The sequence below is a fragment of the Oncorhynchus mykiss genome, chromosome 6, assembly GCF_057628025.1.
Source record: "Oncorhynchus mykiss isolate SJ-2025 chromosome 6, ASM5762802v1, whole genome shotgun sequence".
Lineage (NCBI taxonomy): Eukaryota > Metazoa > Chordata > Actinopteri > Salmoniformes > Salmonidae > Oncorhynchus > Oncorhynchus mykiss.
Window position 1 is genome coordinate 4,606,168 of NC_143027.1, and position 72,089 is coordinate 4,678,256.

Here is a 72,089-nt window from a genome sequence, read left to right on the forward strand (position 1 = left end):
TTTTTTTAAATCAGTCTGTAATGTAACAAAATGTGGAAAAAAATGTCCAGGGGTGTGAATAGTTTCCGAAGGCTCTGTAAATATATTTCGTAGAACAGACTTCTGCATTAGGCGGTGTCATCCCCAAACCAGCCGTCCCCATCCTACCTCCTATAGGATCCATGGCCTCCCTGTTGTAGTTGGAGCTCTGTGTGGTAGAGCTCCCCCCGGAGGTTGACGAGGTGAAGTGCATGTTGGATCGACGGGCCCTCGGCCCCCCTAGACCCCGACCCGGGTGGATCATCCTACGCACGTGCCGCACCCCGCTCGACTCATCGTGGAGCAACACCGTCAAGGAACATCATGGACACGTCATGAATATACACAACATGTAAATAAAAAGATCCCAGAAATGTTCCACACAAAAATATTCTCTCAATATTGTGCCCAGATTTATTTACATCCCTGTTGGTGATCATTTCTCATTGGCCAAGATAATCCATCCATCGGACAGGTGTGGCATATCAAGAAGCTGATTACACAGGTGCACCTTGTGCTGGGGACAACAACAACAACAACAAAAACATCTTAATGGCTAGCTAGCCCTATTGACTTACTATGGGGTTGTGATCTACACATCAGTGGGTATTATAGGCAGGTAAACATGTCAAAAAGAAAAACCATGTATTTATTATCAAGATAGAATATTAATATTGTAGTCAGGCCAGATATGAGATGTGAAGAGGCAAAGTCAGTTTATTTTCTCTCTTCAGCCCAAACAATTTTCGCCACCGATTTTAGAGAAATATTGCATTACATCGTCTTTACGTCCTTTTCATTGAAGCTTGCGTTGACGCACGCTTTCGAAAATATTTACAAGCGAAGTACGCATCCCAAGAAAGGCCTCCCTTTTTTGCATACTTTGATTTGGACTCATTCGTGCTCAAAGAACGGTAGTGTGCCTATTGGGAAAGACCCTGAGGGTAAAGGATATCAAGTCTCTGGGTGCTCTGTGTTCAAGTGTGAGATGAGCAGCGAAGTCGCCCGTCACGTGATTAGGGTCTCCGCCAGGCAGCACAGCACATATGGGACAGATCTGGAGAGGGAGAGAGAGAGAGAACCAAGGGTTGGAACCCAAAAAAAATTCCAATCGTTCATTCCACTGTTCTGAACAGCAAAATAAAATGTTCTTAACCGAAAAGTCATGTTTATATAATTCCTTTTTTATTTTTTTACATTTATCTCAACATTAAAGTGATCTATCAATCAGTGCGGATAGAGCAGCTTGCCGTGGACTGAGCCGTGGACTGGGCCGTGGACTGGGCCGTGGACTGGGCCGTGGACTGAGCCGTGGACTGAGCCGTGGACTGAGCCATGGACTGGGCAAGCTGTTGATATGCGTTGGACAGACAAGTGTAGGGCGCTAGATGAGTTATACCTCCGGAGGAGCAGCTTCTATCAAGTTCGGGCGGCAGGTAGCCTAGTGGTTAGAGTGTAGAGGAGGCAGGGTATCCTAGTGGTTAGAGTGTAGAGGCGGCAGGGTAGCCTAGTGGTTAAAGTGTAGAGGAGGCAGGTAGCCTAGTGGTTAGAGTGTAGAGGAGGCAGGGTATCCTAGTGGTTAGAGTGTAGAGGAGGCAGGTAGCCTAGTGGTTAGAGTGTAGAGGAGGCAGGTAGCCTAGTGGTTAGAGTGTAGAGGAGGCAGGTAGCCTAGTGGTTAGAGTGTAGAGGAGGCAGGTAGCCTAGTGGTTAGAGTGTAGAGGAGGCAGGTAGCCTAGTGGTTAGAGTGTAGAGGAGGCAGGTAGCCTAGTGGTTAGAGTGTAGAGGAGGCAGGTAGCCTAGTGGTTAGAGTGTAGAGGAGGCAGGTAGCCTAGTGGTTAGAGTGTAGAGGAGGCAGGGTAGCCTAGTGGTTAGAGTGTAGAGGAGGCAGGTAGTCTAGTGGTTAGAGTGTAGAGGAGGCAGGGTAGCCTAGTGGTTAGAGTGTAGAGGTGGCAGGTAGCCTAGTGGTTAGAGTGTAGAGGAGGCAGGTAGCCTAGTGGTTAGAGTGGAGAGGAGGCAGGTAGCCTAGTGGTTAGAGTGTAGAGGTGGCAGGTAGCCTAGTGGTTAGAGTGTAGAGGAGGCAGGTAGCCTAGCGGTTAGAGTGTAGAGGAGGCAGGTAGCCTAGTGGTTAGAGTGTAGAGGAGGCAGGTAGCCTAGTGGTTAGAGCGTAGAGGCGGCAGGTAGCCTAGTGGTTAGAGCGTAGAGGCGGCAGGTAGCCTAGTGGTTAGAGTGTAGAGGCGGCAGGGTAGCCTAGTGGTTAGAGTGTAGAGGCGGCAGGGTAGCCTAGTGGTTCCACAGGGATGCTGGTCCATGTTGACTCTACAAGGTGTTGAAAGCGTTCCACAGGGATGCTGGCCCATGTTGACTCTACAAGGTGTCTAAAGGGTTTCACAGGGATGCTGGTCCATGTTGACTCTGATATCTCAAAGTGCTGTACAGAAACCCAGCCTAAAACCTCCAAACAGCAAGCAATGCAGTTGTAGAAGCACGGTGGCTAGGAAAAACTCCCTAGAAAGGCCAAAATCTAGGAAGAAACCTAGAGAGGAACCAGGCTCTGAGGGGTGGCCTGTTCTCTTCTGGCTGTGCCGGGTAGAGATTATAACAACATGGCCAAGATATTCAAGTGTTCAAAGGCACTTTAATATGTTTTCTTACCCATTCACCTGATGAATGACACACCTACACAATCCATGTCTCAATTATCTCCAGGCTTAAAAATATATATTTTTTAACCTGTCTCCTCCCCTTCTTCTACACTGATTGAAGTGGATTTAACAAGTGACATGAATAAGGGATCATATCTTTAAACTGGTCAGGGTGTCGAAGGAAAGAGTCGGTGTTCCTAATGTTTTGTCCACTCAGTGTATACTCACCACCTCTGAGGAGGTCTCTGTGTGCTCTGCAGTCACGTGCTCCTGTAGAGAAGTCTCCGTGTAGCCCATCCTGCCACAGTAGGGACAGGTGAAAGCCTGGGGCTGCTCCACCGAGAAGGACTCTCCCCCATAATACAGGTCTGGAAGAAAAGAGGACCGGGACGTGGTTAGACAGGACGGAAACAGCAGAGGTTAGGGAGGAGGAGACAGGATGGAAAAGCAGAGCTTAGGGAGTAGGAGACAGTATGGAACAGCAGAGTTTAGGGAGGAGGAGACAGTATGGAACAGCAGAGTTTAGGGAGGAGGAGACAGTATGGAACAGCAGAGTTTAGGGAGGAGGAGACAGGATGGAACAGCAGAGGTTAGGGAGGAGGAGACAGTACGGAACAGCAGAGGATAGGGAGGAGGAGACAGGGTTAGACAGTATGGAACAGCGGAGCTTAGGGGGGAGGAGACAGTATGGAACAGCAGAGCTTAGGGAGGAGGAGACAGGATTGAACAGCAGAGCTTAGGGAGGAGGAGACAGGATGGAACAGCAGAGCTTAGGGAGGAGGAGACAGTATGGAACAGCAGAGCTTAGGGAGGAGGAGGCAGGATGGAACAGCAGAGCTTAGGGAGGAGGAGACAGGATGGAACAGCAGAGGATAGGGAGTAGGAGACAGGATGGAACAGCAGAGCTTAGGGGGGAGGAGACCGTATGGAACAGCAGAGTTTAGGGAGGAGGAGACAGTATGGAACAGCAGAGTTTAGGGAGGAGGAGACAGTATGGAACAGCAGAGTTTAGGGAGGAGGAGACAGGATGGAACAGCAGAGGTTAGGGAGGAGGAGACAGTACGGAACAGCAGAGGATAGGGAGGAGGAGACAGGGTTAGACAGTATGGAACAGCGGAGCTTAGGGGGGAGGAGACAGTATGGAACAGCAGAGCTTAGGGAGGAGGAGACAGGATTGAACAGCAGAGCTTAGGGAGGAGGAGACAGGATGGAACAGCAGAGCTTAGGGAGGAGGAGACAGTATGGAACAGCAGAGCTTAGGGAGGAGGAGACAGTATGGAACAGCAGAGCTTAGGGAGGAGGAGACAGTATGGAACAGCAGAGCTTAGGGAGGAGGAGACAGGATGGAACAGCAGAGCTTAGGGAGGAGGAGACAGGATGGAACAGCAGAGGATAGGGAGTAGGAGACAGGATGGAACAGCAGAGCTTAGGGGGGAGGAGACCGTATGGAACAGCAGAGCTTAGGGGGGAGGAGACAGGATGGAACAGCAGAGCTTAGGGAGGAGGAGACTATATGGAACAGCAGACCAAATACTTATTTTCCACCAAAATGTGCAAATAAATTCATTAAAAATCCTACAATGTGATTTTCTGGATTTTTTTTCTCATTTTGTCTGTCATAGTTGAAGTGTACCTGTGATGAAAATTACAGGCCTCTCTCATCTTTTTAAGTGGGAGAACTTGGACAATTGGTGGCTGACTAAATACTTTTTTGCCTCACTGTAGTTGTGTGTCTGTGGTTTATATGCAAGTGTGTGTGTGTACTCACCGTAGTCGACCCTGGTTAGTATACACTGCACGGCGTGCTCTGCCGTGTGCCTGGTGGTCGTGGCGCCGCCCTCGTAGCACGAGGCACACAGGTCGTAGTCGTAGCAAATTAAACACTTGTACCGCTGCCCCCGAAAGTTACCTTTCAAACACGCGTCGCAGCTCACACCTGGGGAAGGACACAACATTAACAGGACCGAGTCAAACCCAACACCACCACACAGGGTATTGGTCAAACCCCCCAACACCCCCACACAGGGTATTGGTCAAACCCAACACCACCACACAGGGTATTGGTCAAACCCAACACCCCCACACAGGGTATTGGTCAAACCCAACACCCCCACACAGGGTATTGGTCAAACCCCCCAACACCACCACACAGGGTATTGGTTAAACCCAACACCCCCACACAGGGTATTGGTCAAACCCAACACCACCACACAGGGTATTGGTCAAACCCAACACCACCACACAAGGTATTGGTCAAACCCAACACCACCACACACACACATGGCAGTCAGGGTATAAAACACACAGACAGTATTGGTCAAACCCCACAACACACACACACACACACACACACACACACACACAGCAAGCCTACATGTTGCGTAATTTATCCATCATGACATAGAACCAACATATTGAGGTGACAGACTTAACCTAACCTACTGCACAGAGACAGAACAGTTTCACATTTCCGGGGTCCACATGATTAATGAAAAGCCAACATTGCTACAATGCCAGTGCAGGACTGTCGTTATGAAATACCAGTGTGACTACTATATCCAGCTAGCTATGTGAACTTCCAACTTTGACAGCAGGCAATTGATTGACTACAACAGTCTTGCTATATAAAAAAATAAAACATCCACCCTTATCAGCGTTGGTAGAAAAGCGGATGTTTCTGGTTCTCAGGGATACAGTATTTTCAACGTAACTTGTCCTGGCGTCTTTTCTACGTCAGGTTAAAAAAAAAAATAGCTGGTTTGCAAAACGAGCCAACATTCCCCAATAGCCTGGAAATCCAACGTTGAATTTGGATTTCACTGCTTGTTTCTAGACTAAAGCATGATCGGTATAAACAACCGTGAATTGTAAATAATTTGTAAAAAAATAATGTGGTAGGTGTACACCCATGCTCCAGGTGATAAGACAATTGAACTGCACTACCAGCACTTTGAAACATTTTGTAAGTATACTTTTGTGGACATTTTTCATCTCATTCCCCCCTGCAATAAAAGTACGTTAAAATATACTTTGATTGAACATTATGGCTTGTAAAGGTCGTGAGAGGAAATAAAACGTTCCTAATCCACTCTGTCAATAATGTCCACCGTTGAATCCAACGTTAGATCTCCAGGCTGTACCGAACTGTACCGAACTAGCAGAGGTCAGAACGGAGCCAGCAAAGGTTGTTCATTATCTCGGTTTTTATTTTAGAAACCAAGAAAATAATTACGCTGGTATATATATATATTTTAGTTGTTGTACATGCTAAAACAAAAATGGAGTAAACGAACTATACTGCTGAAAGCATGAATACAGGGGCCATGACTAATTTGATGACAGGGCATTCACAACCTGTGAGTGTGAAGTTGGCAAGAGAGAAAAGGAAAGTGAAACAGAGGCAACTTAACAAGGACACTTTTGTCAAAGTGTCGAAATACATTTCAAATTTGTAAAAAGTGTTGTTGTTTTTTTTGTTGCCTCAGTACCTTAAACCTAATAAACAGTTAGCCAGCTAACTTATTAGCAAGTCCAACTAATGCTAACTTAGTTCTACGTGACTGTAGTTGTTTGGATAGCTATTAGAAACCAAATATGAGCTGCTTTCTTGTGCAGTGTCCTTGCGGGTAAATACAAGTATTTCTTTATTGGAAAGCAAGTATTTCTTTATTAGTTAGCTACAGAAACTCGGGTAGGGGGCTTGATAAAAGTGGCCAAATGTTAAAGTGGTGCCGCCATCATATACAGGTCGATACAAAAACAACACCCTCCCATGTCACTAACCCGCTTCACCCCGGTCTCTTTATCCCGAGTTGACTTCTTACCTTCATGACGGGACATCCTATTGGGACACTAACACAGGCCCATACACGGACTCACTTGAAGCTTTGAACCAGCAACCTAGCTGTCCCTGACCTCTTAATAACTCATATGAAGGATCCGGTCTCCGCAGCCACATGTGTGTGATGTGAGAAACAATAGTGGGAATCTGCGATTCTCCTTCCAAATAAAAGTCGCACATTGGAAAACTGACGTAAACAGATTAAAACAGTGGAATCGTGCCGCAATTGGACTCGATGTGTCTAAAACAAAATGTGGAATGTTGTTATATATTTATTTTACTAGGCAAGTCAGTTAAGAACAAATTCTTATTTCCAATGACGGCCTAGGAACGGTGGGTTAACTGCCTGTTCAGGGGCAGAACGACAGATTTGTATCTTGTCAACTCGGGGGTTTGAACTTCCAACCTTCCGGTTAGTAGTCCAACGCTCTAACCACTAGGCTACCCTGCCGCCTCTACGCTCTAACCACTAGGCTACCCTGCCGCCTCTACACTCTAACCACTAGGCTACCCTGCCGCCTCTACGCTCTAACCACTAGGCTACCCTGCCGCCCCATATAAATTCAGCCAAAAAAATACAAAATAATCCGTTCATTTGACGCACAAAAAAAAATAATCTATGGCTATATGTACTTCAGAATTGCATTGGGGGCATACTCATATTGCAATGTACACAGTACACAGCCTTACCTATGGATTTTGGGTCCATGGAATGGGGTATCAGCCTACTCTGGGACACCCACAGAACACAACTGTGAAGGGTTTTCACAAATATTAGCTTTGTAGCTCTTAGTATGGAACTTTAACTGTGGGAAATCAACTTCCCATTCAGTCCATTGTGTGTATTGAACATTCATATTGAAATGTAGAGCCTTGCCTATGGCTCTTGGGTCCATTAAATGGGGGTATCAGCCTACTACAATGACACTCGCAGATTACAATTATTTAGAGTTTACACCAATATCAATGTTGTAGTATCTCTTATTGCAGGACTTTTAACTGTGGGAAATCACCTAGCTATTCGGGTTATTGTGCTTATTGAACATTCGTATTGCAACGTACAGCCTTGCTTACCCAGTTAACAACAAGCGTTCCCACAACTTTAGAGAATGGTCCCAGAATAGTCTCATTAGGTCACTACCCAACGTTTTCATAGGAATGGTCCAGTGATGTGCAAGGACTGTTTCCAAGATACTGTTTCCAAGATACTGTTTCCAAGGACTGTTTCCAAGATACTGTTTAATGGGAACATTACATGCACACGTACAGTATTATTACTATCATTAAGGTTGTATGGTTCAGTCCTTAATCAACTGATTTAAAAAAGAATACCTTGATTAAACTACTTTTGTATTTTAGGTGTTCTGGGTACAACCAGAAAATAATGAATAAATATACATTTCATTTTCAAACACTCTTTGGATTTTCTCGTCCCTTTTTCATTTAGACCTGCAGGTGAAGGTGATTCCAACCACAATGACAGAGAAGATACTGACCTGTAGCACCACCTGCCTTCTGAGTGGCAACCCCAACCCCACCTACATCTGGTACAAGAACAGACAATGTTCTAGATCAGGGCTTCCCAAACTCGGTCCCAGGGTGACAACACATATATATTATACATGTTCTTTATGAGTCGTGATCCCAGGGTGACAACATATACATTCTAAATGTTCTTTATGAGTCGTGATCCCAGGGTGACAACACATATATATTATACATGTTCTTTATGAGTAGTGATCCCAGGGTGACAACACATATATATTATACATGTTCTTTATGAGTCGTGATCCCAGGGTGACAACACATACATTCTAAATGTTCTTTATGAGTCGTGATCCCAGGGTGACAACACATATATATTATACATGTTCTTTATGAGTAGTGATCCCAGGGTGACAACAAATATATATTATACATGTTCTTTATGAGTCGTGATCCCAGGGTGACAACACATACATTCTAAATGTTCTTTATGAGTCGTGATCCCAGGGTGACAACACATATATATTATACATGTTCTTTATGAGTCGTGATCCCAGGGTGACAACACATACATTCTAAATGTTCTTTATGAGTCGTGATCCCAGGGTGACAACACATATATATTATACATGTTCTTTATGAGTCGTGATCCCAGGGTGGTAAAACACATGCATTCTAAATGTTCTTTATGAGTCGTGATCCCAGGGTGGTAACACATACATTCTAAATGTTCTTTATGAGTCGTGATCCCAGGGTGACAACACATACATTCTAAATGTTCTTTATGAGTCGTGATCCCAGGGTGGTAACACATACATTCTAAATGTTCTTTATGAGTCGTGATCCCAGGGTGACAACACATATATATTATACATGTTCTTTATGAGTCGTGATCCCAGGGTGACAACACATACATTCTAAATGTTCTTTATGAGTAGTGATCCCAGGGTGACAACACATACATTCTAAATGTTCTTTATGAGTCGTGATCCCAGGGTGACAACACATACATTCTAAATGTTCTTTATGAGTCGTGATCCCAGGGTGACAACACATACATTCTAAATGTTCTTTATGAGTCGTGATCCCAGGGTGACAACACATACATTCTAAATGTTCTTTATGAGTCGTGATCCCAGGGTGACAACACATATATATTATACATGTTCTTTATGAGTCGTGATCCCAGGGTGACAACACATACATTCTAAATGTTCTTTATGAGTAGTGATCCCAGGGTGACAACACATACATTCTAAATGTTCTTTATGAGTCGTGATCCCAGGGTGGCAACACATACATTCTAAATGTTCTTTATGAGTCGTGATCCCAGGGTGACAACACATATATATTATACATGTTCTTTATGAGTCGTGATCCCAGGGTGACAACACATATATATTATACATGTTCTTTATGAGTCGTGATCCCAGGGTGGTAACACATACATTCTAAATGTTCTTTATGAGTCGTGATCCCAGGGTGACAACACATATATATTATACATGTTCTTTATGAGTCGTGATCCCAGGGTGACAACACATATATATTATACATGTTCTTTATGAGTCGTGATCCCAGGGTGACAACACATATATATTATACATGTTCTTTATGAGTCGTGATCCCAGGGTGACAACACATACATTCTAAATGTTCTTTATGAGTCGTGATCCCAGGGTGACAACACATATATATTATACATGTTCTTTATGAGTCGTGATCCCAGGGTGACAACACATATATATTATACATGTTCTTTATGAGTCGTGATCCCAGGGTGACAACACATATATATTATACATGTTCTTTATGAGTCGTGATCCCAGGGTGACAACACATACATTCTAAATGTTCTTTATGAGTCGTGATCCCAGGGTGGTAAAATACATGCATTCTAAATGTTCTTTATGAGTCGTGATCCCAGGGTGGTAAAACACATGCATTCTAAATGTTCTTTATGAGTCGTGATCACAGGGTGGCAACACATACATTCTACATGATTTCAATGGGTCTTTCTCCATTCTGATTGGTTTATACTGTTCAATTCAACTTCACTCAGTTGATGTCATTTCCACACTGCCACATAGGGCTGCACAATATGGGCAGACAATCTAAGCTTTATTTATAAATGTTGCAATTACGGTTTGACTTGTGATTTAGAGCGAAACACTTTGGTGAACTGTTGGAATCAAGGATATGTAATCAATGACTATTCTAATTCTATAGATAAATAAAAAATAAATACAAATTGTTATTTTCTAACTAGGCAAGTCAGTTAAGAACAAATTCTTACTTTCCGCTGGTCCAATTGTGCGCCGGGACTCCCAATCACGGCCGGTTGTGATACAGCCTGGAATCAAACCAGGGTCTGTAATGATACCCCCTAGCACTGAGATGTAGTGCTTTAGACCGCTGCGGCACTCGGGAGCCCCCCGATAGGGCAGTGGGCACGTTGAAAACAGTGTTGTTTGATGTGACAACAAATGAAAACGCCAGGAGGAGTTTTTTTTTTTATTATTGATTTTTTTATCTTTATTTAACTAGGCAAGTCAGTTAAGAACAGATTCTTATTTTCAATGACGGCCTAGGAACAGTGGCCTTGTTCAGGCCGCCCCAGTTATTGTGACAGGGTAGGAACATAAGTGTTTCCTGAACGAGGGCTGCCATGTTCACGGTCTTCCTGACAAATTGGGCTATTTTGAAAACGATGTCACGGGTGGAAAATATATAATTTTTTTGAGCTACTTCTTATTTTCACCGCGACCACCATAGTAATTTGTATATTTCAGTATATATTGTTCACTGTTACTGACTATGATATTGAGTGAGTGAGTGAATGTTTGGGAGGCGGCGGACCGGAGGTGTGTGTGTGTGTGTGTGTGTGTGTGTGTGTGTGTGTGTGTGTGTGTGTGTGTGTGTGTGTGTGTGTGTGTGTGTGTGTGTGTGTGTGTGTGTGTGTGTGTGTGTGTGTGTGTGTGTGTGTGTGTGTGTGTGTGTGTGTGTGTGTGTGTGTGTTGCAGCAGAGGTAGCCGAGTCACGGAAACAGAGCGTGCACGTCGTGCCAGTTGTAGGTAAGCCATTTAGATTGATCATTATGGAGACCAGTGGCGATTTTAGCTGGTACATCTTGGTGGGGCAAGCCCACAAACTCCTAAGACCTGCAAACAGCAGTCCCAACACCTTACCACTGCTACACCTGGCTATCAGCAGATCCTTGTCTGGCAGCAAAACAGTTCATTCAGCCTCATTTACTGCCTTTAAAAAAGAACATAGCTGATATGGCTGACTTGCTTAAACAAATTTGGTTTCTACTGACAGTGGAGATGTGAAAACTGTTAGGTTCTGCTATCTTGCTAGCTAAGATCAGTCCAATCAAAGCTACTGTAGATTTGCCGTCATTTTATCTGTGACCAATGACCACCCATCTTGGATGGACACTTCTAAAAGTAACTCTTCGGCAGCACCCAAGGGGCTTGAATTTTTTAGGTCTACCCTTAGATTTGTCAGTGAAGTAGTGTCCCCATGAGTGACAGAAGACTGAGCCAATCATGGCGCAACTAGAGAACATTATCCAATCGCAGCGCAACTAGAGGACATTACCAACCCCTACGCTCCGTATTTTCCACTGGCTGCCCCACCACCACAGAAAGCACCGAGCTAGACTGAAACACCTACATTTTGGAGCTGCCTTACTCAAGAAAGCAAAAAACATGTTTGTATGTGACTTTACTAACTCAAAGATTTTTTTATTTTATTTTACATTGTTTGCAAGCTGATATGTGACACGTATTTATGCCAGGTAAAAATGTGGGGCTCAAAACAGGTGTGCCCTGAATGACGGGCCACCTGCCCTGAATGACGGGTCACCTGCCCTGAATGACGGGTCACCTGCCCTGAATGACGGGTCCCCTGCCCTGAATGACGGGTCCCCTGCCCTGAATGACGGGTCAGTTGTCCTGAATGACGGGTCAGTTGTCCTGAATGATGGGTCCCCTGCCCTGAATGACGGGTCAGTTGTCCTGAATGACGGGTTACCTGCCCTGAATGACGGGTCAGTTGTCCTGGATGACGGAACACTTGCCCTGAATGACGGGTCACCTGCACAGGGAGGGTTGGGAGCAGGCTGAGGCTGGAAGAATGCTGGGGATAGGGTAGAATGCTGGGGATAGGGTAGAATGCTGAGGCTGGAAGAATGCTGGGGCTGGGGTAGAATGCTGGGGATAGGGTAGAATGCTGGGGATAGGTTAGAATGCTGGGGATAGGGTAGAATGCTGGGGATAGGGTAGAATGCTGGGGATAGGGTAGAATGCTGGGGATAGGGTAGAATGCTGGAGATGGGGTAGAATGCTGGGGATAAGGTAGTGGTTGGGGATAGGGTAGGATGCTGGGGATAGGGTAGGATGCTGGGGATAGGGTAGAATGCTGGGGATAGGGCAGAATGCTGGGGATAAGGTAGAATGCTGTGGATAGGGTAGAATGCTGGGGATAGGGTAGAATGCTGGAGCTGGGGTAGAATGCTGGGGCTGGGGTAGAATGCTGGGGATAGGGTAGAATGCTGGAGCTGGGGTAGAATGCTGGGGCTGGGGTAGAATGCTGGGGATAAGGTAGAATACTGGGGATAGGGTAGAATGCTGGGGATTGGGTAGAATGTTGGAGCTGGGGTAGAATGCTGGGGCTGGGGTAGAATGCTGGGGATAGGGTAGAATACTGGGGATGGGGTAGAATGCTGGGGATTGGGTAGAATGCTGGGGATAGGGTAGAATGCTGGAGCTGGGGTAGAATGCTGGTGATAGGGTAGAATGCTGGGGATAGGGTAGAATGCTGAGGATTCGGTAGAATGCTGGGGATAGGGTAGAATGCTGGAGCTGGGGTAGAATGCTGGGGATAGGGTAGAATGCTGGGGATAGGGTAGAATGCTGGAGCTGGGGCAGAATTGCCAGAAAATAGTCTAACCTTCATTCTTTAAAGTTCCTTCTGGTGTTTCTCACTCAGAGATTTTGAGATCCTCTGTCCAACATTAATCACTCATTCTCTTCTGTCAGATTTATCTATAGTTATGCACATGTGCAAACAGCATTTATTTACAGTCATAAACTGGGTGGTTTGAGCCCTGAATGCTGATGGGTTTGAACGCCATGTTATATCTGACCATATACTACAGCAATGACAAAAATATATACTTTTTACTGTTCGAATTTAAATTAACCAAATTAGGGATTTTGGTAACAAAACTCTTGTCAAAAATGGTTGTAGTTATGTTACACCTTCAGTAACACGGACAGGAGGAGAGCGAGACAACACTATACACTCTGTTGATGTTCTGTGATGGTCACAGCAGCAGGGAGGAGAGAGAGACAACACTATACACTCTGTTGATGTTCTGGGGTGGTCGCTGCAGCAGGGAGGAGAGAGAAAGACAACGGACCATTCCTCAGGACTACCTGGCATGATGACTTCTTCCTGTCCCCAGTCCACCTGGCCGTGCTGCTGCTCCAGTTTCAACCGTTCTGCCTGTGATTATTATTATTTGACCATGATGGTCATTTATGAACATTTGAACATCTTGGCCATGTTCTGTTATAATCTCCACCCGGCACAGCCAGAAGTGGACTGGCCACCCCTCATAGCCTGGTTCCTCTCTAGGTTTCCTCTAGGTTCTGGCCTTTCTAGGGAGTTTTTCCTAGCCACCGTGCTTCTACACCTGCATTGCTTGCTGTTTGGGGTTTTAGGCTGGGTTTCTGTACAGCACTTTGTGATATCAGCTGATGTACGAAGGGCTTTACAAATACATTTGATTGTGCTTAAAGCATCAGATAAGCTCAGTGCATATAGTTGATTTGATTAAAACACATAGGACGTGTCAATACATAGAATACACATTTTAAAATTCCAACCAGTCAATTGGTCAAAGAAACAGACGACTCTTGGTCGACCAAGTTAGTTTATTTTTTGTGTGTCGGGGACAGCCCTAGACTCCAATCACCCAAGCCATAGACTGTTCTTTCTGCTTCCACGCGAGTGTTATGCACGCCTCTATGAAGAGGGAACGCAACACCCTGCTACAACTAAACTCTCTGTGAAGTGAAAGAGGTATGGACTGTAGGTGCGAGTAAGGATGACAACAGGCAGAATGTGGTACCGTTTACAAGGACTTTATTCCTTTACACGGTAATATGGGGAAAAGGGGCTGGACGGAACCAAAGCATAGAAAGTAAATCTCAAAGCCCCCCTCTATCTTAACTGCCTAACCACTTTTACCTAATTTAGCACCACCTGGTGCCCTAACCAAAATACAGGGGGTGGTCCGCCCAGGTCTTACCTAGTGTGCCTAGACAGTGAATATACTACGGGTATATGTATGCCCGCGGGCCTCTTGCCTAAACACTCCCAAGGTGCCTTCCCCTTCCCCCATGGGAACAAATGAAACAGAATAGTAAACAATTTTACAAACAAACTAAGAAACAGAGGACATCAAATAAGCTCTACCTGAGCAACAAACTCACAGAACATACCAACTCTCAGCAATGAACTCCTAGCAAAATCAACCTCTAGCAAAATCAACCTCTAGCAAAATCAACCTCTAGCAAAATCAACCTCTAGCAAAATCAACCTCTAGCAAAATCAACCTCTAGCAAAATCAACCTCTAGCAAAATCAACCTCTAGCAAAATCAACCTCTAGCAAAATCAACCTCTAGCAAAATCAACCTCTAGCAAAATCAACCTCTAGCAAAATCAACCTCTAGCAAAATCAACCTCTAGCAAAATCAACCTCTAGCAAAATCAACCTCTAGCAAAATCTCTCTAGCAAAATCTCTCTAGCAAAATCTCTCTAGCAAAATCAATCACAATGACCTCCCAGAAAAACTCTCTCTCCTGAACAGAACACTGGCTTTTATATAGCTTCAGAATGAATGTGTAATTGGAGACAGCTGTGTCTTGACGAGGGGGCGTGGTCAGCTCTCCAATTAGCCCTGGAGTCGACCAATCAGCTGCTTGAGGGATTTCAGGAAGCCATTTCCTGAAATAAAACACATGCAAATACACAAACTACAACACATAAACTGGGGAACGTAACAGCGAGCAATACTGGTACATCGTCGGGCACCAACATCCTCCTGAACAGCTTCTATCCCCAAGTCATAAGACTGTTAAATAGATAACAAAATGGCTTCACAAACTAACTGAGTTAACGATTGTATCATTGCATCGTCTCTAATGTAGTTCCACTTTGACATTATGGGATATTGTGTTTAGGCCAGTGACATACAATCTCAATTCAATACATTTTAAATTCAGGCTGTAACAGAACAAAACTTAACTGGCTTCTATCCTCAAGCCATGAGACTGCTAAATAGCTAGCAAAATGGCTTGTATCTTTCTTTTTGCACTGTCTCTATGCACACTGACAGGACTCCACACACTGACAGGACTCTACACTCTGACAGGACTCTACACACTGACAGGACTCTGACAGGACTCTACACACTGACAGGACTCTACACTCTGACAGGACTCTACACACTGACAGGACTCTGACAGGACTCTACACACTGACAGGACTCTACACTCTGACAGGACTCTACACTCTGACAGGACTCTACACACTGACAGGACTCTGACAGGACTCTACACACTGACAGGACTCTACACTCTGACAGGACTCTACACTCTGACAGGACTCTACACATTGACAGGACTTTGACAGGACTCTACACACTGACAGGACTCTGCACACTGACAGGACTTTGACAGGACTCTACACACTGACAGGACTTTGACAGGACTCTACACACTGACAGGACTCTACACACTGACAGGACTTTGACAGGACTCTACACACTGACAGGACTTTGACAGGACTCTACACACTGACAGGACTCTACACACTGACAGGACTCTACACACTGACAGGACTCTACACACTGACAGGACTTTGACAGGACTCTACACACTGACAGGACTTTGACAGGACTCTACACACTGACAGGACTCTGACAGGACTCTACACACTGACAGGACTCTACATTCTGACAGGACTCTACACTCTGACAGGACTCTACACTCTGACAGGACTCTACACACTGACAGGACTCTACACTCTGACAGGACTCTACACTCTGACAGGACTCTACACTCTGACAGGACTCTACACTCTGACACTCCAACACACCCAAAATCCATAGGTAAGGCTATACATGATATTATACGTTGACCAGAATGGAATTATTTAATCTATACATACATGATTTCATTTACGATTTCAACAGATTTTTGGGGGGTGAAATTAACTAATTATTTTCTTTTGTTGAATTTATATAACAACATTCCAACCTTGTTTTAGCATTCTCCAGTCTAATTGTCGCATGATTCCGCCATTTTCATCCGTTTGCATCAGTTTCATTTGGGGACTTTTATTTAGAAGGCAATTGTACTGTTTCCTGCTCAATGTTGTTCAAGACACACACACACACACACACACATGGTCCGCCTCCCGCCGGAGCAACGGGCTGAAGCCATGCTGCTAGTGCTACTGTCATGTAACCCTTCAGATACACATCAAGCTAGGTAAGATACACGAAACCCCATGACGTAGGTTAATTAACACTGTGTTTGTGTGCGGGTTTATCTTTCATCAGTTCCATGGTGATTGTCAACGTGTTTTACAGTATCGCAACCCCAAAGAGCAAGCAGGAGCACAGTCGCCAGAAGAAAAAAAATAACTCCCTAGAAAGAAGAAACGTATTTTGGTTGAACCCGAGTTATGTAAAGTGTAGCCTACAAATGACCATAATCTAGTTTTGTGTGTGATTGATTGCTTGAAAACGTTATATAGTGTTTGTCCTTCTGTCTCTTCCTGACTGTTACTTGTTCACCTACACCATCTCTGTGTCTTGCTGCACGTGTCATGTACCAAATTCCACAATAGAAGCGCCCTCGCAGGAACATAAATATTGAATTGATCGACCTCTGAACTGAAGTGAAGTTTGGAACTAACTCCATTCCAAAAAAAAAAAAAAGATTTGTAGAAAGGTGTATTTTCTTTGTTGGCCACTTGAGTGCGATAGAGTTTAACTTGTTAGCAGGTAACCACATAGCAGAATAACAACTCTGTTAATTAAAGTAGTCTGCCAGAAGAAACTACACAGACAGCTAAACATGTCAAAATAAAATATCACCCGAAATCTTCTTCTCATGGATACCTTGAAACCTGTTATTCCTGCAAACGTCCGTAACTTCATTGTTATACATTGCGCAAAAAAACGCATTCATGGTTGAAGATGTCTTCCCTTAAAAAAAAAAAAGATTGCAGTATAACTGCAGTACACTGCAGTATAACTGTATTTAGAGTGCAGTACACTGCAGTATAACTGTAGTTAGAGTGCAGTATAACTGTAGCCAGAGTGCAGTATAACTGTAGTTAGAGTGCAGTATAACTGTAGCAGGAGTGCAGTATAACTGCAGTGCACTGTAGTATAACTGTAGCCAGAGTGCAGTATAACTGTAGCCAGAGTGCAGTATAACTGTAGTTAGAGTGCAGTATAACTGTAGCAGGAGTGCAGTATAACTGCAGTGCACTGTAGTATAACTGTAGCCAGAGTGCAGTATAACTGCAGTATACTGTAGTATAACTGTAGCCAGAGTGCAGTATAACTGCAGTATACTGTAGTATAACTGTAGTTAGAATGCAGTATAACTGTAGCCAGAGTGCAGTATAACTGCAGTACACTGTAGTATAACTGTAGTTAGAGTGCAGTATAACTGTAGCAGGAGTGCAGTATAACTGCAGTGCACTATAGTATAACTGTAGCCAGAGTGCAGTATAACTGCAGTACACTGTTGTATAACTGTAGCCAGAGTGCAGTATAACTGCAGTACACTGTAGTATAGCTGTAGCCAGTGTGCAGTATAACTGCAGTATACTGTAGTATAACTGTAGCCAGAGTGCAGTATAACTGCAGTATACTGTAGTATAACTGTAGTTAGAATGCAGTATAACTGTAGCCAGAGTGCAGTATAACTGCAGTACACTGTAGTATAACTGTAGTTAGAGTACAGTATAACTGTAGCCAGAATGCAGTATAACTGCAGTGCACTGTAGTATAACTGTAGCCAGAGTGCATTATAACTGCAGTATACTGTAGTATAACTGTAGCCAGAATGCAGTATACTGTAGTATAACTGTAGCCAGAGTGCAGTAAAACTGCAGTTTACTGTAGTATAACTGTAGACAGAGTGTAGTATACTGCAGTATAACTGTAGCCAGAGTGCAGTATAACTGCAGTATAACTGTAGTATAACTGTAGCCAGAGTGCAGTATAACTGCAGTATAACTGTAGTATAACTGTAGCCAGAGTGCAGTATAACTGTAGTATAACTGTAGCCAGAGTGCAGTATAACTGTAGTATAACTGTAGCCAGAGTGCAGTATAACTGTAGTATAACTGTAGCCAGAGTGCAGTATAACTGCAGTATACTGTAGTATAACTGTAGCCAGAGTGCAGTATAACTGTAGTATAACTGTAGCCAGAGTGCAGTATAACTGCAGTACACTGTAGTATAACTGTAGTTAGAGTACAGTATAACTGTAGCCAGAATGCAGTATAACTGCAGTGCACTGTAGTATAACTGTAGCCAGAGTGCATTATAACTGCAGTATACTGTAGTATAACTGTAGCCAGAATGCAGTATACTGTAGTATAACTGTAGCCAGAGTGCAGTATAACTGCAGTTTACTGTAGTATAACTGTAGACAGAGTGTAGTATACTGCAGTATAACTGTAGCCAGAGTGCAGTATAACTGCAGTATAACTGTAGTATAACTGTAGCCAGAGTGCAGTATAACTGCAGTATAACTGTAGTATAACTGTAGCCAGAGTGCAGTATAACTGTAGTATAACTGTAGCCAAAGTGCAGTATAAATGTAGTATAACTGTAGCCAGAGTGCAGTATAACTGTAGTATAACTGTAGCCAGAGTGCAGTATAACTGTAGTATAACTGTAGCCAGAGTGCAGTATAACTGTAGTATAACTGTAGCCAGAGTGCAGTATAACTGTAGTATAACTGTAGCCAGAGTGCAGTATAACTGTAGTATAACTGTAGCCAGAGTGCAGTATAACTGTAGTATAACTGTAGCCAGAGTGCAGTATAACTGCAGTATACTGTAGTATAACTGCAGTAGGGTGCAAATACTGCGTCCAAAATAACTGTGTTTTTAAAAAAAAAATGTAATCTATCATCAGGGTGAAGAACACAGGACTAACTACACTTCCCTGAGGAATACCGTTGATCAAATCACATTGAAAATTCTGACCCCGCCCTCATCTGTATGACTCGATCAAAACAGGAAGTCCATGGCCCAGTTATAGAGTCGTCCCCCAAAGCCCGATGCACTCAACTTGATCAACAACCCCTTTCCCTCCACATGGTATCGTAACCTTTCTCAATGTCAAAATACACAACACTCATCGCCTCTTTTTAACTGTCACCAGAGCAGAACCCCACTCTGTGCTCCGCTCATCAAATCCCTAACTTACAAGAAATGCATCACCCTCGAATCAACTTACACATGTTGCATGTCAGCTCGATAGGCCTGTGACTGTCCGACCAGGTAGGATCTGATCAGAGTATCAAAGCCAATGACAGATTTTTTTGCTTTTAAACTGACGCTTGTGGTTCTGGCTATGGTCCAAACCCATCGGTTTCTGGACCAATCAGACGGGCTCCCGAATGCGTTGGCATTCAGTGGAGGGTCGGGGAGGTACTCAGATCCAGGCTCATTGTGTCTGTGTTTGGCCAGAGCAAGGAGTCTGGGTTGCCAAGCAACAATAGTGTAGCCTTGGTAGCTGAACGACTGTTTCTGCTTTCGACAACGACACATTGTTGCCTTGCCAAACAAATCTTGTTTGGCCAAACAACAACAACCTGGAAAACAGACTGGCATCCAGACCTGGAGAACAGACTGGCATCCAGACCTGGAGAACAGACTGGCATCCAGACCTGGAGAACAGACTGGCATCCAGACCTGGAGAACAGACTGGCATCCAGACCTGGAAAACAGACTGGCATCCAGACCTGGAGAACAGACTGGCATCCAGACCTGGAGAACAGACTGGCATCCAGACCTGGAAAACAGACTGGCATCCAGACCTGGAAAACAGACTGGAAAACAGACTGGAAAACAGATTGGAAAACAGACTGGCATCCAGACCTGGAAAACAGACTGGAAAACAGACTGGAAAACAGACTGGGAAACAGACTGGCATCCAGACCTGGAGAACAGACTGGCATCCAGACCTGGAAAACAGACTGGAAAACAGACTGGAAAACAGATTGGAAAACAGGCTGGCATCCAGACCTGGAAGACAGACTGGCATCCAGACCTGGAAGACAGACTGGCATCCAGACCTGGAAGACAGACTGGCATCCAGACCTGGAAGACAGACTGGCATCCAGACCTGGAAAACAGACCTATTGAGATATTTAATGACCGCTACTGTCCAATAAACCAACCCTGAACTCCTTCTGGCTAGCAGACATGTTTGTCTGTCTGTCTGTGTGTGTGTGTGTGTGTGTGTGTGTGTGTGTGTGTGTGTGTGTGTGTGTGTGTGTGTGTGTGTGTGTGTGTGTGTGTATGTGTGTGTGTGTGTGTGTGTGTGTGTGTGTGTGTGTGTGTGTGTGTTAAACATACATTCCATATGTTCACACAGGCATAAGGCCCGACCAACCATATGAAAGAATGGTTGGATGTCTTTGTGCCACAAATAGACCATGGGGGGGTCAGGTTGATGTTACACAGTCATCACTTACACCTTACTACTTGCATGTTCTCATTTACAAGGAATTATTATTTCCGTGTTGGAAAAGCCATGACGCTAACAACTTGAACAGAGGGCTAGCCTATTAGTCATCTCTTACCAGCCCCGGTGTGTTACAGAAAGATCCAAATCTATCTATCTATAGAATGGATGTGTGTGATTAGGGCCCAGTTTCTATCTATGGTCACTAGGGGCGGCAGGGTAGCCTAGTGGTTAGAGCGGTGGACTAGCAAGTTCAAACCCCCGAGCTGACAAGGTACAAATCTGTTGTTCTGCCCCTGAACAAGGCAGTTAACCCACTGTTCCTAGGCCGTCATTGAAAATAAGAATTTGTGGGCCTCCCGGGTGGCGCAGTGGTTAAGGGCGTTGGTAGGGGTGTCCTTGTCTCATCGCGCACCAGCGACTCCTGTGTCGGGCTGGGCGCAGTGTACGCTAGCCAGGGTGGCCAGGTGCACGGTGTTTCCTCCGGCGCATTGGTGCGGCTGGCTTCCGGGTTGGATGTGCGCTGTGTTAAAGAAGCAGCGGCTTGGTTGGGTTGTGTATCGGAGGACGCATGACTTTCAACCTTCGTCTCTCCCGAGCCCATACGGGAGTTGTAGCGATGAGACAAGATAGTAGCTACTAAAACAATTGGATACCACGAAATTGGGGAGAAAAAGGGGTAAAATTTAAAAAAAAAAAATAAGAAGAAGAATTTGTTCTTAACTGACTTGCCTAGTTAAATAAAGGTACAATAAAAAAAGATCAACACTCAGACTCTGTAGCAGGTGTAAATGAGACAGAGAGAGAGAGAAAAAAAACTGTTTGGGTTCTGTTTCTCTTCTGCACTGTTCAACCAATCCAGTAAATGTGGAGGAGGAGTTAAGATGTGTCGCCATATGGAAGGGCTACTGCTCTTCCTGATTTGGCCTCGTTTTGAAGACTGCCTCTTTAAGAAACGCTAGCGGCCATGACGGATGCCAAACAAACGTAAGTTGTCTCGGGGTGTGGTTTGATGTGGGTGTGGCATATCATACCTTTGCAGGTACTGTTGTTTGTCCCTCCTGGGTCACCGTAGCAACAACATAACCACTTCCTTAAAATAGTCCAAATGAATCAAAGAGAAATAAGAGCTTGCCGAGGTGGTCTTAGTCCCGCGATTTGACATCTAGCGAAGGTGTTTGGTGTAGTATTTCTCCAGTTAAAAACATTTGCATGAAAACTAATCAGTGCACTGCAGACAATCTTTGGAGTCAGGAAAGTTTGGCTGCATGCTCAGGGCTGATTTCTGAGAACAATAGCACGCCTATAACTTCCTCATCAGCTGTCAAACTATCTTAAATAAAGAACAATCTACAAGCTGTTTATCAGTGGGAGAAAAAAAAAATCACTTGCTAGCTAAGTTTCAACACTGTGTTTAAAAAATAAAAAAAATGCCACTAGGAAGTCGTAGTTAGCAGGCACATTGAGCAGCCATCGAGTGGAGACGTGTGCTTCGGTGCTGTTTTAAACTTTTTTATTTTTTTATAACTTTCTAATTTCCTATTACCAGAGAGTGTCTATCTGGCAACGTTTCATAGGGAATCATGTTACAAAACAGGTCACGGGGGGACACGATGCTCGCCAATGGGTTTTGGAATATTGACAAGTTGCAGTTGGGATATAAGTGAACTTTGATCGTTTCAATTCTCTTTTTTTTTTTTTTTTTCCCCGAAAAAAAGACTTGAGTGATTGAGAACGCATCAGCAAGTGGCCACTCCATAAAGGGCCGAAGGGTCAAGGGTTATTTCAACATAACATTGGTGACGTGTTGTCTTACAAGTCTGACGCGCTGTGAAATGGACAGGTCTGTCTCACTGTCTGGAGGTTCTGGCTGCTATGAAGGGATAGAGCACAACCAGCTGATAGAGCACGACCAGCTGATAGAGCATGACCAGCTGATAGAGCACAACCAGCTGATAGAGCACAACCAGCTGATAGAGCATGACCAGCTGATAGAGCACAACCAGCTGATAGAGCACGACCAGCTGATAGAGCACAACCAGCTGATAGAGAGCAACCAGCTGATAGAGCACGACCAGCTGATAGAGAGCAACCAGCTGATAGAGCACAACCAGCTGATAGAGAGCAACCAGCTGATAGAGCACAACCAGCTGATAGAGCATAACCAGCTGATAGAGAGCAACCAGCTGATAGAGAGCAACAAGCTGATAGAGCATAACCAGCTGATAGAGCATAACCAGCTGATAGAGTATAAACAGCTGATAGAGCACAACCAGCTGATAGAGAGCAACCAGCTGATAGAGCATAACCAGCTGATAGAGCATAACCAGCTGATAGAGCATAACCAGCTGATAGAGCACAACCAGCTGATAGAGCATAACCAGCTGATAGAGCATAACCAGCTGATAGAGCATAACCAGCTGATAGAGAGCAACCAGCTGATAGAGAGCAACCAGCTGATAGAGCACAACCAGCTGATAGAGCACAACCAGCTGATAGAGCATAACCAGCTGATAGAGCATAACCAGCTGATAGAGCATAACCAGCTGATAGAGCACAACCAGCTGATAGAGCATGACCAGCTGATAGAGCACAACCAGCTGATAGAGCATGACCAGCTGATAGAGAGTAACCAGCTGATAGAGCACGACCAGCTGATAGAGAGCAACCAGCTGATAGATCACAACCAGCTGATAGATCACAACCAGCTGATAGAGCATAACCAGCTGATGGAGCACAACCAACTGATAGAGCATGACCAGCTGATAGAGCATGACCAGCTGATAGAGCACAACCAGCTGATAGAGAGTAACCAGCTGATAGAGCACGACCAGCTGATAGAGAGCAACCAGATGATAGATCACAACCAGCTGATAGAGCACAACCAGCTGATAGAGAGCAACCAGCTGATAGAGCATAACCAGCTGATAGAGCATAACCAGCTGATAGAGCGCAACCAGCTGATAGAGCATAACCAGCTGATAGAGCATAACCAGCTGATAGGGCACGACCAGCTGATAGAGCATAACCAGCTGATAGAGAGCAACCAGCTGATAGAGCACAACCAGCTGATAGAGCATAACCAGCTGATAGAGCATAACCAGCTGATAGAGCATAACCAGCTGATAGAGCATAACCAGCTGATAGAGCATGACCAGCTGATAGAGCACAACCAGCTGATAGAGCATGACCAGCTGATAGAGAGTAACCAGCTGATAGAGCACGACCAGCTGATAGAGAGCAACCAGCTGATAGATCACAACCAGCTGATAGATCACAACCAGCTGATAGAGCATAACCAGCTGATGGAGCACAACCAACTGATAGAGCATGACCAGCTGATAGAGCATGACCAGCTGATAGAGCACAACCAGCTGATAGAGAGTAACCAGCTGATAGAGCACGACCAGCTGATAGAGAGCAACCAGATGATAGATCACAACCAGCTGATAGAGCACAACCAGCTGATAGAGAGCAACCAGCTGATAGAGCATAACCAGCTGATGGAGCACAACCAGCTGATAGAGAGCAACCAGCTGATATACTACAACCAGCTGATAGAGCACAACCAGCTGATAGAGCATAACCAGCTGATAGAGCATAACCAGCTGATAGGGCACGACCAGCTGATAGGGCACGACCAGCTGATAGAGCATAACCAGCTGATAGAGAGCAACCAGCTGATAGAGAGCAACCAGCTGATAGAGATTAACCAGCTGATAGAGCACAACCAGCTGATAGAGCATAACCAGCTGATAGAGCATAACCAGCTGATAGAGCACAACCAGCTGATAGAGCATAACCAGCTGATAGAGCATAACCAGCTGATAGAGCAGAGCCAGTTGATAGAGAGCAACCAGCTGATAGAGAGCAACCAGCTGATAGAGATTAACCAGCTGATAGAGCACAACCAGCTGATAGAGCATAACCAGCTGATAGAGCATAACCAGCTGATAGAGCATAACCAGCTGATAGAGCACAACCAGCTGATAGAGCATGACCAGCTGATAGAGAGTAACCAGCTGATAGAGCACGACCAGCTGATAGAGAGCAACCAGCTGATAGATCGCAACCAGCTGATAGAGAGCAACCAGCTGATAGAGCATAACCAGCTGATGGAGCACAACCAGCTGATAGAGCATGACCAGCTGATAGAGCACAACCAGCTGATAGAGCATGACCAGCTGATAGAGCACAACCAGCTGATAGAGAGCAACCAGCTGATAGATCACAACCAGCTGATAGAGAGCAACCAGCTGATAGAGCACAACCAGCTGATAGAGAGCAACCAGCTGATAGAGCACAACCAGCTGATAGAGCACAACCAGCTGATAGAGAGCAACCAGCTGATAGAGCACGACCAGCTGATGGAGCACAACCAGCTGATAGAGAGCAACCAGCTGATAGAGCACAACTGGCTGATATACTACAACCAGCTGATAGAGCACAACCAGCTGATAGAGCATAACCAGCTGATAGAGCAGAGCCAGTTGATAGACTGCAACCAGCTGATAGAGCATAACCAGCTGATAGAGCACAACCAGCTGATAGAGCATAACAAGCTGATAGAGAGCAACCAGCTGACAGAGCACAACCAGCTGATAGAGCACAACCAGCTGATAGAGCATAACCAGTTGATATAGAGCACAACCAGCTGATAGACTGAAACCAGCTGATAGAGCATAACCAGCTGATAGAGAGCAACCAGCTGATAGAGCACAACCAGCTGATAGAGAGCAACCATCTGATATACTACAACCAGCTGATAGAGCACAACCAGCTGATATACTACAATCAGCTGATAGAGAGCAACCAGCTGATAGAGCATAACCAGCTGATAGAGCATAACCAGCTGATAGAGCAGAGCCAGTTGATAGACTGCAACCAGCTGATAGAGCATAACCAGCTGATAGAGCACAACCAGCTGATAGAGCATAACCAGCTGATAGAGCATAACCAGCTGATAGAGCATAACCAGCTGATAGAGCATAACCAGCTGATAGAGCATAACCAGCTGATAGAGCACAACCAGCTGATAGAGCATGACCAGCTGATAGAGAGTAACCAGCTGATAGAGCACGACCAGCTGATAGAGAGCAACCAGCTGATAGATCACAACCAGCTGATAGAGCATAACCAGCTGATGGAGCACAACCAACTGATAGAGCATGACCAGCTGATAGAGCATGACCAGCTGATAGAGCACAACCAGCTGATAGAGAGTAACCAGCTGATAGAGCACGACCAGCTGATAGAGAGCAACCAGATGATAGATCACAACCAGCTGATAGAGCACAACCAGCTGATAGAGAGCAACCAGCTGATAGAGCATAACCAGCTGATGGAGCACAACCAGCTGATAGAGAGCAACCAGCTGATATACTACAACCAGCTGATAGAGCACAACCAGCTGATAGAGCATAACCAGCTGATAGAGAGCAACCAGCTGATAGAGCACAACCAGCTGATAGAGCATAACCAGTTGATATAGAGCACAACCAGCTGATAGACTGAAACCAGCTGATAGAGCATAACCAGCTGATAGAGAGCAACCAGCTGATAGAGCACAACCAGCTGATAGAGAGCAACCAGCTGATATACTACAACCAGCTGATAGAGCACAACCAGCTGATATACTACAATCAGCTGATAGAGAGCAACCAGCTGATAGAGCATAACCAGCTGATAGAGCATAACCAGCTGATAGAGCAGAGCCAGTTGATAGACTGCAACCAGCTGATAGAGCATAACCAGCTGATAGAGCACAACCAGCTGATAGAGCATAACCAGCTGATAGAGCATAACCAGCTGATAGAGCATAACCAGCTGATAGAGCATAACCAGCTGATAGAGCACAACCAGCTGATAGAGCATGACCAGCTGATAGAGCACAACCAGCTGATAGAGCATGACCAGCTGATAGAGAGTAACCAGCTGATAGAGCACGACCAGCTGATAGAGAGCAACCAGCTGATAGATCACAACCAGCTGATAGATCACAACCAGCTGATAGAGCATAACCAGCTGATGGAGCACAACCAACTGATAGAGCATGACCAGCTGATAGAGCATGACCAGCTGATAGAGCACAACCAGCTGATAGAGAGTAACCAGCTGATAGAGCACGACCAGCTGATAGAGAGCAACCAGATGATAGATCACAACCAGCTGATAGAGCACAACCAGCTGATAGAGAGCAACCAGCTGATAGAGCATAACCAGCTGATGGAGCACAACCAGCTGATAGAGAGCAACCAGCTGATATACTACAACCAGCTGATAGAGCACAACCAGCTGATAGAGCATAACCAGCTGATAGAGCATAACCAGCTGATAGGGCACGACCAGCTGATAGGGCACGACCAGCTGATAGAGCATAACCAGCTGATAGAGAGCAACCAGCTGATAGAGAGCAACCAGCTGATAGAGATTAACCAGCTGATAGAGCACAACCAGCTGATAGAGCATAACCAGCTGATAGAGCATAACCAGCTGATAGAGCACAACCAGCTGATAGAGCATAACCAGCTGATAGAGCATAACCAGCTGATAGAGCAGAGCCAGTTGATAGAGAGCAACCAGCTGATAGAGAGCAACCAGCTGATAGAGATTAACCAGCTGATAGAGCACAACCAGCTGATAGAGCATAACCAGCTGATAGAGCATAACCAGCTGATAGAGCATAACCAGCTGATAGAGCACAACCAGCTGATAGAGCATGACCAGCTGATAGAGAGTAACCAGCTGATAGAGCACGACCAGCTGATAGAGAGCAACCAGCTGATAGAGCATGACCAGCTGATAGAGAGTAACCAGCTGATAGAGCATAACCAGCTGATGGAGCACAACCAGCTGATAGAGCATGACCAGCTGATAGAGCACAACCAGCTGATAGAGCATGACCAGCTGATAGAGCACAACCAGCTGATAGAGAGCAACCAGCTGATAGATCACAACCAGCTGATAGAGAGCAACCAGCTGATAGAGCACAACCAGCTGATAGAGAGCAACCAGCTGATAGAGCACAACCAGCTGATAGAGCACAACCAGCTGATAGAGAGCAACCAGCTGATAGAGCATGACCAGCTGATGGAGCACAACCAGCTGATAGAGAGCAACCAGCTGATAGAGCACAACTGGCTGATATACTACAACCAGCTGATAGAGCACAACCAGCTGATAGAGCATAACCAGCTGATAGAGCAGAGCCAGTTGATAGACTGCAACCAGCTGATAGAGCATAACCAGCTGATAGAGCACAACCAGCTGATAGAGCATAACAAGCTGATAGAGAGCAACCAGCTGACAGAGCACAACCAGCTGATAGAGCATAACCAGCTGATAGAGAGCAACCAGCTGATAGAGCACAACCAGCTGATAGAGCACAACTAGCTGATAGAGAGCAACCAGCTGATAGAGCACCACCAGCTGATAGAGCACAACCAGCTGATAGAGCATAACTAGCTGATAGAGAGCAACCAGCTGATAGAGCACAACCAGCTGATAGAGCATAACCAGTTGATATAGAGCAACCAGCTGATAGACTGAAACCAGCTGATAGAGCACAACCAGCTGATAGAGAGCAACCAGCTGATAGAGCATAACCAGCTGATAGAGCATAACCAGCTGACAGAGCACGACCAGCTGATAGAGCACAACTAGCTGATAGAGAGCAACCAGCTGATAGAGAGCAACCAGTGATAGAGCACAACCAGCTGATAGAGAGCAACCAGCTGATAGAGCACAACCAGCTGATAGAGCATAACCAGTTGATATAGAGCACAACCAGCTGATAGACTGAAACCAGCTGATAGAGCATAACCAGCTGATAGAGAGCAACCAGCTGATAGAGCACAACCAGCTGATAGAGAGCAACCAGCTGATATACTACAACCAGCTGATAGAGCACAACCAGCTGATATACTACAATCAGCTGATAGAGAGCAACCAGCTGATAGAGCATAACCAGCTGATAGAGCAGAGCCAGTTGATAGACTGCAACCAGCTGATAGAGCATAACCAGCTGATAGAGCACAACCAGCTGATAGAGCACAACCAGTTGATATAGAGCAACCAGCTGATAGACTGAAACCAGCTGATAGAGCACAACCAGCTGATAGAGAGCAACCAGCTGATAGACTGAAACCAGCTGATAGAGCACAACCAGCTGATAGAGAGCAACCAGCTGATAGAGCTTAACCAGCTGATAGAGCATAACCAGCTGACAGAACACGACCAGCTGATAGAGTACAACCAGCGATAGAGAGCAACCAGCTGATAGAGCACAACTGGCTGATATACTACAACCAGCTGATAGAGCACAACCAGCTGATAGAGCATAACCAGCTGATAGAGCAGAGCCAGTTGATAGACTGCAACCAGCTGATAGAGCATAACCAGCTGATAGAGCACAACCAGCTGATAGAGCATAACAAGCTGATAGAGAGCAACCAGCTGACAGAGCACAACCAGCTGATAGAGCATAACCAGCTGATAGAGAGCAACCAGCTGATAGAGCACAACCAGCTGATAGAGCACAACTAGCTGATAGAGAGCAACCAGCTGATAGAGCACCACCAGCTGATAGAGCACAACCAGCTGATAGAGCATAACTAGCTGATAGAGAGCAACCAGCTGATAGAGCACAACCAGCTGATAGAGCATAACCAGTTGATATAGAGCAACCAGCTGATAGACTGAAACCAGCTGATAGAGCACAACCAGCTGATAGAGAGCAACCAGCTGATAGAGCATAACCAGCTGATAGAGCATAACCAGCTGACAGAGCACGACCAGCTGATAGAGCACAACTAGCTGATAGAGAGCAACCAGCTGATAGAGAGCAACCAGTGATAGAGCACAACCAGCTGATAGAGAGCAACCAGCTGATAGAGCACAACCAGCTGATAGAGCATAACCAGTTGATATAGAGCACAACCAGCTGATAGACTGAAACCAGCTGATAGAGCATAACCAGCTGATAGAGAGCAACCAGCTGATAGAGCACAACCAGCTGATAGAGAGCAACCAGCTGATATACTACAACCAGCTGATAGAGCACAACCAGCTGATATACTACAATCAGATGATAGAGAGCAACCAGCTGATAGAGCATAACCAGCTGATAGAGCATAACCAGCTGATAGAGCAGAGCCAGTTGATAGACTGCAACCAGCTGATAGAGCACAACCAGCTGATAGAGCACAACCAGCTGATAGAGCACAACCAGTTGATATAGAGCAACCAGCTGATAGACTGAAACCAGCTGATAGAGCACAACCAGCTGATAGAGAGCAACCAGCTGATAGACTGAAACCAGCTGATAGAGCACAACCAGCTGATAGAGAGCAACCAGCTGATAGAGCTTAACCAGCTGATAGAGCATAACCAGCTGACAGAACACGACCAGCTGATAGAGCACAACCAGCTGATAGAGAGCAACCAGCTGATAGAGCATAACCAACTGATAGAGCACAACCAGCTGATAGAGCATGACCAGCTGATAGAGCACGACCAGCTGATAGAGAGCAACCAGCTGATAGAGAGCAACCAGTGATAGAGCACAACCAGCTGATAGAGCACGACCAGCTGATAGAGCACAACCAGCTGATAGAGAGCAACCAGCTGATAGAGCATAACCAGCTGATAGAGCATAACCAGCTGATAGAGCACGACCAGCTGATAGAGCATAACCAGCTGATAGAGCACAACCAGCTGATAGAGCATAACCAGCTGATAGAGCACATCCAGCTGATAGAGCATAACCAGCTGATACAGCACGACCAGCTGATAGCGCATAACCAGCTGATAGAGCATAACCAGCTGATAGAGCATAACCAGCTGATAGAGCATAACCAGCCAATAGAGCATAACCAGCTGATAGAGCATAACCAGCTGATAGAGCACAACCAGCTGATAGAGCATGACCAGCTGATAGAGCACAACCAGCTGATAGAGCATGACCAGCTGATAGAGCACAACCAGCTGATAGAGAGCAACCAGCTGATAGATCACAACCAGCTGATAGAGAGCAACCAGCTGATAGAGAGCAACCAGCTGATAGAGCACAACCAGCTGATAGAGCACAACCAGCTGATAGAGAGCAACCAGCTGATAGAGCATGACCAGCTGATGGAGCACAACCAGCTGATAGAGAGCAACCAGCTGATAGAGCACAACTGGCTGATATACTACAACCAGCTGATAGAGCACAACCAGCTGATAGAGCATAACCAGCTGATAGAGCAGAGCCAGTTGATAGACTGCAACCAGCTGATAGAGCATAACCAGCTGATAGAGCACAACCAGCTGATAGAGCATAACAAGCTGATAGAGAGCAACCAGCTGACAGAGCACAACCAGCTGATAGAGCATAACCAGCTGATAGAGAGCAACCAGCTGATAGAGCACAACCAGCTGATAGAGCACAACTAGCTGATAGAGAGCAACCAGCTGATAGAGCACCACCAGCTGATAGAGCACAACCAGCTGATAGAGCATAACTAGCTGATAGAGAGCAACCAGCTGATAGAGCACAACCAGCTGATAGAGCATAACCAGTTGATATAGAGCAACCAGCTGATAGACTGAAACCAGCTGATAGAGCACAACCAGCTGATAGAGAGCAACCAGCTGATAGAGCATAACCAGCTGATAGAGCATAACCAGCTGACAGAGCACGACCAGCTGATAGAGCACAACTAGCTGATAGAGAGCAACCAGCTGATAGAGAGCAACCAGTGATAGAGCACAACCAGCTGATAGAGAGCAACCAGCTGATAGAGCACAACCAGCTGATAGAGCATAACCAGTTGATATAGAGCACAACCAGCTGATAGACTGAAACCAGCTGATAGAGCATAACCAGCTGATAGAGAGCAACCAGCTGATAGAGCACAACCAGCTGATAGAGAGCAACCAGCTGATATACTACAACCAGCTGATAGAGCACAACCAGCTGATATACTACAATCAGCTGATAGAGAGCAACCAGCTGATAGAGCATAACCAGCTGATAGAGCAGAGCCAGTTGATAGACTGCAACCAGCTGATAGAGCATAACCAGCTGATAGAGCACAACCAGCTGATAGAGCACAACCAGTTGATATAGAGCAACCAGCTGATAGACTGAAACCAGCTGATAGAGCACAACCAGCTGATAGAGAGCAACCAGCTGATAGACTGAAACCAGCTGATAGAGCACAACCAGCTGATAGAGAGCAACCAGCTGATAGAGCTTAACCAGCTGATAGAGCATAACCAGCTGACAGAACACGACCAGCTGATAGAGCACAACCAGCGATAGAGAGCAACCAGCTGATAGAGCACAACTGGCTGATATACTACAACCAGCTGATAGAGCACAACCAGCTGATAGAGCATAACCAGCTGATAGAGCAGAGCCAGTTGATAGACTGCAACCAGCTGATAGAGCATAACCAGCTGATAGAGCACAACCAGCTGATAGAGCATAACAAGCTGATAGAGAGCAACCAGCTGACAGAGCACAACCAGCTGATAGAGCATAACCAGCTGATAGAGAGCAACCAGCTGATAGAGCACAACCAGCTGATAGAGCACAACTAGCTGATAGAGAGCAACCAGCTGATAGAGCACCACCAGCTGATAGAGCACAACCAGCTGATAGAGCATAACTAGCTGATAGAGAGCAACCAGCTGATAGAGCACAACCAGCTGATAGAGCATAACCAGTTGATATAGAGCAACCAGCTGATAGACTGAAACCAGCTGATAGAGCACAACCAGCTGATAGAGAGCAACCAGCTGATAGAGCATAACCAGCTGATAGAGCATAACCAGCTGACAGAGCACGACCAGCTGATAGAGCACAACTAGCTGATAGAGAGCAACCAGCTGATAGAGAGCAACCAGTGATAGAGCACAACCAGCTGATAGAGAGCAACCAGCTGATAGAGCACAACCAGCTGATAGAGCATAACCAGTTGATATAGAGCACAACCAGCTGATAGACTGAAACCAGCTGATAGAGCATAACCAGCTGATAGAGAGCAACCAGCTGATAGAGCACAACCAGCTGATAGAGAGCAACCAGCTGATATACTACAACCAGCTGATAGAGCACAACCAGCTGATATACTACAATCAGATGATAGAGAGCAACCAGCTGATAGAGCATAACCAGCTGATAGAGCATAACCAGCTGATAGAGCAGAGCCAGTTGATAGACTGCAACCAGCTGATAGAGCACAACCAGCTGATAGAGCACAACCAGCTGATAGAGCACAACCAGTTGATATAGAGCAACCAGCTGATAGACTGAAACCAGCTGATAGAGCACAACCAGCTGATAGAGAGCAACCAGCTGATAGACTGAAACCAGCTGATAGAGCACAACCAGCTGATAGAGAGCAACCAGCTGATAGAGCTTAACCAGCTGATAGAGCATAACCAGCTGACAGAACACGACCAGCTGATAGAGCACAACCAGCTGATAGAGAGCAACCAGCTGATAGAGCATAACCAACTGATAGAGCACAACCAGCTGATAGAGCATGACCAGCTGATAGAGCACGACCAGCTGATAGAGAGCAACCAGCTGATAGAGAGCAACCAGTGATAGAGCACAACCAGCTGATAGAGCACGACCAGCTGATAGAGCACAACCAGCTGATAGAGAGCAACCAGCTGATAGAGCATAACCAGCTGATAGAGCATAACCAGCTGATAGAGCACGACCAGCTGATAGAGCATAACCAGCTGATAGAGCACAACCAGCTGATAGAGCATAACCAGCTGATAGAGCACATCCAGCTGATAGAGCATAACCAGCTGATACAGCACGACCAGCTGATAGCGCATAACCAGCTGATAGAGCATAACCAGCTGATAGAGCATAACCAGCTGATAGAGCATAACCAGCCAATAGAGCATAACCAGCTGATAGAGCATAACCAGCTGATAGAGCACAACCAGCTGATAGAGCATGACCAGCTGATAGAGCACAACCAGCTGATAGAGCATGACCAGCTGATAGAGCACAACCAGCTGATAGAGCACAACCAGCTGATAGAGCATGACCAGCTGATAGAGCACAACCAGCTGATAGAGCATGACCAGCTGATAGAGCATGACCAGCTGATAGAGCACAACCAGCTGATAGAGCATGACCAGCTGATAGAGCACAACCAGCTGATAGAGAGCAACCAGCTGATAGAGCATAACCAGCTGATAGAGCATGACCAGCTGATAGAGCACGACCAGCTGATAGAGCACAACCAGCTGATAGAGCACAACCAGCTGATAGAGCATGACCAGCTGATAGAGCACAACCAGCTGATAGAGAGCAACCAGCTGACAGAGCATAACCAGCTGTTAGAGCATAAACAGCTGATAGAGAGCAACCAGCTGATAGAGCCCAACCAGCTGATAGATAGCAACCATATCCATCCCACTGAGAAGTAGCAGTACCTAAGCAGGCAGCAGGCTGCAATGACATGAAAGGGCTCTGGTTATTTGTAACAGCAAGTGTAATCTTTCCATGAATGTTGTCCAACGTTTTGATGAAGCAGAGATTAAAAATATCCATCTATCTTTATCTGCATGGAGACTCAGATGAGCTTTGAATAGAACCATTTGGTAATTCCTTCTTGAGCATTAAGTCATGACGAGGGTTGTTAACAGTGCTGACAACGTTATTTAACACAAGCATAATAAAACACATTAGAAAGCACATCAGCAACATCTGATAGGCCTAACTGCTTGTTTATCTAAGAGTATAGAGATGTCAGAGAGAGAGAGAGAGAGAGAGAGAGAGAGAGAGAGACGCTGTGTGTTTCATAAATTCAAGGGAATCTCCTCAGCTCCTGCCGAGGCACCAGCGGGTAGCAGGTGTAAATATCTCCAGCAGAACGTCCTACTGTGCGCTCATGTATGTGTGTAAACACTGGTATTATTGTAGCCGAGGCCTTGCTTGAGTGAACCTATTCTTCCCCTCATCAATTGAAACTCCGTCAGTGAGCAGCCTTGGCACCTTGCCAGAGAGAGAGAGAGAGCGAGGCAGAGAGAGACAGAGAGAGAGACAGAGAGAGAGAGGGAGAGAGAGAGACAGAGAGAGAGAGACAGAGAGAGAGAGGCAGAGAGAGAGAGACAGAGAGAGAGACAGAGAGAGAGACAGAGAGAGAGAGAGAGAGAGAGAGAGAGAGACAGAGAGAGAGAGAGAGACAGAGAGAGAGAGAGACAGAGAGAGAGAGAGAGAGAGAAACAGAGAGAGCGAGAGAGAGGTAAACAATCCCCTCCCCCCATTGCGTGCTACGCGGGGCCTTTAAACATTCCCATGGGCTAGCAGAGGGTGATGCTTTTCTTCAGCCACATCCCTGTTTTAATTGTCTCTTCTAGTTCTCAGAATATAAGCCTATAGAATATAATATTATTATTTTTTTGTCCATGCGAGGCTGGACATTTTCTTGTTATCGCACTCTATTGAATGCAACCCGAAGCCACACAAATTATACTGAACAAAAATGTTAACATAACATGCAACAATCTCAAATATTGTTTATGATTTAAAGTTCATATACAATCAATCAGTCAATTTAAATAAATTCACTACGCCCTAATCTATGGATTTCACATGACTGGGCAGGGGAGCAGCCATGGGTGGGCCTTGGAGGGCATAGGCCCACCCACTTGGCAGCCAGGCCCACCCACTGGCGATCCAGGCCCAGCCAATTAGAATGAGTTTTTCCCCACAAAAGGGATTTATTACAGACAGAAATACTCCTCAGCACCCCTCTTCCCCTTACTCAGATGATCCCGCAGGTGAAGAAGCTGGATGTGGCGGTCCTGGGCTGCCGTGGTTACACGTGGTCTCCGGTTGTGAGGCCCGTTGGACATACTGCCAAATTCTCTAAAACAATGATGGAGGCAGCTTGTGTTAGCTTATGTTAGATAAATTAACATTACATTCTCTGGCAACAGCTCTGGTTGACATTCCTGCAGGCAGCATTACAATTGCACACTCCCTAAAAAGTTGAGACATCAATGGCATTGTGTTGTGTGACAAAACTGCACATTTTAAAGTGGACTTTTATTGTCCCCAACACAAGGTGCACCTGTGTAATGATCATGCTGTTTAATCAGCTTCTTAGTATGCCACACCTGTCAGGTGGATGGATTATCTGGGCAAAGGATAAATGCTCACTAACAGGGATGAAAACACATTTGTGTGCAACATTTGAGAGAAATATGTTTTTTTTGCGCTTATGGAAATTTCTGTGGGTTTTTTAAACATTTTTTTCAGCTCATGAAACATAGGACCAACACTTTACATGTTGCACTTTTATTTTTCTAAAGTTGAATAATTGATCATCACAATTAGACAATAACATTTACTCTCTGAAACACACACACAAAAAAAATCGACCTAATCTCTCTGTGTTTTGACTGTCAAACCATAGCCTATATAAATGTGAGTGGTTACTATGGGGGTAAATGGCAAAGGGAGGTCCAGTTTGACTTGAAGATTTAGAGACAAAAGCATGCGGCTGTGTGATGCCTACAGGTTATGACATGTTGTAACTGAGATATTAACATTTGTCTTCCATGCCTCACTGTAGCCTAGTTGTGTACTCAGTGTAGGCTACTCCACATACTCGAAGCCATACAGGTGCAAATCACATGGTTTGTTTTTTACACACCGCCCTGAAAGGGTTAAAAAGAAGCAACGCGAGAAGCCTACTACAAACTCATTCATCCTTTTCTTCGCCACGCCTTTAAAACGTAAACAAATGGGGGCTTGACCAATTACAGGCCTAGAATTCCCAAGTAGCGATCTGCCGATGATCAGATGACTAAAGGAGAAACTATTTAAATCTGTAATGAGAAACTTGACGCAAGTTCATACATTCACTCTGCTGCTACCGGTTTTCAGGCACATACGAAACACTGCCGCCGGCTTTTCAATTACACTTGGTTCATTGGACAGGCTCACTGAAAAACACCAACTGTGAACCTTCCAGTTATTATCTGAACAACTAACGCGCGTTACATTCTTTTTTTTTTTAGAAGAAATGAAAAATAGCACTCTTTTGTTGTGGAATTTCTTACTTTGTGCAGTTGCTTTCTTTGTGTCGGGAGCGGACGAAAACACAATTTTCAAAGGTAAAAGTATATTAAATCTAATCGCAAACTATTTCATTGACTCTTTTTAAAATCATATTCGGATAGCCTGCCCTAAATTTAAATATTAGTCTAGATTACCTACTGGAGTTTGGCTCATAAGGGAGAGACACCATGAAGAAAGGGTCAATGACTCTTAAGCCAGTTTTCGTGAGTTGAAAGAGTGACTTTAGGAAGGGTTAACAATGTGGCGCAAAACCCGGACAAGACGCCACGTCTCCTGTTCCATATTGACTGAGAATTTCAGATTTATCCGTGTTTTACTGAGAACCCAGTCAGTGCACCGCGAGTCTATTTAAAAGTAGGCCTAAGCGATCAATCTAAATTCCAATGTTAAATTCCGATTATCTTTACATTTTAACATGAAAGCTATTTAATGTAATGTCCACAATTCCACTATCCTGTTCTGTTCCTGAGAGGAATTTATGCTCATGTGCCAGTCGTAACAAAAAGTTATCTAAATATGAATATATTTCTGAATTACTATCCTGACTACAGTAGGACCAACTTCCCTCTTTATTTAACTGCAGATATCCTGAGTGTTCGTGTGAAAGCGTGTCAGTACGAGCACGACCAGTGTTAAACAGTGTGGAGCTCTGGCGTGCGGAGATGTGGCCGTGCGCCAGTGGCAGAGAGGCCACGGTAGCGATTCATGTGCGCCGAGTTTAACACGTGTAGACTACACTAAAATGCTTACAACAATGCAGAGTTTAAAAAAATAAAAAATAAGAAAAACGTCAATGGTAATAAAATAACAAGGACACTATATACAAGGAGCAGGCCTACTCGTATCGCGTTAATGTGACTAGGCAATCAGAATGGATAATAGCGGTGGGTAAGCCATTTTTGTATGTTTATTTAACCTTTTTATTTTACTAGGCAAGTCAGTTAAGAACAAATTCTTATTTTCAATGACGGCCTAGGAACAGTGGGTTAACTGGTCTAGGAACAGTGGGTTAACTGCCTGTTCAGGGGCAGAACAGATTTGTACCTTGTCAGCTCGGGGATTTGAACTTGCAACTTTTCGGTTACTAGGCTACCGTGCCGCCCCGAGCGTTTTTTTAAATGTTTTTTTGTATATATCCTAGCTGCTGTATGGCTCAACTGTATAGACTACAATGTCTGTACTACATTAACAGGTGATTTCAGGGCGTTGTCATAGAAATAATTGGTAAAGATGGCTTTACAGTAACAGCTTCCCTTCCTTACTGCTTCTCCTCCCATCTGTACTACACAGAGTTGATCTGTGAAGCAAAGCTCCTGATAGATATTCACCATATGCCTTTCACCAGGCTGGTGCGCTGAATGGAAGATGAAGAATCCAGGACAACACTGAGGTGCACCTAGATGATACTAATACTGATGTCCCCCCCCCCCCCCCCCCCCCTCTCCTGTTTCCTCTCCCTCTTCCTTCACTCCTCTCTCTTTCTCAGATGAGGAGTTTAAAGTGCCGCGTGGCGAGGATGAGACGGTCCATGACCTTATCACATACAACATGAGGAAGAGTCTGGATCTAGACGTGGACGGCTGCATCCTGGTGCCTGGTGAGAAGAGGAGTCTGCTGGAATGTGGATTCAACGTCACAGCCAAGACCATCTTCATCATCCACGGCTGGACGGTAAAACAGACTCCCTTCTCGACTACCCTCACACAGTTGGCCTCAATGAGTCTTTGTGTTTTTAGAAGTGTGTGTGTGTGTGTGTGACAGTTTGAGGATCACTGACTATTTGAGAACCCCCCTCTCCCCCCTCCTCCAGATGAGCGGGATGTTTGAGAGTTGGATGCGAAAGCTGGTGGCGGCCATGATGGAGCGAGAGCCAGAGGCCAACGTGGTCATCGTTGAATGGCTGCCCATGGCCCACCAGCTCTACCCTGACGCTGTCAACCACACCTACCAAGTCGGCCTCAGCGTCGCCACCACCATCAACTGGCTCCAGGTTTGTAATTGATTTGAATTGACTTGATAGTTATGTGATGTCTTCTATTGGTGAATTTGGTTTGTATACATTGATCTCTAGGCTTACAAATACTGACAGAGGACAGTACTGTCTCCAGAAGCTTAGCGGATCCAGGACACATGGAGTCCAGTGTGCTAGAGCACAGCTGAATAGCCTAACACCCTTCCAAGCCGACCAACTGGCTACTGTAGTAGTAATGTGTTGCGCAGGATTGGCTTGCAGGGAAGTTTCCCTTAGCAACAGAACAGCCGGGAAGCCGCTGGCAACCTTTGCAGGTGTGGGTGGGAACTCTGGTATTCTAGAATTCTAACGAGTTCTGAGTATGCTGTCATTTCCATTTGATTGGCCGGGACTCGGCAGATGCTCTTGAGGAAGAGTTGTCCTGTATCTAGTTTTGCGATTGGAATCGCTCTCATCACGAGCCAATGGCTGCATTCCCAGTCCTCTCCCCTCATTCGTGACTTGACTTCCACTAAAAGCAGAGACTGGGTTTAGCTCAAATCCACTGTACTTGCTTTCCTTTTTACTCATCTAGTCTGTTCAGGTGGATGATTGAGGGAAAGGAGGCTTTTTAACAGCATTGGGACGCATCCAACAACTCATTCAGGCCCTGTCCCCTGAACCAGATCAGGACACGGCTGACACGCAAGCCCAGGGTTCAGGCTGTGGATAGGGAAGTAGATTGAGGCAGAAGGTAGAGGTGCTGTTGCATGGAAGGAAGAGCGGGAACGTATTCTGCCCTCATTATCTCCGCTGGGATTGGCTGGTGCCCAGGGAATGACTGACTGCTATTGGCCGAGGGCCAGGTCTTGTTCAGTGTAGCAGCAGCAGCTGATGTGTGTGTTGTCTTGTATTCGATAGGAGGAACAGCAGATGCCCTTGCAGAATGTGCACCTGATTGGCTACAGCTTGGGGGCCCATGTGGCGGGCTACGCTGGCACGTTTGTGCGAGGGAGCGTCGGCCGAATCACAGGTAAGTGGCTCGACGACGGTATGACATCACTCACTGTTGCTCCTTTACAACTCTGACCTCTCATGACCCTTTGGCACGGTGCCAAGCTCCTGTAAATCAAAATCCATACTAGTCCAATAGGTAACAAGTACCCATTAGGGTAAAGCTCCATATCGTCCAATAGGAAACAAGTACCCATTAGGGTAAAGCTCCATATCGTCCAATAGGGAACAAGTACCCATTAGGGTAAAGCTCCATATCGTCCAATAGGAAACAAGTACCCATTAGGGTAAAGCTCCATATCGTCCAATAGGAAACAAGTACCCATTAGGGTAAAGCTCCTTATAGTCAAATATCTAACTGGCGTCAAACACGTCTTTATGGAGCGACGGCTGTGTTAAGATGTCTATAGTTTCGGTTGTATTGACTGTATGCCTACACATGTTAGACACGTTTGACACAACCCCTGTCTTGTCCACCAAATGAGACGTTCCTGTTTCCCCATCTCTCCTATAGGTCTAGACCCGGCAGGGCCCATGTTTGAGGGGGTGGGGGATGAGAAGCGCCTCTCTTCGGACGACGCTGACTTCGTAGATGTCCTGCATACGTACACTCGCGAGGCTCTGGGAGTGAGCATAGGCATTCAGCAACCAATCGGAGACATCGACATCTATCCCAACGGAGGAGACGTGCAGCCGGGCTGTGACCTGACCAGCGTGCTGACCAGCGCCTCCGGAGGAAGTGAGTAGTCACCGAGACGTGGAGACCAACATCTTCTGAATCTTTCCCAAATTTAGTTTTTAATTATAATTTTTTATTTTATTTTAATAAATCTTGCTTGGTGGATTCTCTTGTAATACAGTCCCTCCTGGTTCAAGGAATCCTCCAAACAAGATTTCTGAAACTCTGGGAATTCTGCAACCTTAATTTGGACACAGTACCGTACTGGTTTATCTGTTGAGTTAATCTGACCCGTCTTTCCCTCTCCAGACTTCATGGATGTGATGAAGTGTGAGCACGAGCGAGCCGTACACCTGTTTGTGGACTCTCTGCTTAGCAAGGAGCACACGAGCTTCGCCTACCAGTGCACAGACCCCGAACGCTTCAAGAAGGGCATCTGCCTGAGCTGCCGCAAGAACCGCTGCAACCAGATGGGTTACAACGCCAAGAAGACGAGGAAGAGGCGCAACAGCAAGATGTACCTGAAGACCCGCGCCGACACACCCTTCGGAGGTGAGCGGTGTTTTGTAGCCCAATGGTTGGTTTAGTGGTTCCAACAGAAACTGTAACCAGGTTCTAGTTTTTCCTCCTTTTCTTTAGCTTACTAGTGTGCTCTGGGTTTAAATCCTCCTGCCGCGGGCTCTGGGTTTAAATCCTCCTGCCGCGGGCTCTGGGTTTAAATCCTCCTGCCGCGGGCTCTGGGTTTAAATCCTCCTGCCGCGGGCTCTGGGTTTAAATCCTCCTGCCGCGGGCTCTGGGTTTAAATCCTCCTGCCGCGGGCTCTGGGTTTAAATCCTCCTGCCGCGGGCTCTGGGTTTAAAGCCTCCTGCCGCGGGCTCTGGGTTTAAATCCTCCTGCCGCGGGCTCTGGGTTTAGAGCCTCCTGCCGCGGGCTCTGGGTTTAAATCCTCCTGTTATAAATCTACATCTGTAATGCCTTGTTTCTTATCCCTTGGCTACTGGTACTGATATCTCAACTTGTTTTGACACACCTTACAGTCATAAAGCCACTGTAATCTCCTGTATAAATGAAATCTTTGCCCCTCGTGTTGATGGAAGTGATTTTTAACCCTCTTGGGCTGTTTGTCCCTCCTAGGGATCCATTATCAGATGAAGATGCATGTGTTCAACAGAAAGCAGGCTGACAATGCTGACCCGACCTTCTACGTGAAACTGTATGGCGCTCACAACGACAGCCAAGACTTGCATGTAGACATGTGAGTACGTGGTATTACTATACTAGACCTAACCCAAGGTGAAGGATCTTGAGTAGTACTATTGCACCGATATTGTGACTTGTACTAGGTCTCAAAGCTGTGTGTTGGTGGGGGGAAAAAACCTCTGTACTGAATGGGTGAAGTTAGGATTGTGGTGCTGCTCATTTGAATGTGTGGGTTTTGATCCAAGCCCTTAACTTCTCACTTAATAGCAAATAAGTGAAAACTATTTACTGTTTGGTAAATTACCTGTGATTGACCCTTTTGTGTGTTGTTGTCCCCCCCCCCCCCCCCCCCCTCCAGTCCTAACAAAGTGGGTTTGAACCTGACCAACACCTTCCTGGTCTTCACCGAGGATGACATTGGGGACCTGCTGAAGATCCGTCTGAGCTGGGAGGGGGCGTCTGAGTCCTTCGGGTCCTTCTGGAAAAGCATTAAGAAGAACTTCTGGGACTGGAAGAGCAGCAGCAAGCCCACCAACCAGGTGTTGGAGGTCCGTAGGATCCGTGTCAAGTGTGGAGAAACTCAGAAGAAGTAAGTTGGGGTGGGAGAACAGCGGCAGCCATTTTGTTAAATTTTTTAGAAATGTTAGTTGTAATTCCATTGGGTGGTTGGTGGTTCACCACGGCGACCATCTGATTTGATAAAACACTCAGAAACTGGGATGTTGTCATGAGTCAATTATACTTTTTTTGTTCTTTTCACTTTTTAAACTGGGACTCTGCTTTGGCATATTTAGTTAAGTGTCTTGCTCTTTGCCTTTTTTTTTGTTGTCTTACACTTCTCATATTGACTTTTTATTTTATTTTTATTTTTTTCCTTGTTTGTGCTTGTGTAGGTTCACGTTCTGTGCCCAGGACCCCTCATTGACTGAGATCACTCCAGGACAGGGGATCACGTACGTCAAGTGTCGCGATGGCTGGGAGGTAAAACCCAGTAACAAAAGGTACAGCCCAGCCCATTCAAATAGTGTTTTGTTGAATTCCCCTAACGGTGTCTTATTTGACTCTGAATAAATCTTTATTACTTTAGACCATTAGGTCCTGAGATTGTCGGTCTGATGTCAATCATGGTTATTGATTGTTCTTTTGTTTTGATTTTTTTTGACAGATTACACATATAATGATTCAGGACTTCAACGATCAATACACTGTCACCATGGGAACCCGACGGAGGGAAGAAAGAACCGGCACCTCTTCGTCTGAGCTGCTGGATGGTTTCCGTTGGTTACTGATGCTCGCATGACTCCGGTCTCTGTCAAATGGGGCGACGGGAGGCACGTGCTGTGTGGGAGGGGTTTGGGGCGGTCCTTAATTGTACTGTCTGTCAGGACTGTCTTGACGATCCTTAGTGTTTGTTTGTGCAGACTGGCAGTCAACTCGGATTAGGAAAATGGTGTTAATGTGTTATCGGACATTCCCCAACAAACCTAGTCTCTTTACTGTATATATTTTTTATTAATTTATGAAGAATGGAAGCACTGCAAGACCGAGCTTTATTTATCAACCCCCAAGTACAGCCTGTACTGACGCACATTTACATTAGTTGTTTAATAGTTGTGAGTTGCAGTATTTGTCTGCTTGTGTTTTGAGTGTATGTCTTTTTGTTATTTGTGTGGTATGACCGTGGTGTGTGTGAGCGTGCTCTTTTGGGTAGAGCGAGCCGACTGAGATTAACGTGACTACACTGTATCACTGAAGGAGGTGACTGGCTGCATTCACATGATCTTTCACTGCATTGTGACTTCTGTGTACCATAGTTTGTGTATATAATGTAACTAACATATTGTTTTTTTTTTTTTCCTAAATAAATTAAAATTCACTTATTTTTAATTCTGTTTTGTCCTTTTATCTTTGGCTGGATGGCCATACCAAGGTGTGGTCTGACGTTTGGCTCTTAAGTATAGAATACTTGAAATTGCAAGGTTTACTAACCGGGTAGAGCACTACTAAAATATGGCACCCATTTTGAGTTGATCTAACTTAAGCCCCAAAATCTGATAATTTATAGTGCAGTGACTATGTTTATTTAATGACTTAAGTCCATGTTAAGTCTACTTGCAGTGCACACGGAAAGTATTCAGACCCCTTGACTTTCTCCACATGTAAATCCTCAATCTACACACTACCCCATAATGAGAAAGCTAAAATGGGTTTTGCTACAATGTAGAATAATAGGTAAGACACACTATGAAATAACACACACGGAATCATGTAACCATGGAAGTGTTAAATCAAAATATATTTGAGATTTTTCAAAGTAGCCACCCTTTGCCTTGACAGCTTTGCAAACTTGAGCTATTCACATGGAATGCATTTCAATTAACTGGTGCCTTGTTAGTTTGAGAAATGTCTTTAATGCATTTGAGCCAATCAGTTGTGTTACAAGGTAGGGGTGGTATACAGAACAGCCCTATTTAGTAAAAGACCACGCCCATATTATGGCAAGAACAGCTCAAATGAGCAAAGAGAAACGGCAGTCCATTACTTTAAGACATGGTCAGTCAATCTGGAACATTTCAAGAACTTTGAAAGTTCAAGTGCAATTGAAAAAACCATCAAGCGCTATGATGAAACTGGCTCTCATGGGGACCCCACAAGAATGAAAAACCCAGAGTTACCTCTGCTGCAGAGGATAAGTTCATTAGAGGTACCCGCCTCAGAAGTTGCATCGCAAATACATTTTTTACAGAGTAAACGTAAGACACATCTCAACATCAACTGTTCAGAGGAGACTACGTGAATCAGGCCTTCATGGTCGAATTGCTGCAAAGAAACCACTACTAAAGGACACCAAAAATAACAGATATGCTTGGGCCAAGAAACATGAGCAATGGACATGAGATTGTCCTTTGGTCAAATGAGTCCAAATTTGAGATTTTTGGTTCCAACTGCCTTGTCTTTGTGAGACGCAGAGTTGGTGAACGGATGATCTCCGCATGTGTGGTTTCCACTGTGAAGCATGGAGGAGGAGGTGTGGGGGTGCTTTGCTGGTGACACTGTCTGGGATTTATTTAGAATTCTAGGCACACTTAACCAGCATGCTACCGCAGCATTCTGCAGTAACACGCCATCCCATCTGGTTTGCGCTAAGTGACACTATCATTTCTCAACAGGACAATGACCCAAAACACTTCCAGGTTGTGTAAGGGCTACTTGACCAAGGAGAGTGATGGAGTGCTGCATCAGATGACCTGGCCTCCACAATTACCCAACCTCAACCCAATTGAGATGGTTTAGGATGAGTTAGACTGCAGAGTGAAGGAAAAGCAGCCAACAAGTGTTCAGCATATGTTTGAACTGTTGGAACAGCATTCCAGGTGAAGCTGGTTGAGAGAATGCCAAGAGTGTGACAACACCTCTTAATTGAAATGCATTCCAGGTGACTACCTCATGAAGCTGGTTGAGAGAATGCCAAGAGTGTACAGAGCTGTCATCAAGGCAAAGGGTGGCTACTTTGAAGAATATAAAATATAAACTCAGCAAAACAAGAAACGTCCTCTCACTGTCAACTGCGTATATTTTCAACAAACTTAACGTGTAAATATTTGTATAAACATAAGATTCAAGAACTGAGACATAAACTGAACAAGTTCCACAGACATGTGACTAACAGAAATATAATAATGTGTCCCTGAACAAAGAGGGGGACAAAATCAAAGTAACAGTCAGTATCTGATGTGGCCACCAGCTGCATTAAGTACTGCAGTGCATCTCCTCCTCATAGACTTCACCAGATTTGCCAGTTCTTGCTGTGAGATGTTACCCCACTCTTCCACCAAGGCACCTGCAAGTTCCCAGACATTTCTGGGGAAATGGCCCTAGTCCTCACCCTCCGATCCAACAGGTCCCAGACGTGCTCAATGGGATTGAGATCCGGGCTCTTCGCAGGAAATGACGCACAGTACGAGCAGTATGGCTGGTGGCATTGTCATGCTGGAGGGTCATGTCAGGATGAGCATGCAGGAAGGGTACCACATGAGGGAGGAGGATGTCTTCCCTGTAACGCACAGCGTTGAGATTGCCTGCAATGACAATAAGCTCAGTCCGATGATGCTGTGACACACCGCCCCAGACCATGACGAACCCTCCACCTCCAAATCGATCCCACTCCAGAGTACAAGCCTCCGTGTAACGATCATTTCGTCGACGAAGAAATGCGGAGCTGACCATCACCTCTGGTGAGACAAAACCGCGACTCTTCAGTGAAGAGCACTTTTTGCTAGTCCTGTCTGGTCCAGCGATGGTGGGTTTGTGCCCATAGGCAACGTTGTTGCCGGTGATATCTGGTGAGGACCTGCCTTACAACGGGCCTACAAGCCCTCAGTCCAGCCTCTCTCACCCTATTGCGGACAGGCTGAGCACTGATGGAGCGATTGTGCGTTCCTGGGGTAACTCGGGCAGTTGTTGTTGCCATCCTGTACCTGTCCCGAAGGTGTGATGTTTGGATGTACTGATCCTGTGCAGGTGTTGTTACACATGGTCTGCCACTGCGAGGACGATCAGCTGTCCGTCCTGTCTCCCTGTAGTGTTGCCTTGGGCGTCTCACAGTATGGACATTGCAATTTATTGCTGTGGCCACATCTGCAGTCCTCATGCCTCCTTGCAGCATGCCTAAGGCACGTTCACGCAGATGAGCAGGGATCCCGGGCATCTTTCTTTTGGTGTTTTTTTTAGAGTCAGTAGAAAGGCCTCTTTAGTGTTCTAAGTTTTCATAACTGTGACCTTAATTTCCTAACGTCTGTAAGCTGTTAGTGTCTTAATGACCGTTCCACAGGTGCATGTTCATTAATTGTTTGTGGTTCATTGAACCAAGCATAGGAAACAGTGTTTAAACCCTTTACAATGAAGATCTCTGAAGTTATTTGGATTTTTATGAAATATCCTGAAAAAGGGACGTTTCCTATTGTTGCTGAGTTTATTCTGATTCGTTGAACACATTTTTGGTTATTACATGATTCCATATGTGTTATTTCATAGTTTTGATGTCTTCACTCTTATTCTACAATGTAGAAAATAGTAGAAAATAAAGAAAAACCCTTGAATGAGTAGGTGTGTCCAAACGTTTGACACATACTGTATGTATTCAGACCCTTTTGCTTTGAGACTCAACATTTTGATTTGTTGCATACTGTTTCCATTGATCACCCTTGAGATGTTTCTACAACTTGGAATGGAGTCCACCTGTATGTAGTAAATTCAATTGATTTGACATGATGGAAAGGTGCTCACTTGCCTATATAAGGTCCCATAGTCGACAGTGCATGTCAGAGCAAAACAAACAAGCCATGAGGTTTAAGGAATTGTCCGTAGAGCCTCGAGACAGGACAGTGAGGAGGCACAGATTTGGGGTACCAAAAGGTTACCAAAACATGTCTGCAGCATCGAAGGTCCCCAAGAATACAGTGGCCTCCATCATTCTTAAATGGAAGAAGTTTGAAACCACCAAGACTCTTCCTTGAGCTGGCCGCCTGTCCAAACTGAGCAATCCGGGGAGAAGGGCCTTGGTCAGGGAGGTGACCAAGAACCCGATGGTCACACTGATAGAGCTCCAGAGTTCCTCTGTGGAGATGGTAGAACCTTCCAGAAGGACAATCATCTCTGCAGCACTCCACCAATCAGGCCTTTTGTAGTCTGACGGAAGCCACTCCTCGGTAAGAAGCACATGAAAGGCAGACGTTTAACGACGAATCAAATTCCCCACGTTCAGTGGTGGGACAAACGGAGATCAGGAAATCAACCTCCTTCCTCCCTACAGCTCGTTGTTGATTTCCTAAAACTCGTGATTACCCCCAAAATAGGTCACTGAAGATAACATCTGGAATATAACCATTTGACCCCCCCCAACCCCCCTCATCAGTCTACACACAATACCCCATAATGACAAAGCAGATACTTTTTTTTTTTTTTTTTGTGTGCAAAACAAACAGAATTATAACATTCACATAAGTATTTAGACTTTGAGCGAGTGTGCATATGAAGTGGCTATGTTGAGCGTAAAAGTGATAGTTTGAAACAGGTCCTATGTGCTAGATTTAGAGTTATTTAGCAACTTTAGTTGTTGAATGATACCAACCTTAGAATATCTCAGAAATCAAAACATAAATAGGTGTGTTGATGCATGATGCGTCGATAGGCTACTGATGATCTGGGAAGTAACAAAAAAACAATCTTGCAACTCTTGTTCCTTGCCTCAGGCTGCACACGCGGTTCTCTCATCAAGTTCTCTCATCAAGTTCTCTCATCAAGTGATCATATTTTCACTATTTCAAATGTAATTTGTCTTTAGTTGTATGTCAACATTAGTTTAGATTCAGAACGGTTGATGATCAAATTGGCAGAAACAGGGTGCAGGGAAATGTCACGTGATCCATGTGCATTCCGATAGTGGATGGAGGCCACTTTCAGCTGGTTTGTTTTTCAGGCTACTCCGGTTATTTCACTTCAGGCATCAACCACTGTTTGAGAAGCATGCAGCCTCTTGCTACGTGCGACAGGTGATATTCTGCCAAAACTCTGTATGCCATTGGGCTCTCCAACCCTTTTCCTGCATTTACCTAGTGCTTAGTTTGGGAAACCAAGTGAAATCTGTTCAGGAATATTTGAAAGTAAAAATGTTTTCACAATGAAACATATTTCATTAAATAAACTGTTGACAGGCCCCTCTGTCTACTCGCTGGAGAAAGCAATGAAGCAGAGAGAGGAGATGGAAACGGACGGTATGTTGAGATATTCTGTATAGCTAAAGGTCATGTGTAAGTCTATTAATTATTAAAATATATAAAAATGCTCTATTACTTGGTTATTCAAATTAAAATTCACTATAATTACAGGCTAACTCTGTAAGACACCCTGTACAATCAATGAACCAACAGCATCGCCCAGGGCTCTACAGGGCTCTACAGGGCTCTACAGGGCTCTACAAGGCTCTACAGGGCTCTACAGGGCTCTAGCGTGACATCTTTCGATGCATTTGCCTTCAGTGGTTAGAGGGACAAATAGAACCCCGAGTAGAAGGCTAATTAGCAACATGATGGTCATTACCGAGTTGGGGTACTACCAGCGCAAGTCGCGAGTGCATAAGAGGAGATTACCGTGACCCAACAGTCGGTCGGTCACGTGGAATTATTACTGCGGTCATGACTCATGACTGTCGGTGTTGTGGTTTATACGGTCGCAGCGACAGCCCTAGAAACAGCCCTAGACACAGCCCTAGAAACAGCCCTAGACACAGCCCTAGACACAGCCCTAGACACAGCCCTAGACACAGCCCTAGAAACAGCCCTAGACACAGCCCTAGACACAGCCCTAGAAACACCCCTAGACACAGCCCTAGAAACAGCCCTAGACACAGCCCTAGACACAGCCCTAGACACAGCCCTAGAAACAGCCCTAGACACAGCCCTAGAAACAGCCCTAGACACAGCCCTAGACACAGCCCTAGACACAGCCCTAGAAACAGCCCTAGACACAGCCCTAGAAACAGCCCTAGACACAGCCCTAGACACAGCCCTAGAAACAGCCCTAGAAACAGCCCTAGACACAGCCCTAGAAACAGCCCTAGACACAGCCCTAGACACAGCCCTAGAAACAGCCCTAGACGGGCTGTTGCTAGTAACGTTTCAACTACTTACAACTTCTTAACTGTTGCAAATCTTACTACTTCTTAACACCAGCAAAAATCTGTGACCAATGCAGCTAGATTTGATTGAATTATGCAGTATGTGTGAGTGCAGTGACTGGTCCACAGAGTAGTTGTGTGAATGCCCTGCTCTCTATCGCCCCCTCTGGGTCTGCATGGTGTGGCAGGATGTAACAGCAGGCTCTACCGTCTGGCAATTGTGACGCAGGTTGTCTGTTTGTCAGGTTTTTTTTATTGGGGGGGGGGGGGGGGGCTGCGTCTCATTCAACCGCTTTCATGTGATGTGGAATGTGGCATAGCTACTGTAATGGGTGCCTACTGTACTCTGACACACGCCCATAGCCCTGTTCCCATGCTTTTGTTTGGTTAGAAACATTCCACACGTATACAACGCACGCACGCACACACGCACGCACACACGCACACACGCACACACACACGCGCACACACGCACACACACACACGCACACACACACACGCACACACACACACACACACACACACACAACATTGCTCTCTTCTCATGCTTTTGTTTACATGCCCAATAGCCAAGTAGGCCACCTGTTACAACGAAGGGGAAAGGGGGGGAATACATTCAACTGAAATGTGTCTTCTGCATTTAACCCAACCCCTCTGAATCAGAGAGGTGCGGGGGGGGGGCTTATATTAATATCCACGTCTTCAGCACCCAGGGAACAGTGGGTTAACTGCCTTGCTCAGAGGCGGAACAACAGATTTTAATTTTGTCAGCTCAGATATTCGATCCAGCAACCTATTGGTTACTGGCCTAACGCTCTAACCTCCTTCCATCATCAGGTCTGGTTCCAGCATCCTCCTCCTTCCATCATCAGGTCTGGTTCCAGCATCTTCCTCCTTCCATCATCAGGTCTGGTTCCAGCATCCTACTCCTTCCATCATCAGGTCTGGTTCCAGCATCTTCCTCCTTCCATCATCAGGTCTGGTTCCAGCATCTTCCTCCTTCCATCATCAGGTCTGGTTCCAGCATCTTCCTCCTTCCATCATCAGGTCTGGTTCCAGCATCTTCCTCTTTCCATCATCAGGTCTGGTTCCAGCATCCTCCTCCTTCCATCATCAGGTCTGGTTCCAGCATCCTACTCCTTCCATCATCAGGTCTGGTTCCAGCATCCTCCTCCTTCCATCATCAGGTCTGGTTCCAGCATCCTACTCCTTCCATCATCAGGTCTGGTTCCAGCATCTTCCTCCTTCCATCATCTGGTCTGGTTCCAGCATCCTCCTCCTTCCATCATCAGGTCTGGTTCCAGCATCCTCCTCCTTCCATCATCAGGTCTGGTTCCAGCATCCTACTCCTTCCATCATCAGGTCTGGTTCCAGCATCCTTCTCCTTCCATCATCAGGTCTGGTTCCAGCATCCTACTCCTTCCATCATCAGGTCTGGTTCCAGCATCCTCCTCCTTCCATCATCAGGTCTGGTTCCAGCATCCTACTCCTTCCATCATCAGGTCTGGTTCCAGCATCCTCCTCCTTCCATCATCAGGTCTGGTTCCAGCATCTTCCTCCTTCCATCATCAGGTCTGGTTCCAGCATATTCCTCCTTCCATCATCAGGTCTGGTTCCAGCATCCTACTCCTTCCATCATCAGGTCTGGTTCCAGCATCCTCCTCCTTCCATCATCAGGTCTGGTTCCAGCATCTTCCTCCTTCCATCATCAGGTCTGGTTCCAGCATCTTCCTCCTTCCATCATCAGGTCTGGTTCCAGCATCTTCCTCTTTCCATCATCAGGTCTGGTTCCAGCATCCTCCTCCTTCCATCATCAGGTCTGGTTCCAGCATCTCCACATTTTTTGTAGTTGTATTTTTTATGGATCCCCATTAGTTCCTGCCAAGGCAGCTGCTACTCTTCCTGGGGTTTATTATGGATCGCCATTAGTTCCTGCCAAGGCAGCAGCTACTCTTCCTGGGGTTTATTATGGATCCCCATTAGTTCCTGCCAAGGCAGCAGCTACTCTTCCTGGGGTTTATTATGGATCCCCATTAGTTCCTGCCAAGGCAGCAGCTACTCTTCCTGGGGTTTATTATGGATCCCCATTAGTTCCTGCCAAGGCAGCAGCTACTCTTCCTGGGGTTTATTATGGATCCCCATTAGTTCCTGCCAAGGCAGCAGCTACTCTTCCTGGGGTGTATTATGGATCCCCATTAGTTCCTGCCAAGGCTGCAGCTACTCTTCCTGGGGTTTATTATGGATCCCCATTAGTTCCTGCCAAGGCAGCAGCTACTCTTCCTGGGGTTTATTATGGATCCCCATTAGTTCCTGCCAAGGCAGCAGCTACTCTTCCTGGGGTGTATTATGGATCCCCATTAGTTCCTGCCAAGGCAGCAGCTACTCTTCCTGGGGTTTATTATGGATCCCCACTAGTTCCTGCCAAGGCAGCAGCTACTCTTCCTGGGGTTTATTATGGATCCCCATTAGTTCCTGCCAAGGCAGCAGCTACTCTTCCTGGGGTGTATTATGGATCCCCATTAGTTCCTGCCAAGGCAGCAGCTACTCTTCCTGGGGTTTATTATGGATCCACATTAGTTCCTGCCAAGGCAGCAGCTACTCTTCCTGGGGTGTATTATGGATCCCCATTAGTTCCTGCCAAGGCAGCAGCTACTCTTCCTGGGGTGTATTATGGATCCCCATTAGTTCCTGCCAAGGCAGCAGCTACTCTTCCTGGGGTGTATTATGGATCCCCATTAGTTCCTGCCAAGGCAGCAGCTACTCTTCCTGGGGTGTATTATGGATCCCCATTAGTTCCTTCCAATCCCCATTAGTTCCTTCCTGCGGTCCATTAACATCAAGGCAGTTTTATACAGTTTAAAACGATACATTACATTTAACTACAGATTTCTCAACACGTTAAGCGTGTGCCTTCATGCCCCTACTCTACTGCCACATATCTACAACACAAAACCCATGTACGTTTCTGTATAGTACGTATGTTATCAGTGAGTGTGTGTAACCATGCGTCTGCGCCTGTGCCTCTGTGAGTGTGCCTCTTCACCTTCCCGCTGTTCCATGAATCTGATTCTACTGTTTGCATCAGTTACCTGATGTGGAATAGAGTTCCATGTAGTCATGGCTCTATGTAGTACTGTGGAATAGAGTTCCATGTAGTCATGGCTCTATGTAGTACTGTGGAATAGAGTTCCATGTAGTCATGGCTCTATGTAGTACTGTGGAATAGAGTTCCATGTAGTCATGGCTCTATGTAGTACTGTGGAATAGAGTTCCATGTAGTCACGGCTCTATGTAGTACTGTGGAATAGAGTTCCATGTAGTCATGTCTCTATGTAGTACTGTGGAATAGAGTTCCATGTAGTCACGGCTCTATGTAGTACTGTGGAATAGAGTTCCATGTAGTCATGTCTCTATGTAGTACTGTGGAATAGAGTTCCATGTAGTCATGGCTCTATGTAGTACTGTGGAATAGAGTTCCATGTAGTCATGGCTCTATGTAGTACTGTGCACCTCCCATAGTCTGTTCTGGACTTGGGGACTGTGAAGAGACCTCTGGTGACATGTCTTGTGGGGTATGCATGGGTGTCTGAGCTGTGTGTTAGTAGTTTAAACAGACCTCTGGTGACATGGCTTGCGGGGTATGTATGGGTGTCTGAGCTGTGTGCTAGTAGTTTAGACCGGCAGCTCGGTGCATTCAAGATGTCGATACCTCTCATAAATACAAGTAGTGATGAAGTCAATCCCTCCTCCACTTTGAGCCAGGAGAGATTGACATGCATATTATTCATGTTAACTCTGTGTATACATTTAAGGGCCATACGTGCTGCCCTGTTCTGGGCCAATTGCAATTTTCCTAAGTCCCTTATTGTGGCACCTGACTATATGATTGGACAGTAGTCAAGGTGTGACAAAACTAGGGCCTGTAGGACCTGCCTTGTTGATTGTGTTGTTAAGAAGGCAGAGCGGTGCTTTATTGTGGACAGACTTCTCCCCATTTTAGCTACTGTTGCATCAATATGTTTTGACCATGACAGGTTACAATTCAGGGTTACTCGAAGTAGTTTAGTCTCCTCAACTTGCTATATTTCCACAGTATTCATTACACGATTTAGTTGAGGTTTAGGGTTTAGTGAATGATTTGTCACAAATACAATGCTTTTGGTTTTTGAAATATTTTAGACTCTTATTTCTTGCCACCCGCTCTGAAGCTAACTGCAGCTCTTTGTTAATAAGTGTTGCAGTGATTTCCACTCGCTGTAGTTGCTGCCTTTCAAAGTGTTGAGTCATCCTCATACATAGACACCCTGGCTTTACTCAAGTAGAGTTTGAAAAAAGTATGGGGCCTAGACAGCTGCCCTGGGGAATTCCTGATTCTACCTGGATTATGGTGGAGAGGTTTCCATTAAAGAACAACCTCTGTGTTCTGTTAGATAGGTAACTCTCAATCCACAATATAGCAGGGGTGTAAAGCCATAACACTTTCCAACAGCAGATTATGATCGATAATGTCAAAAACTGCAAAAGTCTAACAATCTTTTTATTATCAATTTCTCTCAGCCAATCATCAGTCATTTGTGTAAGTGCCTTACATATTGAATGCTCTTCCCTATAAGCGTGCTGAACATCTGTTGTGAATTTGTTTACTGTGAAATAGCATTGTATCTGGTCAAACACCATTTTTTCCAAAAGTTTACTAAGGCTGATGGGCTGTTTGAGCCAGTAAAGGGTGCTATTCTTGGGTAAGGGAATGAATTCCGCTTCCCTCCAGGCTTGAGTAAACACACTTTCCTGTAGGCTTAGATTGAAGAGATGGCCAACAGGAGTCGCAATATCTTCCGCTATCATCCTCAGTAATTTTCAATCCAATTTGTCAGATCCCGGTAGCTTGTTATTGTTGATAGACGACAATAATTGTTTCACTTCTTCCACACTCACTTTACGGAATTTAAAATTACAATGCTTCAATTTCATAATTTGGTCAGTTATGCACGGATGTATAGGTTCAGAATTTATTGCTGGCATGGCATGCCTACGTTTTGTAATCTTGCCAATGGAAAAATAATTAGATCCACGGTTAGATCAGTGATGGGGGAGGCTATAGCCGCAAAGTTGGGGATAAACCAGCTATAGTATCCTGCCAGTCCCAGGAAGGACTTGACCTGTGTCTTGGAGCGTGGAATGGGCCAGTCACATACCGCGTGAACCTTCCTCTCCTGGGGCTTGACGTTCCCCCGTTCGATCAAATACCCCAGGAACTCCACCTCCTCGAACCCTAGTTTGCATTTCTTGGGGTTCGCAGTCATCCCGGCTTGCCTGAGCGCATCCAGAACAGCCTGGAGGTGCGTAAGGTGCTCTTCCCAACCTTGGCTGTGGATGATGATATCATCAAAATCGGCCGCTGTGTACTGCTGGTGGGGTCGAAGTACTTTGTCCATCAGGCGCTGGACTCCGTGGAGACCGAACTGGTATTGACATAATCCGTCTGGTGTCGAATCGCTGTCTTCTCTCGGGAGGAGGCTGCCAATGGTACCTGCAAATATCCTTTGGTAAGGTCAAGGGTGCTGATGTACCGGGCCTTTCCCAATCAATCGATGAGCTCGTCCACCCTCTGCATGGAGTAGGCATCGAACAAGCTGATGTCATTCACACTCCGGAAATCATTACAAAAGTGCAGGCTACCGTCCGGTTTGGGCACCAACATGATGGGACTGCACCATGCACTGTGGGACTCTTCAACAACCCCCATCCTCAGCATAGCCTCCACCTCCTGCTTCAAGGCCTTCCTTCGGGCCTCGGGAATCTGATATGGCCTCTTTCGTACCATTTCGCCGGGCCGGGTTTCTCTCCGATCTATGAGCTCCCTGAGCTCTTACTTCTGGGCCGGGTCGAGGTCCTAATTGCTTGGACCATCACTGGTACCATTGGCATCCTGGGTCCCGACCATAACACGGCCAAGGCTGTCCTCTCGTGCCACTTCCTCAACAGGTTTACGTGGTAATTCTGTTGGGGTTTCCGTCTACCCCGGCTGCCGTACGCGGTAATTGACAGGTCCCAGATTCTCTATCACTTCGTATGGCCCGTGCCATGTTGCCAGGAACTTACTTTCGGCCGTGGGGATTAAGACCAACACCTTGTCTCCCACCTGGAATTCTCGAGGCTGGGTTCCCCGATTGTAGACCTGGGCACGTTGGGCCTTCTCCATATGTTCCCTTACCACTGGCCATATGGCAGTCATCCGCTCCCTCATCATCTCCACGTGCTCTACCATGCTGCGTAAGGGGGTCAGTTGGGCTTCCCACACTTCCTTAGCGAGGTCCAGTAGGCCGCGTGGCCTTGTTTGAAAAGGGGAAAACCCAGTGGAGGACTGAGGTACTTCTCAGATTGAGAACATTAGGTGGGGTAGTAAGCTGGTCCCAGTTCTTCCTCGATGATTTTTTTCCGATTTTTTTTCCGATTTTTTCAGGATTTTTTCCGAAATTTTTTTCCTTTTTTTTCCGATTTTTTTTCCGATTTTTTTCCGATTTTTGTCCGATTTTTTTCAGATTTTTTTTCAGATTTTTTCAGATTTTTTTTTTGATTTTTTTTCAGATTTTTTCCGATTTTTTCCGATTTTTGTCCGATTTTTTTCCGATTTTTTTTCAGATTTTTTTCAGATTTTTTTTCCATTTTTTTTCAGATTTTTTCCGATTTTCCGCAGCATTTGTTTGAGCGTTTTATTGAACCGCTCGATGAGCCCATTCGCCTGCGGGTGAAAGACGGAGTTCCGGATCTGCTTGATCTGCAGGAGAGCAAACAAACAAATCTTTCATTAGGCGGGACATAAACTCAGTACCTTGGTCTGTCAGATTCTTGTTTGGGATGCCCACCCGGCTAAAGAGGTAGAACAGCTCCCGGGCGATTCCCTTGGATACCGCTGCCCGTAAGGGGCATGGCCTCGGGATACCGGGTGGCATAATCTATTATTACCAGGATGTACCGGTGTCCTCATGCTGTTTTTACCATGGCGATGCGTTCAAAGGACACCCCGATGATCGGTAGGGGAACCAGCGGGTTTGGGAAGCGTGCTTTTGGGGCAGTGATTTGACACTCCAGGCAGCTGCGACAATAGTCTTCCACGGCCCTCCTCATCCGGTGTAAGGTATATAGGTATACAGGTATATAGGTCTATATCAGCTTCATGACTGTTGTTCTACTAGAGAGGTAGGAGCAAAATAAAGACAGGATGAAGGATGACGAGAGAGAATCAGAATGGAGAGAGAAAAGAACAGAAAGAGAGAAGAATGGAGAGAGAATCAGAATGGAGAGAAAAACAGAATGGAGAGAGAGAAGCAGAATGGAGAGAGAGAAGCAGAATGGAGAGAGAGAAGAATGGAGAGAAAGAAAAGAATGGAGAGAGAGAATGGAGAGGGAGAATGGAGAGAGAAGAATGGAGAGAGAGAATGGAGAGAGAGAATGGAGAGGGAGAATGGAGAGAGAAGCAGAATGGAGAGAGAGAAGCAGAATGGAGAGAGAAGCAGAATGGAGAGAGAGAAGAATGGAGAGAGAGAATGGAGAGAGAGAAAGGAGAGGGAGAATGGAGAGAGAATCAGAATGGAGAGAGAGAAGCAGAATGGAGAGAGAGAATGGAGAGAGCGAAGCAGAATGGAGAGAGAGAAGAATGGAGAGAGATAAAATGGAGAGAGAGAATGTAGAGGGAGAATGGAGAGAGAGAAGCAGAATGGAGAGAGAATCAGAATGGAGTGAGAAGCAGAATGGAGAGAGAGAAGAATGGAGAGAGAGAAGCAGAATGGAGAGAGAGAATGGAGAGAGAGAAGAATGGAGAGAGAGAAAATAATGGAGAGAGAGAATGGAGAGAGAGAAGAATGGAGAGAGAGAAGCAGAATGGAGAGAGAAGCAGAATGGAGAGAGAGAATGGAGAGAGAGAAGAATGGAGAGAGAGAAGCAGAATGGAGAGAGAATCAGAATGGAGAGAGTGAAGAATGGAGAGAGAAGCAGAATGAGAGAGAAGCAGAGTGGAGAGAGAGAATGGAGAGAGAGAATCAGAATGGAGAGAGAGAAGAATGGAGAGAGACAAGCAGAGTGGAGAGAGAGAATGGAGAGAGAGAATCAGAATGGAGAGAGAGAATCAGAATGGAGATTGAGAATCAGAATGGAGAGAGAGAAGAATGGAGAGAGAGAAGCAGAATGGAGAGAGTGAAGAATGGAGAGAGAGAAGCAGAATGGAGAGAGTGAATGGAGAGAGAGAATCAGAATGGAGAGAGAGAAGAATGGAGAGAGAGAAGCAGAATGGAGAGAGTGAAGAATGGAGAGAGAGAAGCAGAATGGAGAGAGTGAAGAATGGAGAGAGAAGCAGAATGAGAGAGAAGCAGAGTGGAGAGAGAGAATGGAGAGAGAGAATCAGAATGGAGAGAGAGAAGAATGGAGAGAGAGAAGCAGAATGGAGAGAGTGAAGAATGGAGAGAGAGAAGCAGAATGGAGAGAGAGAATCAGAATGGAGAGAGAAGCAAAATGGAGAGAGAGAAGCAGAATGGAGAGAGAGAAGAATGGAGAGAGAGAAGAATGGAGAGAGAGAAGAATGGAGAGAGAAGCAGAATGGAGAGAGAGAAGAATGGAGAGAGAGAAGAATGGAGAGTGAGAAGCCGAATGGAGAGAGAGAATCAGAATGGAGAGAGAGAATCAGAATGGAGAGAGAGAAGCAGAATGGAGAGAGAAGAATGGAGAGAGAGAATCAGAATGGAGAGAGAGAAGAATGGAGAGAGAGAATCAGAAAGGAGAGAGAGAAGAATGGAGAGAGAGAATCAGAATGGAGAGAGAGAAGCAGAATGGAGAGAGAAGAATGGAGAGAGAGAATCAGAATGGAGAGAGAGAAGAATGGAGGGAGAGAAGCAGAATGGAGAGAGAGAAGAATGGAGAGAGAGAAGCAGAATGGAGAGAGAATCAGAATGGAGAGAGAGAAGCAGAATGGAGAGAGAGAATGGAGAGAGAAGCAGAATGGAGAGAGAGAATGGAGAGAGAATCAGAATGGAGAGAGAGAATAGAGAGAGAATCAGAATGGAGAGAGAGAATGGAGAGAGAATCAGAATGGAGAGAGAGAATGGAGAGAGAAGCAGAATGGAGAGAGAGAATGGAGAGAGAATCAGAATGGAGAGAGAGAAGAATAGAGAGAGAGAAGCGGAATGGAGAGAGAGAATAGAGAGAGAATCAGAATGGAGAGAGAGAATGGAGAGAGAATCAGAATGGAGAGAGAGAATGGAGAGAGAATCAGAATGGAGAGAGAGAGAGGCTAATTCAGCCCGCAGAAGAACAGTGAGGAGCCGTGAGAGCAGAGGAGATGTGGGAGGACTTTTACACCATGCAGTAGAGCAGAAAAACTACGGGGAAAAACGTCTGTTTCCATTCATATAGTAACTCTCAAGAATTTCACTTCACATACAAAAACCTCAAAAGTCCCTCATGTGCATAGAAGCTGGTGCCAGAATGAGTAGTGCCAGAATGATGCCCTTTCCACTTTACAGTGACCGTGTCATACTGTGAGAAACTTACAACACCAGTTCCCTGTTTGGTATTTAAAAAGCCATGTGGAAACACATGCAGTGTCTTTTTTTGTCCAGGCTCTAGACCGGACTAATATATAACAATAACAGCACCCCCACATGCCTCTGGTTTTAGACCTAACTACCAGTAGGATCCACTTCCATGGCTGGCCTTGACCACACCCCTTTAGCTTCCCCAAGGCCACTCCCCCTATTCACCACGTAGTGTAGCACTTTTTCAGCGGGCGACACGCCCCCTTTTATGGAAAACACAACTGGAGAGAGAGAACACCCAATCAGAAGAGAACTGCACACCCACCAGAACCAATCCATGAGAAGCTGCAGGTCTTCTTTTTTTTTTTTTTGCTGACTGTCACAATGGATACATTCCCTTTGCAGAGTGTTTATCAAATGAATCGTTTTTTTTTCTGGGAGATACAGTGTTTTCAGAACGTCTTCAGACCCCCTTGACTAAAGCCTGAATTAAAAAATGTATTAAATATTATTATTTTTCCACACCCATCTACACACAATAGCCCATAATGACAACGTGAAAACATGTTTGTTTTTTTTCTTCGTTAAATTCAGAAATATCACGTTTACATAAGTATTCACACCCCTGAGCCAATACTTATAGAATCACCTCTGGCAGTGATTAAAGCTGTGAGTCTTACTGGGTAAGTCTCTAAGAGCTGTGAGTCTTTCTGGGTACGTCTCCTAAGAGCTGTGAGTCTTTCTGGGTAAGTCTCTAAGAGCTGTGAGTTTTTCTGGGTAAGTCTCTAAGAGCTGTGAGTCTTTCTGGGTAAGTCTCTAAGAGCTGTGAGTCTTTCTGTGTAAGTCTCCTAAGAGCTGTGAGTCTTTCTGGGTAAGTCTCCTAAGAGCTGTGAGTCTTTCTGGGTAAGTCTCCTAAGATCTGTGATTCTTTCTGGGTAAGTCTCCTAAGAGCTGTGAGTCTTTCTGGGTAAGTCTCTAAGAGCTGTGAGTCTTTCTGGGTTAGTCTCCTAAGAGCTTTTCACACCTGGATTGTACAACATTTGCCCATCACTCTTTTCAGATTTCTTTAAACTCTGTCAAGTTGGTTGTTGATCATTGCTAGACAACCATCTTCAGGTCTTGCCCCTGATTTTCAAGCAGATTTAAGGCAGAACTGTAACTCGCCACTCAGGAACATTCACTGTCTCCTTGGTAAGCAACTCCAGTGTAGATTTGGCCTTGTGTTTTATGTTGTTGTCCTGCTGAAAGGTGAATTCATCTCCCAGTGTCTGGTAGAAAGCAGACTGAACCAGGTTTTCCTCTAGGATTTTGCCTATGTTTAGCTCCATTCCGTTTATTTTTTTTATCCTGAAAAACTCCCCAGCCCTTAACGACTACAAGCATACCCATAACATGATGCAGGCACCACTATGCTTGAAAATATGGAGAGTGCTACTCAGTAACGTGTTGAATTGGATTTGACCCCAAACACAGAACACTTTGTATTCAGTTAATTATTTTGCCAGTTTGTTTGCAGTATTATTTTCATGCCTCGATGCATGTTTGGGAATAATTTCTGTACAAGCTTCCTACTTTTTACTCTCTCATTTAGGTTATTATTGTGGAGTAACTACAATGTTGTTGATCCATCCTCAGTTTTCTCCTATCACAGCGATTAAACTCTGTAACTGTTTTTAAAGTCACCATTGGCCTCATGGGTGAAATCCCTGAGCAGTTTCCTTCCTCTCTGGCAACTAAGTTAGGAAGGACATCTGCATCTTTGTAGTGACTGGGTGTATTGATACACCATCCAAAGTGTAATTAATAACTTCACCATGCTCAAAGGGATGTTGAATGTCTCCTTTTTTAAAATGGTTTCCCATCTACCAATAGGTGACCTTCTTTGTGAAGCATTGGAAAACCTCCCTGGTCTTTGTGGTTGAATATGTTTGAAATGCACTGTTCAACTGAGGGATCTTATAGTTAATTGTATGTGTGTGGGGTACAGAGATGAGATAGTCATTAAAAAAATCACGTTAAACACTATTATTACACACAGAGTGAGTCCATGCAACTTATTATGTGACTTGTTAAGCACATTTTGAATCCTTAACTTAACTAGGCTTACCATAACAAAGGGGTTGAATACTTATTGAGTCAAGACATTTCAGCTTTATATTTTTAACCTAAGTTGTAAAAAAAAAACAACATTAAAACATATTTACACTTTGACATCATGGGCTGTTGTGTGTAGGCCCTTTTCATCCATTTTAAATTCAGGCTGTGACACGAAAAAAAAATGTGGGAAAAAAATGAATGAAGGGGTGGAGAATAGTTTCTGAAGGTTCAGGAGAAAACGGTCTGAAACAAGTTCTTATCTGAATGTGTCCAACCAATTAAAAACCACACTTCTAATCACAATGTTTTCAAAGTGTTTTTAGTGGGCCTCAACACGACCAACGTAAAAACAGATTCAGAGGACCTGCAAAGTGATGGGTTTTGTTCCCCGGACCACCCACACTGTAAAATATATCCACAGATAACTAACTGTAAGTCACTTTGGATGAAGGCATGTGCTAAATGACATTATTTATGGACAGCAGACTACAACACACTACACAGTCAATACAGCAGGCTATGGTGATGTCCATTGATGCCTCCGATAGATTAAGATACTACTAGTACTGTACAACAGAGGTTTTAGTGGGCCTCAACACGACCAACGTAAAAACAGATTCAGAGGCAGCCTGGACCCCGTTCCCGACCTTCAGGAGAGCGTTTACCACCAAGGGTCAAAGGGCAACCAAACATCTGGTGTTCTCAACATGCCACATCACGCCACGCCCCACCCCACCGTGGAGGGTGGCTATGTTCCACATGGCACCCTTTTCCCTACATAGTAGTGCACTACTTTGGACCAGGTCCAATAGTAGTGCACTACTTTAGACCAGGGCCAATAGTAGTGCACTACTTTAGACCAGGACCAATAGTAGTGCACTACTTTAGACCAGGACCAATAGTAGTGCACTACTTTAGACCAGAACCAATAGTAGTGCACTACTTTAGACCAGAACCAATAGTAGGGCACTACTTTAGACCAGAACCAATAGTAGTGCACTACTTTAGACCAGGACCAATAGTAGGGCACTACTTTAGACCAGGACCAATAGTAGTGCACTACTTTAGACCAGACCCAATAGTAGTGTACTACTTTGGACCAGGACCCAGGGTGTCATTTTGGATACATACCCTACTTCAGGAAAGACTGCGGTCGGTGCTGAACCGAGACATGGCACCTCTAACCAAGGATTTGTCCAAATGGCACCTTATTTGTCCCAAAGGGCTACCCAGACTATTTGCATTACCCACACCCCTCTTCTACGCTGCTGCTACTCTCTGTTATCATCTATGCATAATCACTACTACCTAATAACTCTACCTACATCTACATATTACCTCAATTACCTCGACACCGGTGCCCCCGCACATTGACTCTGTACCGGTACCCCCTGTATATAGTCTCCACATTGACTCTGTACCGGTACCCCCTGTTTATAGCCTCCACATTGACTCTGTACCGGTACCCCCGTATATAGCCTCCACATTGACTCTGTACCGGTACCCCCTGTATATAGTCTCCACATTGACTCTGTACCGGTACCCCCTGTATATAGACTCCACATTGACTCTGTACCGGTACCCCCTGTATATAGTCTCCACATTGACTCTGTACCGGTACCCCCTGTATATAGCCTCCACATTGACTCTGTACCGGTACCCCCTGTATATAGTCTCCACATTGACTCTGTACCGGTACCCCCTGTATATAGTCTCCACATTGACTCGGTACCGGTACCCCCTGTTTATAGCCTCCACATTGACTCTGTACCGGTACCCCCTGTATATAGTCTCCATATTGACTCGGTACCAGTACCCCCTGTTTATAGCCTCCACATTGACTCTGTACCGGTACCCCCTGTATATAGCCTCCACATTGACTCTGTACCGGTACCCCCTGTATAGAGCCTTCACATTGACTCTTTACCGGTACCCCCTGTATATAGCCTCCACATTGACTCTGTATCGGTTCCCCCTGTATATAGACTCCACATTGACTCTGTACCGGGACCCCCTGTCTATAGACTCCACATTGACTCTGTACCGGTACCCCCTGTATATAGCCTCCACATTGACTCTGTACCGGTACCCCCTGTATATAGCCTCCACATTGACTCTGTACCGGTACCCCCTGTATATAGCCTCCACATTGACTCTGTACCGGTACCCCCTGTATATAGCCTCCACATTGACTCTGTACCGGTACCCCCTGTATATAGCCTCCACATTGACTCTGTACCGGTACCCCCTGTATATAGCCTCCACATTGACTCTGTATCGGTTCCCCCTGTATATAGACTCCACATTGACTCTGTACCGGTACCCCCTGTATATAGCCTCCACATTGACTCTGTACCGGTACCCCCTGTATATAGTCTCCACATTGACTCTGTACCGGTACCCCCTGTATATAGCCTCCACATTGACTCTGTACCGGTACCCCCTGTATATAGCCTCCAAATTGACTCTGTACCGGTACCCCCTGTATATAGCCTCCACATTGACTCTGTACTGGTACACCCTGTATATAGCCTCCACATTGACTCTGTACTGGTACCCCCTGTATGTAGCCTCCACATTGACTCTGTACCGATACCCCCTGTATATAGTCTCCACATTGACTCTGTACCGTAACACCCTGTATATAGCCTCCACAATGACTCTGTACCGGTACCCCCTGTATATAGCCTCCACATTGACTCTGTACCGGTACCCCCTGTATATAGCCTCCACATTGACTCTGTACCGGTACCCCCTGTATATAGCCTCCACATTGACATAGTACCGGTACCCCCTGTATATAGCCTCCACATTGATTCTCTATCGGTTCCCCCTGTATATAGACTCCATATTGACTCTGTACCGGTACCACCTGTATATAGCCTCCACATTGACTCTGTACCGGTACCCCCTGTATATAGCCTCCACATTGACTCTGTACCGGTACCCCCTGTATATAGCCTCCACATTGACTCTGTACTGGTACCCCCTGTATATAGCCTCCACATTGACTCTGTACCGGTACCCCCTGTATATAGCCTCCACATTGACTCTGTACCGGTACCCCCTGTATATAGCCTCCACATTGACTCGGTACCAGTACCCCCTGTATATAGCTTCCACATTGACTCTGTACCAGTACCCCCTGTATATAGCCTCCACATTGACTCTGTACTGGTACCCCCTGTATATAGCATCCACATTGACTCTGTATCGGTTCCCCCTGTATATAGCCTCCACATTGACTCTGTACCGTAACACCCTGTATATAGCCTCCACATTGACTCTGTACTGGTACCCCCTGTATATAGCCTCCACATTGACTCTGTATCGGTACCCCCTGTATATAGCCTCCACATTGACTCTGTACCGGTACCGCCTGTATATAGCCTCCACATTGACTCTGTACCGTAATACCCTGTATATAGCCTCCACATTGACTCTGTACCGTAATACCCTGTATATAGCCTCCACATTGACTCTGTATCGGTTCCCCCTGTATATAGCCTCCACATTGACTCTGTACCGTAACACCCTGTATATAGCCTCCACATTGACTCTGTACTGGTACCCCCTGTATATAGCCTCCACATTGACTCTGTACCGGTACCTCCTGTATATAGCCTCCACATTGACTCTGTACCGTAATATCCTGTATATAGCCTCCACATTGACTCTGTACCGGTACCTCCTGTATTTAGCCTCCACATTGACTCTGTACCGTAATACCTTGTATATAGCCTCCACATTGACTCTGTACCGTAACACCCTGTATATAGTCTCTACATTGACTCTGTACCGTAACACCCTGTATATAGCCTCCACATTGACTCTGTACTGGTACCCCCTGTATATAGCCTCCACATTGACTCTGTACCGGTACCCCCTGTATATAGTCTCCACATTGACTCTGTACCGGTACCCCCTGTATATAGTCTCCACATTGACTCGGTACCGGTACCCCCTGTTTATAGCCTCCACATTGACTCTGTACCGGTACCCCCTGTATATAGTCTCCATATTGACTCGGTACCAGTACCCCCTGTTTATAGCCTCCACATTGACTCTGTACCGGTACCCCCTGTATATAGCCTCCACATTGACTCTGTACCGGTACCCCCTGTATAGAGCCTTCACATTGACTCTGTACCGGTACCCCCTGTATATAGCCTCCACATTGACTCTGTATCGGTTCCCCCTGTATATAGACTCCACATTGAATCTGTACCGGGACCCCCTGTCTATAGACTCCACATTGACTCTGTACCGGTACCCCCTGTATATAGCCTCCACATTGACTCTGTACCGGTACCCCCTGTATATAGCCTCCACATTGACTCTGTACCGGTACCCCCTGTATATAGCCTCCACATTGACTCTGTACCGGTACCCCCTGTATATAGCCTCCACATTGACTCTGTACCGGTACCCCCTGTATATAGCCTCCACATTGACTCTGTACCGGTACCCCCTGTATATAGCCTCCACATTGACTCTGTATCGGTTCCCCCTGTATATAGACTCCACATTGACTCTGTACCGGTACCCCCTGTATATAGCCTCCACATTGACTCTGTACCGGTACCCCCTGTATATAGTCTCCACATTGACTCTGTACCGGTACCCCCTGTATATAGCCTCCACATTGACTCTGTACCGGTACCCCCTGTATATAGCCTCCACATTGACTCTGTACCGGTACCCCCTGTATATAGCCTCCACATTGACTCTGTACTGGTACACCCTGTATATAGCCTCCACATTGACTCTGTACTGGTACCCCCTGTATGTAGCCTCCACATTGACTCTGTACCGATACCCCCTGTATATAGTCTCCACATTGACTCTGTACCGTAACACCCTGTATATAGCCTCCACAATGACTCTGTACCGGTACCCCCTGTATATAGCCTCCACATTGACTCTGTACCGGTACCCCCTGTATATAGCCTCCACATTGACTCTGTACCGGTACCCCCTGTATATAGCCTCCACATTGACTCTGTACCGGTACCCCCTGTGTATAGCCTCCACATTGACTCTGTACCGGTACCCCCTGTATATAGCCTCCACATTGACTCTGTACCGGTACCCCCTGTATATAGCCTCCACATTGACTCTGTACTGGTACCCCCTGTATATAGCCTCCACATTGACTCTGTACCGGTACCCCCTGTATATAGCCTCCACATTGACTCTGTACCGTAACACCCTGTATATAGTCTCCACATTGACTCGGTACCAGTACCCCCTGTATATAGCTTCCACATTGACTCTGTACCAGTACCCCCTGTATATAGCCTCCACATTGACTCTGTACTGGTACCCCCTGTATATAGCCTCCACATTGACTCTGTATCGGTTCCCCCTGTATATAGCCTCCACATTGACTCTGTACCGTAACACCCTGTATATAGCCTCCACATTGACTCTGTACTGGTACCCCCTGTATATAGCCTCCACATTGACTCTGTATCGGTACCCCCTGTATATAGCCTCCACATTGACTCTGTACCGGTACCGCCTGTATATAGCCTCCACATTGACTCTGTACCGTAATACCCTGTATATAGCCTCCACATTGACTCTGTACCGTAATACCCTGTATATAGCCTCCACATTGACTCTGTATCGGTTCCCCCTGTATATAGCCTCCACATTGACTCTGTACCGTAACACCCTGTATATAGCCTCCACATTGACTCTGTACTGGTACCCCCTGTATATAGCCTCCACATTGACTCTGTACCGGTACCTCCTGTATATAGCCTCCACATTGACTCTGTACCGTAATACCCTGTATATAGCCTCCACATTGACTCTGTACCGGTACCTCCTGTATTTAGCCTCCACATTGACTCTGTACCGTAATACCTTGTATATAGCCTCCACATTGACTCTGTACCGTAACACCCTGTATATAGTCTCTACATTGACTCTGTACCGTAACACCCTGTATATATTCTCCACATTGACTCTGTACCGTAATACCCTGTATATAGTCTCCACATTGACTCTGTACCGTAACACCCTGTATATAGTCTCCACATTGACTCTGTACCGTAATACCCTGTATATAGTCTCCACATTGACTCTGTACCGTAATACCCTGTATATAGCCTCCACATTGACTCTGTACCGGTACCTCCTGTATATATCCTCCACATTGACTCTGTACCGTAATACCCTGTATATAGTCTCCACATTGACTCTGTACCGTAATACCCTGTATATAGTCTCCATATTGACTCTGTACCGTAATATCCTGTATATAGCCTCCACATTGACTCTGTACCGTAATACCCTGTATATAGCCTCCACATTGACTCTGTATCGGTTCCCCCTGTATATAGCCTCCACATTGACTCTGTACCGTAACACCCTGTATATAGCCTCCACATTGACTCTGTACCGTAATACCCTGTATATAGCCTCCACATTGACTCTGTATCGGTTCCCCCTGTATATAGCCTCCACATTGACTCTGTACCGTAATACCCTGTATATAGCCTCCACATTGACTCTGTACCGTAACACCCTGTATATAGCCTCCACATTGACTCTGTATCGGTTCCCCCTGTATATAGCCTCCACATTGACTCTGTACCGTAACACCCTGTATATAGACTCCACATTGACTCTGTACCGTAACACCCTGTATATAGCCTCCACATTGACTCTGTATCGGTTCCCCCTGTATATAGCCTCCACAATGACTCTGTACCGTAACACCCTGTATATAGCCTCCACATTGACTCTGTACCGTAACACCCTGTATATAGACTCCACATTGACTCTGTACCGTAACACCCTGTATATAGCCTCCACATTGACTCTGTATCGGTTCCCCCTGTATATAGCCTCCACAATGACTCTGTACCGTAACACCCTGTATATAGCCTCCACATTGACTCTGTACCGTAACACCCTGTATATAGCCTCCACATTGACTCTGTACCGTAACACCCTGTATATAGACTCCACATTGACTCTGTACCGTAACACCCTGTATATAGACTCCACATTGACTCTGTACCGTAACACCCTGTATATAGACTCCACATTGACTCTGTACCGTAACACCCTGTATATAGACTCCACATTGACTCTGTACCGTAATACCCTGTATATAGCCTCCACATTGACTCTGTACCGTAACACCCTGTATATAGCCTCCACATTGACTCTGTACCGTAATACCCTGTATATAGCCTCCACATTGACTCTGTACCGTAATACCCTGTATATAGCCTCCACATTGACTCTGTACCGTAATACCCTGTATATAGACTCCACATTGACTCTGTACCGTAATACCCTGTATATAGCCTCCACATTGACTCTGTACCGTAACACCCTGTATATAGACTCCACATTGACTCTGTACCGTAATACCCTGTATATAGCCTCCACATTGACTCTGTACCGGTACCCCCTGTATATAGACCCTCTATTGTTATTTACTGCTGCTCTTTAACTATTTGTTATTCTAATCTCATACTTTTTGTTGTTGTTGGTATTTTTCTTAAAACTGCATTGTTGGTTAAGGGCTTGTAAGTCAGTATTTCACCCTATAGCCATTAAACACCGGTTGTATTCAGCGCAAGTGACAAATAAAATTTGATTTGGTTTGATTTATTTCCTATATAGTGCACTACGGATCGCTATGCGCCTGGTCTAAGGTAGTGCACTATACACGGAACAGGGTGCATTTTGGGATGCAGATGGAGACATGGCAGCTATGACCTCCAACCCAGAAAAATATGAAATAGCGTTTGGATGACAACAGTCTCCCTGATTCCTGATTTTTGTTGCCACAACAGTTTTCCCTAAACAGGAAGGAGATAAAGAACACACAGTAGCCTTGGCCCTAAACAGGAAGGAGATAAAGAACACACAGTAGCCTTGGCCCTAAACAGGAAGGAGATAAAGAACACACAGTAGCCTTGGCCCTAAACAGGAAGGAGACAAAGAACACACAGTAGTCTTGGCCCTAACACGTCCTATAGCTAATCACTACAGTCATAACCAACCAGAACACTAGCTAGTCACTACAGCCTTTAACCAACCAGGACACAGAACACTAGCTAGTCACTACAGCCTTTAACCAACCAGGACACAGAACACTAGCCAGTCACTACAGCCTTTAACCAACCAGGACACAGAACACTATAGAGCCCCTCAGCCATTAACCAACCAGGACACAGAACACTAGCTAGTCACTACAGCCTTTAACCAACCAGAACACTAGCTAGTCACTACAGCCATTAACCAACCAGGACACAGAACACTATCCAGTCACTACAGCCATTAACCAACCAGGACACAGAACACTATCCAGTCACTACAGCCAATAACAGACAACTAACATGCAGTAGGTGCCAAGTGCCTGCATATCATAATCAACCCTGTGTGGAGAAGGCAAACACTGATGGCAGGATGTTGTCAGGTCAATGTCTTGTTTTTTGTTCTTAATCATTGGAGCATTAAAGTTTAAACCAATAAGAAATTCAGCCCCCCCAAAAATGGTTGATAAAGGCCGATACGTAAGCTTGAATAAACAAAGTGATAACTAAACAACCCCCCCAAAAAAATCTAGGAAAAAAAGGACATTTTGTTAAGAGTTGGTCTCCCAGTTATCTTACATTGGCTTTAGTAGTAAGGTTTAAAGGCACAGCCCATATCTTATCTGGATTGGTGGGGAGTCAGTCATTGGTCACTCTGGCCCCATTATAGCTCAACTAAACTACCATACACAGCCACCTAGAGAGACAGCCATGGCAACCTCGCCAGGCTACCATTACAGACCTGTGAGAAACGAGGACCATGGCAACCTCGCCAGGCTACCATTACAGACCTGTGAGAAACGAGGACCATGGCAACCTCAACAGACCTCTGGGTCTCTTAGGGGCGACAGACTGTGTGAAACAAATTGCAACGTAGGATGTGCCATGCATAGACAAACAGCATACTGTACATAGAGTAATCCTCACTCAAGTGTGGAGTCGAAGACAGATTGTTTTTTCACTGTAAAAAACAGACTGGAGAGGGGCGAGGAGGGATGGGGGAGGAGGAGGTGAGAGAGAGGAGTGGGGAGAGGTGGGAGGGGAGGGGGAGAGGGGCGAGGAGGGACAGGATGGGGGAGGAGGAGGAGGCGAGAAAGGAGTGGGGAGGGGAGGGGGACGAGGAGGGACGGGGGGAGGAGGAGGTGAGAAAGGGGTGGGGAGAGGTGGGAGAGGAGAGGGGAGAAGAGAGGGGAGAGGTGGGAGAGGAGAGGGGAGAGGGGCGTGGAGGGACGGTGAGAGGCGAGAAGGGATGGGGGAGGAGGAGGTGAGAGAGGGGTGGGGAGAGGTGGGAGAGGAGAGGGGAGAGGGGCGAGGAGGGACGAGGGGAGGAGGAGGTGAGAGAGGGGTGGGGAGAGTTGGGAGGGGAGAGGGGAGAGGGGCGAGGAGGGACGGGGAGAGGCGAGAAGGGATGGGGGAGGAGGAGGAGGCGAGAGAGGGATGGGGAGAGGTAGGAGAGGAGAGGGGAGAGGGGGAGTTTGGGAGGGAAGGTGGGCGATCGGCGGGGGCACCTCATTGTTTGATCTATATGGGCGACTCCCATGTCTATGAATGATATGAATTGAGCCATGTGACTCTGATTCCCTAACAGGGCATAGCATGGATGGGGGCACTGAGCCAACCTAGACTCAGGGATAGACGTAACATAGTAAAGTAAATCTTGGACACTTTAATTACTCTGCAGAAAAATATAAACACAACATACAACAATTACAAACTGAGTTACAGTTCATATAAGGAATTCAGTGAATTGAAATTAATTAATTAAGCCCTAAATCTCTGGATTTCACATGACTGGGAATACAGATATGCATCTGTTGGTCACAGATACCTTTAAAATAAGTAGGGGTGTGGATCAGAAAACCAGTCAGTATCTGGTGTGACCATTTGCCTCATGCAGCGCAACACATCTCCTTCACATAGAGTTGATCAGACTGTTGACTGTGGCCTGTGGAATGTTGTCCCACTCCTCTTCATTGGCTGTGCGATATTGCTGGACATTGGTGAGAACTGGAACACCCTGTCATACATGTTGATCCAGAGCATCCCAAACATGCTCAATGGGTAACATGTCTGGTGAGTATGCAGGCCATGGAAGAACTGGGACATTTTCAGCTTCCAGGAATTGTGTACAGATCCTTGCGAGATGGGGCCTTGCATTATCATACTGAAACATGAGGTGATGGCGGCAGATGAATGGCGTGACAATGGGCCTCAGGATCTCGTCACGGTGCATTCAAATTGCCATCGATAAAATGCAATTGTGTTCGTTGTCCGTAGCTTATGCCTTCCCCATACCATAACCCCACCACCACCATGGGGCACTCTGTTCACAATGTTGACATCAGCAAAGCACTAGTTCCTACAACGCCAAACTGCTGTCAGGTCAAAACCCTGGTGAGGAAGACGAGCGTGTAGATGAGCTTCCCTTAGATGGTTTCTGACAGAAATTCTCCTGTTGTGCAAACCCACAGTTTCAACAACTGTCTGGGTGTTTGGTCTCAGATGATCCCACGGGTGAAGAAGCTGGTTGTGGAGGTCCTGGGCTGGCGTGGTAACATGTGGTCTGCGGTTGTGAGGGGCGGCTTATGGTAGAGCATTCTACATTAAATTATCTGGCAACAGCTCTGGTGGACATTCCTGCAGTCAGCATGTCAATTGCAATTCATATGTTACAAATTGTAATTAGAACAATATATTACGAATTTCCAAAACGTATGATATGATACAAATTCCCATTTGCTGTGGCTAACATTAACTAGGTGGCTAACGTAAGCTAGGCTAGGGTTTAAGGTTAGGGCTAGGGAAAGAGTTAGCTAACATGCTAAGCAGCACCATCCATAAAGTAGCTGATTAGCTAAAATGCTACAGTTGTCAATGATGAGATTCGAACACGCAACCTTTGGGTTGATAGAAGTTCGCGCTATACCCATCTACCCCAACCTACCACCCTACTTCAGATTTTACCTTAAGTAACCGTGTGTCTTATGT

At 45.7% G+C, this 72,089-nt stretch overlaps 2 protein-coding genes across 3 annotated transcripts in view; one reads left to right on the plus strand and one right to left on the minus strand.

Moving 5' to 3' along the window:
* LOC110525171 (E3 ubiquitin-protein ligase KCMF1) overlaps window positions 1-6,981 on the minus strand; it is a 14,221-nt gene extending 7,240 nt beyond the window's left edge. The window contains exons 1-5 of the mRNA XM_036979240.2: window positions 6,485-6,981; window positions 4,429-4,596; window positions 2,889-3,028; window positions 974-1,075; window positions 148-316 (exon numbers count right to left, since the gene is read on the minus strand). Of these exons, the coding sequence (XP_036835135.1) occupies window positions 148-316; window positions 974-1,075; window positions 2,889-3,028; window positions 4,429-4,596; window positions 6,485-6,500 (595 nt within the window). The 5' untranslated portion in view covers window positions 6,501-6,981. The remainder of the gene's footprint in view (window positions 1-147; window positions 317-973; window positions 1,076-2,888; window positions 3,029-4,428; window positions 4,597-6,484) is intronic.
* Window positions 6,982-16,457: 9,476 nt separating this feature from the next.
* lipg (lipase, endothelial) lies at window positions 16,458-43,627 on the plus strand. Of its 2 annotated transcripts, none has more exons than XM_090236867.1 (10): window positions 16,458-16,555; window positions 38,379-38,563; window positions 38,703-38,882; window positions 39,765-39,876; window positions 40,372-40,596; window positions 40,846-41,088; window positions 41,671-41,791; window positions 42,095-42,325; window positions 42,630-42,737; window positions 42,902-43,627. In XM_090236867.1, the coding sequence occupies exons 2-10, from the start codon at window positions 38,441-38,443 to the stop codon at window positions 42,912-42,914; spliced, it is 1,356 nt and encodes a 451-aa protein (XP_090092993.1). In that variant the 5' UTR covers window positions 16,458-16,555; window positions 38,379-38,440; the 3' UTR covers window positions 42,915-43,627. The 2 variants fall into 2 exon arrangements, with proteins under 2 accessions (XP_090092993.1, XP_021460791.2); XM_021605116.3 differs by lacking the exon at window positions 16,458-16,555 and adding an exon at window positions 36,622-36,927.
* Window positions 43,628-72,089: the final 28,462 nt, after the last annotated feature.

Bases quoted from the DNA above. Each gene is read 5' to 3' on its own strand.
- lipg (XM_021605116.3), top strand. From the start codon at position 36,837: ATGAAAAATAGCACTCTTTTGTTGTGGAATTTCTTACTTTGTGCAGTT. The intron at 40,597-40,845 runs GTGAGTAGTCAC...TTCCCTCTCCAG, and splicing joins GACCAGCGCCTCCGGAGGAA to ACTTCATGGATGTGATGAAG. The intron at 41,792-42,094 runs GTGAGTACGTGG...CCCCCCCTCCAG, and splicing joins CAAGACTTGCATGTAGACAT to TCCTAACAAAGTGGGTTTGA.